The 72089-nt window shown below is 42.3% G+C and overlaps 5 protein-coding genes across 8 annotated transcripts in view; 3 read left to right on the top strand and 2 right to left on the bottom strand.

The window, feature by feature from the left end:
- dagla (diacylglycerol lipase, alpha) overlaps window positions 1-8526 on the bottom strand; it is a gene marked incomplete at its 3' end in the record, with an annotated part of 148716 nt that extends 140190 nt beyond the window's left edge. For all 3 annotated transcript variants that reach the window (XM_084307256.1, XM_084307257.1, XM_084307258.1), the window contains exons 1-2: window positions 8166-8526; window positions 7760-7984 (exon numbers count right to left, since the gene is read on the bottom strand). The remainder of the gene's footprint in view (window positions 1-7759; window positions 7985-8165) is intronic.
- A 19939-nt stretch (window positions 8527-28465) lies between these two features.
- On the top strand, window positions 28466-29942 carry LOC311224019 (uncharacterized protein). Its single transcript, XM_084308815.1, has 2 exons — window positions 28466-28593; window positions 29378-29942. The coding sequence occupies exon 2, from the start codon at window positions 29474-29476 to the stop codon at window positions 29822-29824; it is 351 nt and encodes a 116-aa protein (XP_084164941.1). The 5' UTR covers window positions 28466-28593; window positions 29378-29473; the 3' UTR covers window positions 29825-29942.
- Window positions 29943-37902: 7960 nt separating this feature from the next.
- On the top strand, window positions 37903-39542 carry polr2l (RNA polymerase II, I and III subunit L). The gene is made up of 3 exons (XM_084307865.1): window positions 37903-37992; window positions 39005-39109; window positions 39237-39542. Exons 2-3 carry the CDS (start codon window positions 39015-39017, stop codon window positions 39343-39345), a joined length of 204 nt encoding a protein of 67 aa, XP_084163991.1. The 5' UTR covers window positions 37903-37992; window positions 39005-39014; the 3' UTR covers window positions 39346-39542.
- A 52-nt stretch (window positions 39543-39594) lies between these two features.
- LOC311223116 (cleavage and polyadenylation specificity factor subunit 7-like) lies at window positions 39595-66481 on the bottom strand. 2 transcript variants are annotated; one of them, XM_084307864.1, is made up of 9 exons: window positions 66363-66481; window positions 65004-65186; window positions 64784-64887; window positions 50417-50562; window positions 49780-50290; window positions 48787-48908; window positions 46027-46171; window positions 44500-44954; window positions 39595-40726 (listed from the first exon to the last, which is right to left on the bottom strand). In XM_084307864.1, the coding sequence occupies exons 1-8, from the start codon at window positions 66363-66365 to the stop codon at window positions 44504-44506; spliced, it is 1665 nt and encodes a 554-aa protein (XP_084163990.1). In that variant the 5' UTR covers window positions 66366-66481; the 3' UTR covers window positions 39595-40726; window positions 44500-44503. The 2 variants fall into 2 exon arrangements, with proteins under 2 accessions (XP_084163990.1, XP_084163989.1); XM_084307863.1 differs by lacking the exon at window positions 66363-66481 and adding an exon at window positions 65641-66176.
- A 3287-nt stretch (window positions 66482-69768) lies between these two features.
- sdhaf2 (succinate dehydrogenase complex assembly factor 2) overlaps window positions 69769-72089 on the top strand; it is an 11089-nt gene continuing 8768 nt past the window's right edge. Inside the window, exon 1 of the mRNA XM_084307931.1 lies at window positions 69769-69898. Within this exon, the coding sequence (XP_084164057.1) occupies window positions 69872-69898 (27 nt within the window). The 5' untranslated portion in view covers window positions 69769-69871. The remainder of the gene's footprint in view (window positions 69899-72089) is intronic.

The following is a 72089-nucleotide window of genomic DNA, read 5'->3' as shown; positions in this document are numbered from 1 at the left end:
AGGTCCACTCAGAGAGCACCAGGAGAGGACAGAGACAGAGGTCCACTCAGAGAGCACCAGGGGAGGACAGAGACAGAGGTCCACACAGAGAGCACCAGGGGAGGACAGAGACAGAGGTCCACACAGAGAGCACCAGGAGAGGACAGAGACAGAGGTCCACTCAGAGAGCACCAGGAGAGGACAGAGGTCCACACAGAGAGCACCAGGAGAGGACAGAGACAGAGGTCCACTCAGAGAGCACCAGGGGAGGACAGAGACAGAGGTCCACTCAGAGAGCACCAGGAGAGGACAGAGACAGAGGTCCACTCAGAGAGCACCAGGAGAGGACAGAGACAGAGGTCCACTCAGAGAGCACCAGGAGAGGACAGAGACAGAGGTCCACACAGAGAGCAGCAGGGGAGGACAGAGACAGAGGTCCACTCAGAGAGCACCAGGAGAGGACAGAGACAGAGGTCCACTCAGAGAGCACCAGGAGAGGACAGAGACAGAGGTCCACTCAGAGAGCACCAGGGGAGGACAGAGACAGAGGTCCACTCAGAGAGCACCAGGAGAGGACAGAGACAGAGGTCCACTCAGAGCACCAGGAGAGGACAGAGACAGAGGTCCACTCAGAGAGCACCAGGAGAGGACAGAGACAGAGGTCCACTCAGAGAGCACCAGGAGAGGACAGAGACAGAGGTCCACTCAGAGAGCACCAGGGGAGGACAGAGACAGAGGTCCACTCAGAGAGCACCAGGAGAGGACAGAGACAGAGGTCCACTCAGAGAGCACCAGGGGAGGACAGAGACAGAGGTCCACACAGAGAGCACCAGGGGAGGACAGAGACAGAGGTCCACACAGAGAGCACCAGGAGAGGACAGAGACAGAGGTCCACTCAGAGAGCACCAGGAGAGGACAGAGACAGAGGTCCACACAGAGAGCACCAGGAGAGGACAGAGACAGAGGTCCACTCAGAGAGCACCAGGGGAGGACAGAGACAGAGGTCCACTCAGAGAGCACCAAGAGAGGACAGAGACAGAGGTCCACTCAGAGAGCAGCAGGAGAGGACAGAGACAGAGGTCCACTCAGAGAGCAGCAGGAGAGGACAGAGACAGAGGTCCACTCAGAGAGCACCAGGAGAGGACAGAGACAGAGGTCCACTCAGAGAGCAGCAGGAGAGGACAGAGATCCACACAGAGAGCACCAGGGGAGGACAGAGACAGAGGTCCACTCAGAGAGCACCAGGGGAGGACAGAGACAGAGGTCCACTCAGAGAGCACCAGGAGAGGACAGAGACAGAGGTCGACTCAGAGAGCACCAGGGGAGGACAGAGGTCCACTCAGAGAGCACCAGGAGAGGACAGAGACAGGTCCACACAGAGAGCAGCAGGGGAGGACAGAGACAGAGGTCCACACAGAGAGCAGCAGGAGAGGACAGAGACAGAGGTCCACTCAGAGAGCAGCAGGAGAGGACAGAGACAGAGGTCCACTCAGAGAGCAGCAGGAGAGGACAGAGACAGAGGTCCACACAGAGAGCACCAGGAGAGGACAGAGACAGAGGTCCACTCAGAGCACCAGGAGAGGACAGAGACAGAGGTCCACACAGAGAGCACCAGGAGAGGACAGAGACAGAGGTCCACACAGAGAGCACCAGGAGAGGACAGAGACAGAGGTCCACTCAGAGAGCACCAGGAGAGGACATGACTCAGGAGATGGGAGTTTGTCTCAATCAGAGCTGAAGCTACAGGAACGCAGTGGAAACGAGTGTAAAACACACTCATGTTTGATTGATGCTCACGTGCCAGAAACCCTCTTAGTCCGATGCTGGATTTGGCTAAATAGTCCTATTTGTCAACAGGCAGGCCAATGGGCTGTTTGACCTCGAAAAAGCCTCTCTTTAAATTTAGTCAGCCATAAAATATAGGCCAAACCAGAATTAGCAAATTTTCCACCTGCCCAAGCACAAATTACCGGTAGAGGTCTTTAGTAGGTTACATGTTTAGCATGCCTATTGGAAAAGCTTACTCTCGTCTCTTGTGGTGTGGAAATCCATGTAAAAACAGATAGGGTAGTCATATTATTATTTCATGTTCATTATATTTCCTTCAGAACATGAGGGAGTGCAGCACTCCCGTACACAACATACACCTCGTCTTCTGCTGTGATCGATTGGCCACCACAGTGTGGGCAGGGGTTGTGTTACAGGAAAGGTTTACTCAAGTTCTACTTTCTCACAGAACACTGTTTTTGTTACCCATGCGGTAACAACTTCCAGAGCCCAACGCAACTACTACCCAACACAACTACAGTGGTTCAGGAGGTAGAGAGGTCGTCTGGTAATCGGAAGGTTGCCGGTTCGATTCAAGTTCCTCCCGGGCAGCGTGTCGAAGTGTCCTTGAGCAAGACACTTAACCCCTAACTGCTCCCGATGAGCAGGTTGGCACCTTGCATGGTCGCCTCCGCCGTCTGACTGTGCGTCAATGTGCGAGTGAGCGGCTGAATGTGAGGCATAAGTTGTGAAGCGCTTTGGATAAAAGTGCTACATGAATGCAATACATTTACATTCAACTACCCCTCGTTCAAAAGAAAGGGAACATTAGTTTGAATGTGTCCTAAAGCAGACAATCACACATGACCCAGAGCGTCCCTTCACCGTCCCTTTACCGCCCTCCCCTCTGGTCGTAGAGACAGGTTACCCGTGCGTAGAAGGTCCCGCTTCAGCAAAAGCTTTGTCCCCTCTGCCATACCAACGCTAAATAAGCATGCTCCCCTGATCAATCAACTCAGCCTGTGGTCTGTCAATTTACCTGTTTTTCTTTGTGCCTAGTCTCTTATGTGTTACTATAATACTGTATATGTCTCATATACTGTGTTGTGTGTGCACCAGCTGTGGAAAATGATTTCCTCTCCGAGGACAATGAACTATCTTTATCCATCTATCTTGAATATAGATTCATATACAAGTCTAACTTACTGTGGTACCATCTCATATGAAATGACCCGTTTTAGTCTCTCCTAATCTATAGTATGTACTCTTTCAGTATTCACACCACCGCACACTGGATGATGCTGCAGGACAGCACACTGACTGTTGGGTGACCTGTATTTGAAATCGCCGATACAGCCTCTGACCTGGAATCCTCGCAGAAATCATCAGGATTTCTGCAGTGCCTTACACTGAAAGAAATTCTAATAAATGTTTATAATTTTGTCAAGTATTTTGTCAAGTCACACCTGGACTTAAGCCTAATGTTGGTAACATTAACTCATTGCTGTGGGAATATGCTATTCAAGAATTAAACGTGACAGTGTAACGTCCCGGGTTGTTTGGCGTCCGTCGACAGGTGTATTGTCAGGCGTATTGGCAAGCATAATGCTCCATCGTCTAAACTTCAGAGTACATTCGTGACAATGGAAAAGGAAAAGGAAGGGGACAACAGCAGCTTGGGGGATGAAGACGAGTAGGAAGGACAGGACATGCGCCTCACAAGCCACAGCGCTGCAATACACAACAGTCTGTGTGATTGATTGAACATTTTATTAACAGATTGCAGAATGGGTACAATACAGTACGGCTCAATACACACAATTGTTAAGGGGATGCAGACCAGAGAAAGACTTTCGTCTCGTTTACATCCGGGTCCCCCATTTTCAATTCATCATAACATACACGACATACAGATAGACAGTACTGCTACATCTATACATTTATGACATACCAGATTTACAAATACAGTACTGTTTGTGATACAAAAAGTGACTGTGTGACGTTAGAAAGGTGGGTCCTCATTCTGCAGCCAACATGCTTTGGAGAGGACTCATCCAGCCCAAACTGAGAGAGCCACGTTTGAAACGTCAGCTACAGTGCCACTTCCAGTCCAGTGGAAAAAAAACTAAAAGTAATCACTTCCCAGGCTAGTCATTTTCTAATTCTATTTCGGAGGGTTCAGACGGACCTCGGCTAATCATTCGCCTTCTGGCTTTGGCTGCACCGGCTGTTTAGCCAGGGCTGGTGCAACTGGCCCCTATAGAAGTTTATTAGTCTATTAATATATATATATATATTATTATTAATAACCTTTATTTAACCAGGTAAAATGCTCTTTTACTAGCAAGACCTGTGACCTATATATCTTGACCGCTCGACTGATGTCATACTAAGATATTTTCTCCCCAACTGACCGCTCCTAATCATCCATGATGACACATAGCTAAGTGAAAGTGAATTAAAGTTAGTGTGCTTAGAGCACCTTCAGATACCATGACACATTATTATTAAACCAGAAGCACAGGCTGAACCAAATATCTTCTTTTAAAAACATCTCTACAAGTCACATTTCCCCCACAATCTTTTTATCTTATTTAAGAAAATAATAATAATAATAATAAATAATAATAATAAATAATAATAATAATAATAATAATAATAATAATAATAATAATAATAATAATAATAATAATAATAATAATAATAATAATAATAATAATAATAATAATAATAATAATAATAATAATAATAATAATAATAATAATAATAATAAATTGCACCTATGCTATGGTCTTAGGACCAGCCAGGGGGTACACACTCTCAAACATGAAGAAAACCAAGACAAACACTCTAAATGCAAAAGATATCTTTTTTGACATGACAGAGGCTGAGACAATGTCCTCGCTGGTGGTTGTTAAAACGTCCCATAAAAAGTCCCATTACCCATTACTGGGCTATATGGGGGTCTAAAAATTGATGTGTTCAATGACACCAAAACTGAAATTCAAAACAAGCTCAGAAACAGATACTCTTAAGATAAATAATGATTAATAAGGGGACTGGCCAAAAGAGTCTCGTGTCCAACCCCACCTGCTGGCTGCTGCTCTCCTCATTTACTGGGTCAAAGCAAGAATAACCTCTACTCGTATTTGTTCAGGAACATAGGCCAACGAGAACCAATGTAATCTGATTTAATCACAACAGCTTCCCAAAGTGACATGTTGTAACGTGACCTGATGGAGACGTAGCCTGCATCTTTAAAAACAGGATCAATATGCCTCAACCGCACCACAGACACGTTTTTTCTCTGTTAAATTGTCCTTCTGGCACTGAATACCAAAACCACCAGCTAAACACAAAATGAGATTAGATTAGATTCTAATTTATTGTCATCATAAACCACAACTACAGTACAATGAAAATAAGTGTGGCATCCAACTGGAGGGCAAATGTAGCAGTAAAGTGCAACAGCAATATACAATGAAATGTACAGGTGGTTAAACTGGGTTAAAAAAATATATACAAGTTGGTACTAATGAGTGTAGTGCTGCTAACCTATGATGAATTGAAAATGGGGGACCCTGATATAAACAAGACGAAAGTCTTTCTCTGGTCTGCATCCCTTTAACAATTGTGTGTATTGAGCCGTACTGTATTGTACCCATTCTGCAATCTGTTAACACTTTCAGTGCCACACTTTCATAACTCGTTTCATCAGCCCCCCCATTGAGTGCCCACAACGACAAATATCGTTTTATTAGCGATCTGAATTCATATTTCATCAACCGAGTCTCCCGTTGGTACACCAGCCCCTACAGGAGCTCAGATTGGAAAAAAGCGCCCCCTATCGTCTATCCCTGTGTAACTGCAGGTCAGTCGCTTAGACTGACCTGGGATCTGTAGATCTCTGGGGGGGGAGCCAACTCGCTCCTTGTGCTGGCGAGCAGTCTGCTCAAGAGCGATCTGCTCGCGGGACGGAAATCAGCCTGGATTATGTATTTACAGGAATCAACACTGTAATCAATAAGCGTGATCGATATTTGGAATGGCGATCAGGAATTGGAATAATCTTTTTGGATAAACATCTGATCTCAGGTAAGGAATCTATTTTACCAGTCTTAGGATAATCAGACCTGTTTTCACGGAGATATAAGCTTTTGCCCTATGTGTGTGTGTGTGTGGGGCTGTGATCGCTGATGAGGAAATAAGAGAATCGATTTTTCAGCTCGCGTCTATAGCGTGCATACGTACACATATACTATCGATCATCTAGCGTTTATTTGAAAACTATTCATAGTAGGCCGAAAAATGACAACGTTTGTGTATTCTAGAATATTCCAGTAAATGTCTTTTATCACAGAATCTTTATATTTTCCTTGAAAACGAGGGCTTTTCAAAATGCTATAAAACGAAAATGAACCGATAAAAAAACAATCCGCTTCGACAATGTTGACTGGAAAACGAGTCATTGATAAGCAACGGGCAGATTAGACACATAGCCATAATTTAAAACATAGATTAGGCGTTTTTAGCGCTAACATTTAAGTGGATGGTGGCATTCAACGGGGTAAATCAATGTTAATCAAAGGCACTGAAAGTGTTAATAAACTTTTCAATCATTCAATCAATCAATCAATCAAACCAGATGTATGTACAGAGTTGTAATATATAAATAGAGACAGTATGACTATACTGGCCACTCCACAGCAGTGTAACTAGTAAGAGTAGGGTATACATATATTCTCTCCCCACCGTATGTATATTTCTCTCCCACCAGCCCGCGTCTATGCCAAATACAACGCAGTTCGGTTTCCGGGTTCCTCTGATTGGCCACGACGCCCACGTGACCCCGCGCTAGCACGCCCCCTTATCCACGCCTGCCGCTACGCCGCGCCAAGCTCCTCTGTGTGTTGCAGCGCGCGGCAGAGCGGCAGAGGTCCCTGTGTGTTCTCGCTTCCTCAATTTATACGCATTGAAGTATTGACTACACCGTAACGAATCATTAAAAAAATATACCGTTAACTGGAATATGTTGTTTCTTTACACATATGTTTACACTTTACACATCGCCGCGACGTTACTAGTGGCACCAGCTGGTTTCATGACAAACCAGCTGGTGCCACTAGTAACGTTGCGGCGATGTCCGTAGTTTGATGTGCAATTGTGTTGTGGTCATCATTTGTCTCCGACTCGTTGAGAGTCATAATAATAACCTCTTCGGGCGAAACTGGCAGAGACCTTTTTATCCCACTTTCTCCGCTATTAAAGCTGTAATTATTGACGATGATGTTCGCTTCTAAACCCACCACCGCTGCAGGACATTGTATTGACTCCGCCGCCGACATTAACAGCGTTCACCCTGATGTAAAGTAGCGATTTTATTGGTTTGTCATGACAAACCAATTACATAATCCAATTATGTGTAAAGAAACAACATATTCCAGTTAACGGTATATTTTTTTAATGATTCGTTACGCGCTGCAACACACAGAGGAGCTTGGCGAGGCGTAGCGGCAGGCGTGGATAAGGGGGCGTGCTAGCGGGGGGTCACGTGGGCGTCGTGGCCAATCAGAGGAACCCGGAAACCGAACTGTGTTGTATTTGGCATAGACGCAATGTACAGTCTCCTCCCCATCATATGTATATATTCTCTGTTAAGATCTATGGTATGGGTAACACTCAGTACTGTATATTTGCATAATCATATATGTCACAAATGTAACAGTACTATATACCTGTATGTCATGTATGTCCATATGCCATAAATGTCATGTCATGTATGTTGTGTATGTCACAAATGTCACTATGAATTGAAAATGGGGGACCCTGATGTAAACAAGACAAACGTCTTTCTCTGGTCTGTACTGTATTGTACCCATTCTGCAATCTGTTAAATAAAGTTTTCATTCATCATTCACAGTCTGCGTTATGTCAAAAGCACTCAGTAACCGGTGAAGAGGGGGGCTTCCAGGGCGTCACTCTCCTCCTCACCCTGCTGCTGCTCAGTGCTCACCTGTATTATGGTGGCGATGCCTCCCTTGCCGAGACCCACTGCATCGGTTCCGCTCGCTCTCCCATGTCCGCCTCTCAGCTCCTCTCCCCCCGCCGACACCGAGCCACGGCAGCCTCAGCTCCTCTCCCCCCGACACCGAGCCACGGCAGCCTCAGCTCCTCTCCACCCCGACACCGAGCCACGGCAGCCTCAGCTCCTCTCCCCCCGACACCGAGCCACGGCAGCCTGCCGGGGAAACGTTACCACACAGACGTCATTACTACAAACAGCAGAGAGAGAGAGACCACGCAGGACCCAGAATGGATGCCGAACATCAATGAATTCGTGGGTTTCCTCCACTCCACCACCGGAATCTCGGTTATAAAGCCGGTTATAAAAAGGAGGCGGCACAAGTTGCACAACATACCATCACACGGTGTGTTTTTCCCCGTTCGCCTGCTCCTCCGGGTTTGATTCAAGGCTTCGCGTTAATTGCAACACGTCGTCGGTTGTTGTAGCAGTTTGTCTTTTTCACGCCTCGGTCGCGACCATAGTTCGTCCATAAATCTCTCTCTCCACAAAAAGACAGTCCGTCGGGGTGAAAAACCTGTCGATTCACACACGCATAAATCTGGGTCTTCTACGACCACTTGGGCTTTTTTTTAACAACAGTACTCGCCTGCTGCTACTCGTGAACCCAATCCGGGTGGTGGTGGGATCGGCAAGCAGGTCCCGAGGAATTGGACCCACCCCTTCGACCAAACAAAAAATGATCCCTAAAGATACGTCCTTTCTCTGTTCCCTTCCCATTCCACTGCTGCTGCGGTTCAGGCGTGTAGAACCAAAGACCGCTACGCGCTTTGCGTAGAGAATGTACGTAATCATAAGGGAGGTGTAGTCTGACGTCACTGGTTGTTCCACCCGTATAGGGATTTATCATTGGGAAAATGGATTATCAGCTATTGTAACAAGTCTGCCGCATGAACATTGGCAAGCTTTCCATTTGTGCACAAAATGAGTTCCCTTCTACCACTAACATGATTGTTTAAGCATTTTTGGTTGAAACAAAGGTAGTTATAAGGTTTTTAATTTGTCGTAAAAAAAAAACTACAATTACCACGCCTGTTGTTCAGTACGCAGCGCTATTGGTTTGTTAGGCTGTCGCCATATCCCCGTCACGGGTCATAGTACCAAGCTAGCTAGCTAACGTTAAGATTACCCCGCTAAATGCTATTACGTAGCATTATGTCTACTGTCGTGAACCATTTTAAATCGGGGCATGTAGAAGAGTTTCGGGAACGAGTAAAATGTGCAGGTCCTCTTCTCAGACCTGTGGGGCAAAGCACTGCACGCATCATGCCGGCTAGCAAGCTAGCTAGCTACACGCCACGGCATGTTGATACGATAGTAGCCCCTTTCGTGACTGTGATGCACTCGGTCACAAAAGGGGCTACCACAATAGCTAACTAACGTTAACATTACAAGCTCAAACACCAATAACTACTACTACTGTCGTGTCCATAAGTTCCCTGGCAGAATACTTTGTTTGTGAGGACAAAGGTATACAAAGAGGAGAGAACCATTTTAAATCGGGGCATGTTAGGAGTTTCGGGAATGCAGACTAGCAAGCTAGCTAGCTACTAACGTTATAAACTATACACAATATGTACAACGACACAATGATTTACATTAGTATTTACAGTGATTTAATATGCAGCGAAATAACGTTATACGATTTAAATTATAAATACAAATATGGTAACGTGGTTGTGGCTTTTACAACTAGTGGTTAGCTTTAGAGATAAATGGCTATGATCACAGAGCACTAGTAGTGTTGGGTGAAACAGATACTAGCCACAGATTCAGGGTCAGTTATTTTCCCATTGTACTAATTGTTAAGCTTATGGAATGTAAGGGAAATCTGATCCTAGGTCTGTGACTGACTACAGGCAGGAGGCAGGCTACGCTGTGGTGACGTCAGTCAGCAGCGCCAAGCAGTGTAGTTTCCCAGCGAACGAAAACATAAACGTTGTTATTTTGCTACCTTTACGATTAATTGCGAATATTTTCATGTTGAGCTATAGATTGTGGATAAATACGCACAGAAAGGTACACCACGCCAACGTTAACCCTTTCAGTGCCACGGACGACATCTCGTTTGATCAGCCCCCCCATTGAGTGCCCACGACGACAAATATCGTTTTATTGTTTTATTAGCAATCTGAAATCATATTTCATCAACCGAGTCTCCCGTTGGTACACCAGCCCCTACAGGAGCTCAGAATGGAAAAAAGCGCCCCCTATCGTCTATCCCTGTGTAATTGCAGGTCAGTCGCTTAGACTGATCTGGGATCTGTAGATATGTAGAGGCGGAGCCAGCTGGCTCCTTGTGCTGGCAAGAAGTCTGATCAACATGGAAGTCATCGTGGGACGGGAATCAGCCTGGAATATATATTCACAGCAGCCAATAATCAATCAATAAGCATGATCGATATTTGGAATGGCGATCAGGAATTGGAATAATCTTTTTGGAGAACATCTGAACTGAGGTAAGGAATCTATTTTACCAGTCTTGGGATAATCAGAGTTGTATTCGCTGAGATCTCAGTGTTTGCCCTATGTGTGATGTGTCTGTGTGTGCGCGATCGCTGATGAGGAAATAAGATAATCGATTTTTCAGCTTGCGTCTATAGCATGCATACGTACACATACTATCGATAATCTAGCACACAGGAATGCGCTGCACTTGCCAACTCACTATAAGTACCCACCTGGGCTACTTTGCATATCAATAGCGGCGGTCGTCAGGTGTGTTAAATACGTTCTCAGATACATTCACACCTAACTTGTGAATGATATGTGTTACATTCCATTCGTAGAGGCAATTAGGCACTGTCTGTAGTCTGTGCTCAAGCGAGGGGACATGATTTATGCACATGCGCGGGAGCGTGCGCATGCTCCCGGAGCGCGCGTGCACGTGGCGCCATTAGCGTGCGTGCAACCACAGTTGATATCAGGAACGCACCGCTGGTGTTAATTTTATCTAAAACGAGCCGATTTAGAAATGGTCAATGGGGAAATACATTGCATTCCACAGAGGGTGGAACGGGAAAAAACGAAAATGACGTAACCACTACACCTCCCTATAGAGTCGGTTGGAATATGCGTCGTTGACGTAACACCTTCGCGAGCGGTCTTCTGTACGGGAGAAACCGCTGGGATCCTGCTGCGAGGAGTAGGGTCCAGCTGCAGCGCCGGAGATTCCTCTCAAGGGGCAAGCCTGTGGCAGCCACGAACCTGCGCTGTTTTAAGTGAGCGTGTGTTATTGGATTGATTGATTGATTGATTGATTGATTGATTGATTGATTGATTGATTGAAAATTGTATTAATATCCGCCTTGTTTCGAACTGGTTATGCTTAGGCCCTCTTTCGAAGGGGCTTAGAGTTTATCTTAGAGCAGGGCGATACTCGCATAGCTGTCAACATTGGCAGGAGAAAAAACGTGCACATTTTAGCCCCGCCCCCTCGGTCCGCCCCCTCCCACCCGGCCCGCCCCCTCCCAATGGAGCTGCCTGCTGGTCAAAACCTGTATTAAGGAAATTCACTGTATTATTTTACAGATTACTTTTGTTTTCCTACTTTAAGTGTAAATGCTATAAAAATACAGTAAATTACTTTATTTTATTTTTTTAAACTTCATTTTTTAGCGTTTATCGCTTTTTCTGGTCAAGCATGACCGACAGAAACAGGTTGAATGGGATATAGATCAGGGAAAGACACTGAGAAAATACGGCGAGTCCGGGAGTCGAACTTGTGTACCCCGAAATGGCGCCGAGATACGCGGTGAGCTACTGCAGCTCCCCAGTAAATTACCTTTTATCAAAATATTAACCAGTATAGGTCAGTAGGAACTTTCTGTATAAAAATGCATCTGATTTAAACAGTATAGGGTCAGTAGGAACTTTCTGTATAAAGATACATCTGATTTAACAGTATAGGGTCAGTAGGAACTTTCTGTATAGATACATCTGATTTAAACAGTATAGGGTCAGTAGGAACTTTCTATATAATATACATCTGATTTAAACAGTACGTTTTTATTTTTTTAATCTATTGACAGCACTAATTCTAAGTTTCTAACCTGTCTCGAAGCATGAGGCACGACAACGCAACTAATGAACGTTATTTATGAGCAATACTTCCCGCTTTGTTTTGAACGCTGGCCAGCCTGCCAATGAACATTAGTTATCAGCCGGCTGACGGCGGGGTGCGTAGCAACATAGCAGGGAGGGGGGGGCCCCGCCCTCTGCGCCTTGTTCCTGCGTGAGGATAGCCTACAGTGGGGGCGGGGCCCCCTAAACTCCGGGGCTCCCCCGCACCGCGGAGGGGGCGGGGGCCAGGGCAACTTCGAAAGAGGGCCTAAGCATAACCAGTTCGAAACAAGGCGGACATTAATACAATTTTCAATCAATCAATCAATCAATCAATCAATCAATCAATCAATCAATCAATCAATCAATCAATCATCAATCACACGCTCACTTAAAACAGCGCAGGTTCGTGGCTGCCACAGGCTTGCCCAGTGAGAGGATTCTCCGGCGCTGCAGCTGGACCCTATTGGCTGCGAGAGCGAGATGCTTCCAGCTGCAGCTCCGGAGAACAGCGCTTACAAGCCCCCGCACATACAAGGCCGCACATAGCAACCCCTCGCTTCCATTGGCTGATTTTGGTCACGTGATTTTGGCACGTTGCACTGCGGGATTGATTGATTGATTGATTGAAAACTTTATGGTGACGTGATTTTGTGTCACGTTGCACGTTGCACTGCGGGATTGATTGATTGATTGATTGAAAACTTTATTAACAGATTAACAGATTGATTGATTGATTGAAAACTTTATTAACAGATTGTAGAATGGGTACACGTGACCTGACCGATTGATTGATTGATTGATTGATTGATTGATTGATTGATTGATTGAAAACTTTATTAACAGATTGCAGAATGGGTACAGTGACCGATTGATTGATTGATTGATTGATTTATTGATTGATTGATTTATTGATTGATTGATTGATTGAAAACTTTATTAACAGATTGCAGAATGGGTACAGTGACCGATTGATTGATTGATTTATTGATTGATTGATTTATTGATTGATTGATTGATTGAAAACTTTATTAACAGATTGCAGAATGCAGTACAGCTCAATACACACAATTGTTAAGGGGATGCAGACCATGCAGTACTGTTACATTTGTGACATACAGTAAATATATACAAGGGGGAGGGAACTGTACATTTATGATGAATTGAAAATGGGGGACCCTGATGTAAACAAGACGGAAGTCTTTCTCTGGTCTGCATCCCCTTAACAATTGTGTGTATTGAGCTGTACTGCAGATATATTTCAATTGCCTTACTTATTTACATAAGTATTATAGGCCTACAGCAGTATTGTACAGACAGTCTGTGTGAAGTCTGTGTGGTTATCCAGCTGCACAAAGGCAGAGCAAGAGGCTCTACAGAGGGTGGTGAAGGCGGCAGGCAGGATTGTCGGGACTCCTCTATCAAACATCACCTCCGTCTTCACCTCCCGCTGCCTCCACCGCTCCAAGTGTATCATCAAGGACCAGTCTCACCCAGCACATCACCTCTTTCAGCTCCTTCCCTCAGGGAGGAGATACCGGTCCATACATGCCAAGAGTTAAAGATTTAAGAACAGCTTTTTCCCCCAAGCAGTCAGACTGTTAAACGCTCATTGACTGACCCCTCACGTGCACCATGCACTTACCTGGACTTGATAATCACTGTTACCACTCATCATGCACTTTATTTAAAATATTCTGTTATGTACAGTGTTATATGTGTTTCATGTATGTATATATTGTACTACGGTCTGTGGGAGCTCCCCTGAAATTTCACTCACGGTCATATAAGAGTTTTAATGTAGACGGTTTTATTAATGAAATGTTGGGTATAAACTGGGAGGAGGTATGTTGTGAGGATGACCCAGAGGTTGCACTGGACTTATTTATGTCAGAAACAAATCAGCCCCATGGATAGATAGTAGCTTTTAATGAATTTTAATGAATGAGAGAGACATACTGTAGCCAAAAAAGCATCAGTGTGTTCCAGTTCTGCAGATGACAGACAAAAGTACCGTTCCTTACATAATCAAGTCACAAAGTTAAATAAGGTGAGAAAAAGGGAATATTTTAAACCATGGTTATATGATGTGAGAAATGATGGTAAAAATCTATGGAATGTTTTAAATCAAATTATGGGTAGAAAATCCAATGTCTGTACACCTTTTGTTGAGTCATATGGAATTGTCCTAACCAAACCATGTGATATTGCCAACCATTTTAATGATTTTTATGCAAGTAAGATATCTCAGCTCAGGCAGGGAATGCACATCTCAAACAATACAAAATCAAATGACATAATTAAGAATATCATAATGAAAGATAAAGGGTGTACATTTGATTTTCAACAGGTTGAGGTTAGTGATATTGAAAGGTTACTCCAGGCTCTACCTGACAGCAAGTTAGCTGGCACAGACAACTTGGATAGTAAATTATTGAGAATTACTGCTACGATCATAGCAAGTCCAGTGTCATATTATTAATAGATGTATACAAGTGGGACTATGTCCAAAGATATGGAAGGAGGCTAAGGTTACTCCTTTACCCAAAGACTCCAAATCAGTTTTTAATGAGGGCAACTCCAGACCTAATATAGAAAATGTAATGTACATATACGTTGTATACATCTATTAATAATATGACACTGGACTTGCTATGATCGTAGCAGTAATTCTCAATAATTTACTATCCAAGTTGTCTGTGCCAGCTAACTTGCTGTCAGGTAGAGCCTGGAGTAACCTTTCAATATCACTAACCTCAACCTGTTGAAAATCAAATGTACACCATTTATCTTTCATTATGATATTCTTAATTATGTCATTTGATTTTGTATTGTTTGAGATGTGCATTCCCTGCCTGAGCTGAGATATCTTACTTGCATAAAAATCATTAAAATGGTTGGCAATATCACATGGTTTGGTTAGGACAATTCCATATGACTCAACAAAAGGTGTACAGACATTGGATTTTCTACCCATAATTTGATTTAAAACATTCCATAGATTTTTACCATCATTTCTCACATCATATAACCATGGTTTAAAATATTCCCTTTTTCTCACCTTATTTAACTTTGTGACTTGATTACGTAAGGAACGGTACTTTTGTCTGTCATCTGCAGAACTGGAACACACTGATGCTTTTTTGGCTACAGTATGTCTCTCTCATTCATTAAAATTCATTAAAAGCTACTATCTATCCATGGGGCTGATTTGTTTCTGACATAAATAAGTCCAGTGCAACCTCTGGGTCATCCTCACAACATACCTCCTCCCAGTTTATACCCAACATTTCATTAATAAAACCGTCTACATTAAAACTCTTATATGACCGTGAGTGAAATTTCAGGGGAGCTCCCACAGACCGTAGTACAATATATACATACATGAAACACATATAACACTGTACATAACAGAATATTTTAAATAAAGTGCATGATGAGTGGTAACAGTGATTATCAAGTCCAGGTAAGTGCATGGTGCACGTGAGGGGTCAGTCAATGAGCGTTTAACAGTCTGACTGCTTGGGGGAAAAAGCTGTTCTTAAATCTTTAACTCTTGGCATGTATGGACCGGTATCTCCTCCCTGAGGGAAGGAGCTGAAAGAGGTGATGTGCTGGGTGAGACTGGTCCTTGATGATACACTTGGAGCGGTGGAGGCAGCGGGAGGTGAAGACGGAGGTGATGTTTGATAGAGGAGTCCCGACAATCCTGCCTGCCGCCTTCACCACCCTCTGTAGAGCCTCTTGCTCTGCCTTTGTGCAGCTGGATAACCACACAGACTTCACACAGACTGTCTGTACAATACTGCTGTAGGCCTATAATACTTATGTAAATAAGTAAGGCAATTGAAATATATCTGCAGTACAGCTCAATACACACAATTGTTAAGGGGATGCAGACCAGAGAAAGACTTCCGTCTTGTTTACATCAGGGTCCCCCATTTTCAATTCATCATAAATGTACAGTTCCCTCCCCCTTGTATATATTTACTGTATGTCACAAATGTAACAGTACTGCATGGTCTGCATCCCCTTAACAATTGTGTGTATTGAGCTGTACTGCATTCTGCAATCTGTTAATAAAGTTTTCAATCAATCAATCAATCAATAAATCAATCAATCAATAAATCAATCAATCAATCGGTCACTGTACCCATTCTGCAATCTGTTAATAAAGTTTTCAATCAATCAATCAATCAATAAATCAATCAATCAATAAATCAATCAATCAATCAATCAATCGGTCACTGTACCCATTCTGCAATCTGTTAATAAAGTTTTCAATCAATCAATCAATCAATCAATCAATCAATCAATCGGTCAGGTCACGTGTACCCATTCTACAATCTGTTAATAAAGTTTTCAATCAATCAATCAATCTGTTAATCTGTTAATAAAGTTTTCAATCAATCAATCAATCAATCCCGCAGTGCAACGTGCAACGTGACACAAAATCACGTCACCATAAAGTTTTCAATCAATCAATCCCGCAGTGCAACGTGCCAAAATCACGTGACCAAAATCAGCCAATGGAAGCGAGGGGTTGCTATGTGCGGCCTTGTATGTGCGGGGGCTTGTAAGCGCTGTTCTCCGGAGCTGCAGCTGGGTACTATTGGCGAGAGCGGCAAGCGCGCGCCTGGTGGTTTGTGAATAATATCGAGGAATCTCCGAGAGACTGGGCGTGGATCCGCGTCATTTCCTGAACCAACACTTTGAATAAAACTGCCCGGTCACAAAGATTGGGTTTATAAAAAAAAAAAAAAAAAAAAAAAAAAAAAAAAGCCATATATATTTAGTGTATATACTTGACTACATCGTGCACAGTTGAACAGCCCTGGCCTATTTTTATTTTATAATTCTATTATATTCTATTGATGCTTCTATTCTGATTTAGTTTATATTCCATTTTATTTAATTCCACCTTTTTATTTGTATTCTACTGTAATTGTCTGTCCGTTATAATGTCCCACCAAAAACGACCAAATCAAATTCCTTGTAGTAGGCTATGTGAAAATTGAAAACGACTTGGCAACAAAGACCTTTCTGATTCCGATTCTGATCACTTCTCTCGCGGAGCAAATCAATCAGAAAACGAGGAGGAGGGCTCTCGGGTAGACTATGCAATCTGTATGAGACAGACAGGCGAATAATAGATATAATGCCCATTGCCCAATCAATCACCACCCGCCCTCCAAAAAATAATCAATTAGACTAGTTTGCAGAGATTTGATAAATTAAATACTGATTCAGTGTTTTTCTTTAACCTCTCAAGAAGAAATGCAGCCACTTAGACGCCGCCGTGCCGCTATAATAAATCGTTACATGCGCTTCCCCACAATAGCCCACACACACCACTTCGGCGTTAACTCGTTAATGTATTACTCTAATGGTGATTAGATTCGATTACACATGTATTGTCATCGCACAGGGTGCAAGCAGACTGGTACAACGAAATAATGTTAGTGAATAGTGTCTAACAACCAGAGTGCAAAGGAGCAGTGGAGAGAGTGCATTCATTGTACTGTAGAGAGACTAAGACTTGTGTCGACACGAAATAACCATTCTTTACTCACAGATTACTTGAAGATAATTAGATCCCTAAACAGTGCACCCACATATACATGTATAATAATTTTAATTAGAAAATGCAGCCTAAAAGTTAACACCTTATATTCAAAATGTCATTGTTCACACATTTCTTTGAGAAAAAGAAAACATTTGTAAAATGATTATATTTTCATAAATGACAGATTATGGAATGTGTTATGTGTATCTGCCAAGTCTTCATTTTAGTGGCACCTATCAGCTCAATGTAGTTAGGCTACATAGTCTCTACGTAGGCTACTGAGTTTGTTTAGCACACAACAAATTGAGTAAAAAAAGAAAGCTTAATAGTTGAACTCTGCACATGCATTCAAAATATGCCCTGCAGGGTTTGAAATCCTAATTGAAAGCTATACCTGCTAATCATGGGTGCTATTGTCCAGCTGGCCACACCTCATGTGTCTGTCATCCAGGAAATGCTAACGTGAAACCTAAATCTAGTGATCTATGCACACTAACAATATCCCCCCCTCAAGGACACTTCGACACGCTGCCCGGGAGGAGCGGGAATCGAACCGGGAACCTCCAGATTACCAGACGACTGCTCTACCTCCCCAGTCACTGTCGCCCCCCTATAGTTCATAGTTCCTTACATTCTCAATGAGGGCAAAGGTGTAGGGCTGCCGCTAAGACATTTTCAGTATAGTTTATTGAAAACAATTGTGGAAAAACCAAACCAAACAAATTGTTATTAAATTTGACAACATGCGTGTTCAAAAACACATGTGGAGGGGATCTTTAAATGAAGAAGTCAGAGCACTACACAAAAAGAGGACAAGACATGGTAAACACCAGCTGCCACACCCAGTCATCCATGGACAGAGTACTGATATAGGATCAGACTGCTCAGGTCACATGACTGTATACACCTCTCTATGACTGACTGGTCTCCGATCAGCACTCCTAATCTGAGATGCTTGACAGGCCCTGGTGAAGAAACCAAGGGAAATATCATCCGTTGTCAAACTTGAAGCCAAACGCACAGACTGAAACTTTTGTCCCTATTCCTTCTGGGAGCCTTTTTTTATTATTTTTGGATTTTCAAAAAGATTTTCTAGAGATATCTGAAGAAAATATAAAGAATACCCTCAAAGCCTTTTCCTTTGTGGAAAAAGCTCATTCACCTTTTGTCGCCTCATGGTGCTGGAGTTGGAGAATCATATTAAAAACTAAAGAAATTTACAGGCAGCAACCCGTTTCAACCCCTCCTTTTTACCCCTGTGGGCAGACAAAACCGACCATGCCTGGGGGGAGAAGGCTCTAATTTCTAATGAAGACCTGTATATAGATGGACGGTGTCACAGTGTGGGGGTGTAATAGGCCCCAATAGCAGACAAGTGGAGACGGCAGCAAGTCCAAGGGTTTTTAATGGAAAAAAAACAAGACTAATAACAGGACAAAACCAACTAAACAAAACCTCTCAGTGACAACTGGAAGAGGGGAAAAAGTAAACACAAACTCTAAGTACTAACATGGGGAACACTTACTTGAAAAATTTGGAACGAGCAACATAGACAGAGTAGTAGAGACAATGAACCGACACAGAGAACAAGGAACAAATGACAAACGAGAAACACCTGGGATGATTAGAACTGGAGACACCTGGGAGGGGAAACAGACTGAGAAGAACTACAAGAAAACAACACAAGGAACTACAACCATGGAAGTCAAGATAACCAGACACTGGGACAAAACAAGCACACTACAACACTAAACTGTGAACCTAATACATTACAAGACAGAAACACTAGACCAACAGGGGAACATGAAGGAGAGCGAGAGAGAGCAAAAGAGAGAAAAGAAAAAGAACACAAAGAGACAAGGAACACACATACATGGACAGAGAGAGGTAGAGCAGGGGAGAACAGTCCATGGATGGGTGGAACGTCACAGACGGTTTGCGTCATTTAGTCTGCTGAGAGAGACATTTGAGCTGCCTCACTCACATTTCTTCCTATACCTACAAATTAGGCACTATGTCCAAGATTCATTCATAACCTTCTAACCCCTCCTGGGAAGCGTACATGTTTTGATATCTTAAAGACTGACTCCAGGCATCTTGTTTCTAAGTTTGCATACTTGCTTGATGGTTGTACAGTACAGTACTGTACTCTAGCCACTACTGTGGAGATTAGGGAGGCCTGGAAAGGGGAACTGAACATTGAATTATCTGAATTTGAATGGGATGAAAGTCTGTCTATAATACAGTCCTGCTCTGTTAACAGTAAACACCAGCTGATCCAGTGTTCCACTGCCTTCACTATTCTAGATCCTGGTTGCACAGGATTGACCCTCCAGTCTCACCGCTGTGTGACCAGCGACAGAGGGCACATTGTCTCACATGCTCTGGTTCTGCCCCTCACTTACTGGATTCTGGGCCGATTCGATTGGTACTCAAAAGGCCTATAATAGAACCATCCAATTGGAAGCTGGACTTGCCATCTTCGGGCTGCTCACAATCCACTCTGTGTTTCCCTGCAGCCTTGCGACAGTCCTTGATGCTGGGGGATGATTGTCGCCAAGAGACTCATTTCCTGGGGCGACTGGAAATCACCTTCTCCCCCTTCCTTCCAGAGATCGATGGCTGACATGACATCAGTCATACAGAAGGAATGACTCAGATTCTTGAGAACCAATTCAATAAAAGACTAATTGGGTAGCGGGGGCACATAAGGACACACATAGCATGAAATAAATACATGTACTGTACATAATAAAGGAATGATCAATTATCAATATTTATGAACGAGGTACCTGAGGTATTTGTAACAGAGCTGTGTAAATGGACTCTAAATGGATTTTTATAGTGCTTTTATGCAAAGCGCTTTATAATTTGTTCCTCACAATTTTTACCCATTCACATTCGACACGCTGCCCGGGAATCGAACTGGGAACCTCTGGATTACCAGACGACTGCTCTACCTAGTAGACGTTGTTGAATTACAGTTGTGCCGCCATATGCAATGTCCTGAATAAGATACTGCACAGCAGATAAAAAACTGACAAATCTTGTGCTGGTGCCACCTACTGAGAAAGTTGGACACCAGTGCCACAGTGGCTCAGGAGAAGTCGCCTGGTAATCCGGAGGTTCCCAGTTCAATTCCCACTCCTCCCAGGCAGCGTGTCGAAGTGTCCTTGAGCAAGACACTTAACCCCTAACTGCTACCGATGAGCAGGTTGTGCTCCTTGCATGGTTGCCTCCGCCGTCGGTGTGTGAATGTGTGAGTGAATGGGTAAAAAGTGAGGAACAAAAATTGTAAAGCGCTTTGGATAAAAGCTGCTATATAAATGCACCATTTACTAGTGGAAAAGTTAGTCTAGAGCCCCGCTCAAAGTGCAGTCAATTCACCTTCTGACTTCTCACAGTGCGTGTTCATCATGATCTGATCTGTAAGATAACATTGACAGATTTATTGGAATGGAATGTCTGACAATTTAGCCTAGAGTAGGCCTAGAGAAGGATGTAGTGGAGGGTAAACCAGGCTATATGATGAGTAGGCCTAGAGAAGGATGTAGTGGAGGGTAAACCAGGCTATATGATGAGTAGGCCTAGAGAAGGATGTAGTGGAGGGTAAACCAGGCTATGTGATGAGTAGGCCTAGAGAAGGATGTAGTGGAGGGTAAACCAGGCTACTGTGAGGAGTGAAAGTGTGAAAGTGACATGAAATTTTCTGGAAATAATAAAACAATTGGCCTACAAATGACCTACAGAATCGATACTTGTGGTTATTGGCACCACAGCGATAATGACTGGACTTCATAATTTGCCCACCTTTCATTCACGGGGCAGGTTGTATAAAGTCACAGTAGGTCCACTACCTCAGACTAGACTACACCACTGTTTTCCACTTTTAGCAGTGTAAGGCCATGTCTCGCTCCTTACGCAAGATCTTTAGCTAACCCTAACAGGTTAACGTTTCGTTAACCTATACTTGGTTAACTTAGTTAACCTCAACTTAGTTAACCTACTTGGCGTGTATGGATGCTACATCCTTCAGTCATGAGTCAGACAGCAGAACACAGTTACATACCACAGATAAAACACTTGTCTTACCTGGTAATGCCTTCTTCTCGTTCTCTCTTATTCTTTTTGTGATCGAATTTTTATTTTCCATTTTTCAAATAAACAAAACACAACATAATACAGTAAGAACAATAATACACAATACATCACAGGACAGTACTTCAACAATAATAATCATAATAATAACAAGACAATTAGAAATAATAAATACAGAATATCAAAACATTTTTTTTTTGAAATTATCTTTTTATTGATTTTCACCATGGTCCATACAAACAATATCTTGACTTCGCCTTCATTTGTCTCCGCCTTCTGCAGTACAAATTGCATCAATTGTTAATAATTCTTACTTAACTTAAGAGTTGCGGTGCAGAAGTACCAGTACATACATGAGGACCCATACAGTCAATAACATCCTATACTTATTTTTTTTCTTTCTAGACAAACAAAAACAATAACAAAAAATATTAGATAACAAAATAATATGTTATGGTACATCTCCAATACATCTGCATCTACCCTAAAGCAAACAAATAACAAAATAATATGTTGGGGTGCATCTTCCTGATACTCTACTCCCTTTACACAAGGTTCACTTAACAATTATCCTGAATGGTCATTTCTATATACCTTAAACAAATGAAGATCGTAACGGTGTAATGTACATTATCCATCTTTCCCATTTCTTCCGAAACTTATCCTGTTGCAACCTAAAAGAAAAAGTAATTCTTTCCATTTTAGAAATATCATAAATAATATCAATCCAATCATCCACTGTAGGAATTTCTGTTCTTAACCACTTTCTAGTAATGGCTTTCCTGCTAGCCGCGCTTAATATCTGAAATATATATCTATCCCCATTTTCTGATGGCCTGGCGCCCAAATATAGACTCTCCAACTTAAATGGGATGTCCACCTGGAATACTTTTTCAAAAATTGTATGGACCTCCCTCCAGAAAGGCATCAGCAAGGGACAAGACCAGACTATGTGGTAATGATTTGCCCCTGAGAGGCCACACTGTCTCCAGCAGTTGGAAGATTTGGTATGATGACTCCCTTGAGCTGGAGTACTAAAGAACCTTATCAGGGATTTCCAACAAAATTCTCTCCATACTGGTGAACTTGATGTTTTCCATTGTATTTCACATAAATCCTCCCATTCCTCTTCTGTTATATTTAGGTTTCCCTCCCTTTCCCATTTCTATTTTACATACAATGAATTACCTTTCGTCTGTTGTAATCCCTTATAGAGTCTTGAGATGGTTTTTTGGTTTGAGTTCAAGACATAAGCCTCTCTGAAGACTTTTAATAAAATATTTTCAAAAAGTGTTTGTTTACTTTGCTTCAGAATATCAAAACTTCAATAATATTAACTAATAAATACAAAATACAGAGTAAAAATTTAAAACAACACAAACACCACAAAAGAAATTAGACATTTCCTCCCCCACTCCCACCCCAGGACCCCCCAGGACCAACACCCCACCCCCGCTCCGCCTCTATATGGTGGCCTTGACCTCCTCGGCCGCTGTCATTCTCTCTTCTTCTAATCGTTTTCCCACTGGGCTGCCTGCCGGTGATGCATAACGTGTCACGTTCATCCATCCTTCCTTGCCAAGAAAAGGTGCTCAAGAGTACAAAGAGTACAGAGAGTACAGAGAGCACAACAAAATGAAGTTGGCATCTTAACCAGAGTGCAAAGTAGCAGTACAGTGCATCACAGTATAATATGTGAATATGTGGAATATAATAATCCAATGTGTGTGTACAGTATTATTATATACAGTGGTACAAGTATGAATGCACCATGGCAATGAACCATACTAGCCAGTGGTTTTACTAATACTAGTAGGTATGGATATATATTTAAGCATTACATCACGCGCAGGAGTGGTTTGTGACCAATAAACCATGCCTAGGGGTGGTCGTTAGACCCCCCTAGGCATGGTTTATTGGTCACAAATCACGACTGCAAGTGGTGTAAAGCTTTTATACAACTGCCAGATTCATCCAACCTTATTTCTATACAATAAACACACATTAATCGAAGATTTATTGAAAAAACCATCCGCCAGAAAAAGTAGTTCCCACAACTACAAAAAAGACAAGTTGCCTCCATGTGGAAGCAGCTTGAAGTGCATCCAACCAAACTAACACATCCAACTGTGTATTATTGGAATGATTGAGAGAAGTTGCCTCATGTGGAAGCAGCTTGAAGTGCATCCAACCAACTAACACATCCAACTGTGTATTATTGGAATGATTGATTGAAAATTTTATTACCAGATGCAGAATGGGTACAATACAGTACGGCTCAATACACACAATTGTTAAGGGAATGCAGACCTACTTTCCATAGAACTTCATTCTTAGATGCTTCTATATAAAGTAGGTAAAACAAATTAAAATGTTTTCTTTGCCCTATAGGAAAAAAAACGTTTTCTTCGCCCTATTTTTTTATTTATTTCTTTTAGCCTAAACTTAACCAGTTGGAAACCAGGGGTACAGTAATAAAATTAGCAATCAACCAATCAATCAATTCAATAGACCATGCTCACTTAAAACAGCGCTGCTTCTCTCTCAGTCTGACTCCCCCGCTGTTGCAGACAGGAGTGTGTGTGTGTGTGTGCGTGTGTGTGCGTGTGTGTGCGTGTGTGTGCGTGCGTGCGTGCGTGCGTGCGTGTGTGTGTGTGTGTGTGTTTGTGGGTACGCCAGCGTCGGACAGTGTGAGAGTGAACGCTGCAGTCAGTGGGAAGGAAGTAGAAATTTAAATCAATCAATTAATCTATCAATCAATCCGCGATTTTTCTTTTGTTCTAGATTGACTCAAGACCCATCAATTACATCATCCAACATTGTTTAAAGGACTAACACATTCCCCTTGACAGAATCGCTTCATATTTAGTCGTTATGGGCTTATGGCGCTATCAACATTCTGGCGCTATCAACATTCTCCCGGAGTGAGCCGGCGGAGTGATTATGTGATTCGGTTGTGGGCGGGTCCTGAGCCCAGGACCGTGGATTGTTGCCAATAAAGACGTGTTAATGGCCAATCAGAATCGAGAAATTTGCATGCCGTTGTATAAACAGATATAGATACATGTATATATATAAGATAAGATATTCCTTTATTGATCCCCTTGGGGAAATTCAGGCATCATAGCAGCATGGGGGAGGGGGGAGGTACATATATGTGTGTGTGTGTGTAGTGTTATTGTACATTGCTATCATACAGTGTTATATGGATAGACTATAGATTGGATATTGTGGTATAATGAAGGTACAGTGTAAGCAGTAGATACGTATGGAGAGGGAGAGTGAGAGATTGAGTCCAGGGGGTCATCGTGGTACAGAGTTCAGCCAGATGACAGCAGAAGGGTTTCTAACCCGTTTCTAACACAAAATCATCGCCCTCCAGCCATGTTGCCTGTTACGCCAGTGTCTTCAACAGGCGTCTGATCTGGATCTGGCAACACTAGATCCACGTGACCTGTGACGTAGCCCGAAACAGGAAGTTGTCTTTAACGAGCGGCAGTGTTCTGATCTAGCACACCGGCTTGGTTCAAAGCACACCTGTGGAGTTACGTGATGCTTCGCTGACGCAACTAAAAAGAGAGTCATTCGAGTGCAGAAACAAGAGGGGAGGGATCAGGGTGAGAATGTTGGTAGGTGAGCGGTGTGTGTGTGTGTGTAGGGTTTAGGGGGGCTCAGCTTGAAGGGGGCTGGGGTGTGATGATGAAGATGGGCAACGTTTTGGGGGAAGAAGCTGCCTTGACGACCCACTGCAGTGCTTTCTGGTCAGCTGATGTGCAGTTATCGTACTACACTGAGATGCAGCAGTAGATAGATGTAGTACTGTCTATCTGTATGTCATATATGTTATGATGAATTGAAAATGGGGGACCCTGATGTAAACAAGACGAAAGTCTTTCTCTGGTCTGCATCCCCTTAACAATTGTGTGTATTGAGCTGTACTGTACTGTACCCATTCTGCAATCTGTTAAAAGTGTTCAATCAATCAATCAATCAATCAAGCAGGTCAGTATGCTCTCCAGGGCACGGTGGTAGAAGTTGGAGAGTATTTTGGGAGATAAGGAGAAACTCCTAAGCCTCCTCTGGAAATGCAGGTGTTGTTGGGCCTTTGTCTCAAGGAAGCGGGTGTTTGATGTCCAGGAGAGGTCCTTGCTGATGTGGACTCGGTACCCGCTCCACTTCGCCCCCGTTGATATGGGGAGTGGCGGGCAGCTTTTGGACCTCCTGAAGTCCACGATCAGCTCCTTCGTCTTCTGCGTCGTCGTTAGTGATTCAGTTTTGTTCGTCCACAAACTTCACTATTGAGTTTGAGTGGCGGATTGGCAGGCAGTCGTGAGTAAAGTGGGAGTAGAGGAGGGGGCTCAGAACGCAGCCTTGAGGGGCACCAGTGCTGAGGAGATGTGGTTACCTAACCCAACTGAAGTCCAGGGTCCAGTTACAGAAGGAAGGGTTAAGACCAAGGGAGAGGAGTTTGGTGGTTAGCTTGGGAGGGGATGACGGTTTTTAAAAGCAGAGCTATAATCTACGAACAGCATCCGGCTGTATGTGGTTTCTGCGTCCCAGGTGGGTCTGGGCAAAGTGTAGGGCAGTGGCGATGGCCTCCTCTGTAGACCTTTTGGGACGGTAGGTGACCTGATGTGGGTCAAGTGCGAGGGGATAGTGTCTTTGTGGGCCAGGGCTGTCCAGAGCATTCCTGGAGGACCCGTCCCGGTATACCGTCTGGGCCGGCAGCCTTTCCGTGTGCTCACTCTGTGTAGTGATCCTCTGAGCTCTGCGATGGTCAGTGAGAACCTGGTCTCGTGCTTTAACTCATACCCCGCTAGAACATTTCAAACTAAATATAGATTCACTTGAGGAGGGTGTTGTGAATTCAGAAATGTCTCCTAAGGTTGCAAACATTTTTAGTGAACGAGAACACTCTCTTAGACCACATTTGTATTATTTTACCTAAGATCCAGACAGACCTGCAGTCTCAGGAGTAGGAGGCCTTACGGAGAGGATTTCAAGTTTGAAATAATGAAGGCTATGTTGGCCGGTTGTTGGTTTGAGCATTAAATGTTTATTGTTCTCCAAATGTTAGTGCATTTCCTCCTTAACTTACAGTAATAAGTGACAACTAATAAAGAAACTTGAAACTTGAACTTGGTGGCTGTTCTTTGCCAAAGGCTGCGATCATAGAAGGCATTCTTCCGGAGTCCTCAAACTCTGCATGCGCAGATTGATAAACCCAGATCTCTGGACAATCCAGAGAGACTCTGTGGGCAATCTGTGCATGCAGAGTTCGGGAGTAGGTGCGGAACACAGGTCTCTCCGTGTTCAAGGCTCTCGTCCACATTCATTCATTTTCTCCCCCCCCCTCTCTCTCCCATGAGCTTAATGTAACGCGGAAGTGCAGTGGGATCAAAGGCTGATAGTGATAGTGGTGGTTCTCATCATAGATATATATCACTACTAGATGACTCACCCGCGCTGCTGGCCAATGGAGACTGACGTTGCCACATGGTGGCCATCTTGCGTGGGTGGAGCACGCCCACTCATAACATGCATGTCTATGGTGCATGTACTATTGAAATAACCATAGCTTGCTAAATTTTCAACCTTTTGGTTTGTTAAAAACGTAGATGTAGTTATCATACTGCATACTTATAATGGACTTTCATATGAAAAAAACATTTAAAAAATAAAAAAGATTCTTCCAAGCAATAAGCATAGCCACGTTAATAACGTTTGTAATAAACCAAACCGTTTGTAAATCTGTCAAGATTTCAGCGAGTTAAGAGTATTTTTGTTTGTGCAGATCATCACCTTAAAACAGTAGTCCACTCAAGCAAGATGGCCACCGGTAAACTACACGGGAGACTCCGCCTTGAGCCATCTAGTGTTTATATATATATATATATATATATATATATATATATATATATATATATATGGTTCTCATCTCAGGCTCTCTCAGTGTACTGTATAGTGTATACTATACTAGTGTACTATACTGTGTCAACAGTAGTGTTCACTAGAACAACATTGCCTCCCTTGTACTTGAAATGGATACCCATTTGGATATATAAAAAGGGAGAAGGGGGGTACATCAATGTAATACAAGATAAAGTAATTTACTTAAAAAAAAATTAAAAAATTAAATAAAGGAAATTCAGCAAACACATGCATGTCCAACAACAACAATGGCAGACCTGGACATATACTGTACAGTATAATAACACCAATGCAAAATTGACTGACATGGTTGCAACAAACATGATTTCTAAACTCTTATTCACACCTAGCGTTTGTGTGAAAATAGGATAATAGGCTGTGTAGTCATAAGGTAGGGCATAAACATGAGACAATTGCCTGATATTCCATAATCATATAATTACTTGAATATTCCCATGTTTTCCCATGTCCTTTAATCATATTGTCTGTTGTATTTTGTTGTATGTTGGGAGGACCACAAAGGAATGTTTAGATAACAAATTATATATATAAAAAAAAATTACATATTATATATACATATGTTTGAATGTATGTAACGACTGCAGTGCATTGATATGTGTTTTAATTGTCAAATAAATCCATTCATATGCTGGGTTTGACTAACAAATAAACCTTAACCTCTGTGGTATTGGACACATTCTATCACCCTTGAGAACCCCAGGGGCCTGTATGTATGCACAAAGATTCTAAGAGTGGAAGTGCTGATCTAGGATCCGTAATCAGGTCACATGGCCATCAGAACCTCAGACCAGACCACTGGTCTCAAATCAGCACTCCTATTATAAACATACGCTATGCGGTACCAGGAAGTAGAGAACAACTGGACACCCCCCTCTGTTTAGGACTAGATGGTACGGCCCGTTCTCTCCTCCCTCTCTCCTCCTCCTGTTTTGCCTGCTGTGTCCTCCATCTCTCTGCCTGCTCTCATTTGCTGATCTTGAGGGCATTTCTGAGACCCAGCTGCTGGCCTTGCTGTACCACGATCCTGTTTATCTGTCCTCCCTGTGATCTCTACAGGGCTGTCAGGAGAGGTCAAAGCAGCCTGAAGGTATGTACACAGTAATGCCCATATTTCTGCCTTTCAAACCATTGCAATATTTATCCTCTAGGTATATCTGTCACGGGCCTGGATCGGCCTATACGCTGCTACGTCATTCAACCTGCATCCATTCCTCCCTCTCTCTGTATATCTTCCTTCGTATCTCGCATTGTTTTCTCCTTCAGTTCCTCTGTGATGATCTCACCTTCGCGTACAGTCTCACCTTCGCGTACAGTCAAATCTAGTCTGTGTCTTTCTCCACCATTTTGTCTTCCGTTTATAGCACACATGACTCATGCGTTTTTTACAGTGAAGGAGAGACGCAGACATGAAAGGGAGGGAGAGTAAATATGCATGGTGTTTGTATGTAGTGATACCATCAGGACACGGATGAACCGTCCTGACTGCTCCCCTGCGGTGTGTACTGTGTGCTCCCTCCCTAAATACTGTAGCACATCTGGGACATTACACCCCCCCCCCCCCCCCCCCCCCCAAGGATAAAGCTCCATATACAGGAAGCGATCCTAACAGTATTGTTTTCCATGGAAAATTATTCCACCGCTGATCCGTCCCTCAGAGCGTCCGGCTGTTGTTTCCGTTATGTCATCATCCATCTCTCAAGGTCACATTCGAAGGAAGGCCTCGGTGGCCGGAGACTTGCTCCGTCACACTCCACACTCGTTGTGCATGTCGTGTGTAACGTCACCGGCGAGAACAGATAATAACATACAGTCCCCGAGTCGAAGGCGATTATCTCACCTGCTCCCGTTTGTTGTCGTGTCTCTCTCTATAGCGAAGCGGCGCAAGACCACCACCACCACCTCCGAGAGAGAGACTCCTCCTGATCCGACCACACACACACCTCTCTCTCTGCTCCTGGGTCCTCCTCATGGAAGGCAAGGCCAAGAGTGGGGCGCCGGCGTCCAAGGTGGCGTCCAAAGTGGAGCCCAAGGTGGAGAAGAAGGAGCCGGCGGTGGCAGCGGCCTCCCCCCGCAAGGCTGCTCCGGAGGCCCCCCCCCCCGCCGCCGCCGCTGCGCCAGAGAACCCTCCTCCCCAGGACGGAGCAGCGGCGGAGGTGGAGGCGGAGGCAGAGGCGCCGGCTCCGTCGCAGGCTGACGACGCCGTGGTCCCCCACACAGACTGTTGTCTGGAACACCTGAAGCCCTTCCTCATCGGCGGGGCGGTCGTGGCCGTGGGGGCCGTGTTACTCGGAGTGCTGCTCCTGGCCAGGAGAAATTAACCAAAGGAAACCCACTCGTTATCAAGAGCTATGTGTACTGGTTGATTGGGTTAGCGGCGGGGTCACTTTCTGTGGGTCATAGACTATCAATGGGTAGAGATGGGGGGGGGGGGGGGGGGGGGGGGGGCTGTGTATCTTGTGTTGCTTCCAGTCGGACTTTGCTTGTAGTGAATTTAATCATATCAGATTTAAATAAGGCTTATATCTATGGTACTTATATATAAGTAGCATTGTGCATGAATTTGCCTCACCTCTTCAACTGCATCTGATCCATGGTAATCAAGTTGTCTCTCCCCCAATGCGCCACTGAGCTCTGGAGATAGCCACTTCAATAGCTTTATCTTGTTTAATTCACTTTGCGCAAATACCGACAGATACTCAATATCTGTCCATCCTTTCACCTGAAAATTCACAAGATTCACGTGACTTGCTCGGCACAGATTAAGAGTTGTTTAAACTGTAGGCTACGTGTGATAGAATTTGAAAAAGAAAAAAAAGTAGAAAGGTAGGTCTATTCGAAATTGCGACGTATTGCACATTTTCGCTAAGTCAGTACCAAAGTTGCGGTGTTCAGTTCAGACAAAGCAATTAAATTAAATTAGTCTCTCGGAGAACGACAGGAGGAAGGAAGAGCACGCATTGGTTTCAAAAAGCTGTGTAGTCGTGTGGTTGAGCTCCAACATACAGTACGCCATATACACTGTTCTGTGCAAGGGATAGATAAATAACCGAGTTCCTTCAACGGTTAAGAGTGAGTGCAAGATTTCCATTTAACAGTAATTCAATTACAGGCCTATTGCAAATGATTAGGCACTTGCAGAGTCAAAGTTATGGCCGGCTGAAACTGAACATATCTTTATATCTACTTGGCCATGCCAGTAGTGATTTAATGTCGAGTCTAAACGTATTGCCAAACAAAATGTGGTTTGTGACAGAATGGACCGTTCTCGCCGTGTTTGCACTCTGTTTCCCTGGCGTGCCAATAGGAAGACTATTTGTTTTCGCAAACTCGTACTAGTCAAAACGAACGTGGTCATCCTACGTTGTTGATAACGTCATGATGACAGTGAGGTTTAGATGGAATAGAACTATATGATCATCACAGTACAGGGACACTATCTTTGCTTAAAGCTGCCATAGTTAAGTTTGAACATTTGAAAACGCACAGCTTACAACTTCCTCCCACCCCATTTCTCTCTACCTCGTCCTTATTTTGTTCTTTTCAAGTCCATGCCTTCCAGGCTTCCATTCTCACAAGGTTAAAATGTGACTTTTCAGAACCACACTACAGAAGGTTAACCTTTCACTACCACACTACAGACGGTTAACCGTCTGTAGTGTGGTGGTGAAAGGGTTAACCTTCTGTACTGTGGTAGTAAAAGGGTTAACCTTCTGTATTGTCGCAGTGAAAGGGTTAACCATTTGGTAGTGAAAGGGTTAATGAGCTGTCGTGGGTAAAATCTAGTTCATTTGCAAGAGGGTGGGTGGTCCGTGATCAAGGTCAAACGTACACAAGGTGCTTATTAACACGGAAACACCCAGTCTTGTGGTACAGGTCCAAGAATATCAAAATAATTTGGCTAAATAAGCTGTTCTCATACCTTATTGTTGCCATGCTGCATTGTTTTCACCTCATTCCTCTGCTCTAGCTTCTGCACAAGTACAGTATGATTGGCCAATCGCGGTGGCCAATGAGGTATGCCCCCCCCCCCCCCCCCCCGACAGCTTCCCTGATTGGCCGTAAGCCTGAGCCAGGGCGTTGCTCAGTATTGGTGAAAATCAGGAGGTGGACCTAGAGTAGTTTCAGTTGGATGGGATTTTGCAAGACATAATTTCTAATTTATCTATTTATTTGGGTTTTTTTTTTATCTTGAAATGCAAATCATTTGACTCCCAAGGTGATCTAACTGTCATTTGAAATTATGAGGGTTGTATTTTGCACAATGGTTTTGAATGTTCAAAATGAACTATATCTTAACATTTGGAATCATGGCACAGAGTCCAATTCAACTGAAACTGCTCTGGGTCCACTCCCTGGTTTCCCCCGACGTGTTCTTTGGTGGTTACTGAAACTCCTACTCAACTGTGACAACATTTTAGGATTAATTTTGTGTCCGAATTCAAACTAAAATGTTAGAAGAACTTACTGCAGGTTTAAGTGTTAATTATGTGTTTTCCACATAATTGAATTTACAAAACATTCTTACCTATGGCACCTTTAAACCCATTTTAAATGTGCACACTACTAAAGAAGAGACTACTGTATAGTCAGTATATACTACTGCTGTATGTAACTTCCTGCTATATGTAACCTATGACTTACACTACGTAGACACGTTTGAAAGCATGAGGTAGTCTACTTTTGAAGTCAAATTCAACCAACAGTCTAGAATACAACAAAAAGACATTCATTTAGTAAAATAGTAATATTTCATGGGTCTAGAGTATAATTGCAATAGGTTTGTGTTGTATTTGTTTAATATAGCAAAGAGCAGCCCTTCTGAATAATTATTTATCCAATATCTGTGAGACTCACACCTTGTAACTTTGCACAGAATATTGCTCACATATAACATTAGGAGGTTCCTTAAGACATGTTTAGAGAGCAAGCAAACAGTGTCTTGGGAGGTCCTTTGCTTGTAAAACCCCTTAAGAGTTTGTAAAATACTCTAGATTTCAGGGCAAATAGAAAATATTCAACACATCAGTTATCAAATAACTTGCTGTAATACTAGCATAATTCACCAATCAACATCCCCAGCACTTTATGACATATTTTGCAAACAGATGCCAAAATAACCCTCACCTTGCATTTTACAACACTGTGTGTACTGGACGCAACATTGAACAAAGAAAATCTATTTTCTTTTCAATTTCTTTATTTCAAGAGCGTATAAATGCAATAATTCTGATATGACTCCTCACTTTAGCAGATGTGCGGTAGCAGATTAATTAACAATGATGTTGATGATGATAATGATGATGATAATGATGACGATTCATGATTTCTTGATATATCCCTGCAACATATTGTCCCTTTTGCAAACTCCCTCCCCTGCCCCCAAAGCTCCTAAATGTAAAACAGAGATAGTTCTCTTGTGACCTGACCTCCATTAAAAGCAATGAACCAGTCAATGTGTATTTTCTAGCCACTCCGCTCTGCACTAACAGGGCTTGTGCACGCAGTGGTGTCAGTCCCATGGGTCTGAGTAGTGAGTACTGGGATCATAGGACAATTAAACAGAGTCAAATGGGTGGGAGTTAGATTGGTACGAGGGTTTTTATTAGCTGTGACCAGCAGCTCTATAGGTGACTCTGTTGGTCTGTCGGTCCATAAAGATGTCCCCACCCTCTAGCGGCCACAGGTTTCGCCCTAGGAGGCTGAAATTGGGCGTGGAGGTCAAGTGTTTGTGTGAAGGTGTTCATGCCAATAGACCACTGCACTTCCGCGTTACATTGAGCTCATGGGAGAGAGAGCGGGGGGAGAAAGTGAATGAATGTGGATGAGAGCCTTGACATTAAGTGGTTGTAGCTACGGCTGTGGGGGTGCTGGAGATATTATCCAAAATACTTTTATACACCCGAGTCTCCTGAACACGGAGAGACCAGTCCCAAGTCGATCTGCACTTTCTTGGCCGAGCTATAGTCACTTTTCCACACCTACTCCCGAACTCTGCATGCGCAGATTGCCCACGGAGTCTCTCTGTCCAGAGATCTAGGTTTATCAATCAGCGCATGCAGAGTTCGGGAGTAGATGCGGAAAAGTGACTATAGCTCGGCCAAGAAAGTGCCGATCTACTTGGGACTGGTCTCTCAGTGTTCAGGAGACTCAGGCGTATAAAAGTCTATTGGATAATATCTCCAGCACCCCCACAGCCCTAGCTACAACCATTTAATGTCAAGACTCTCATCCACTTTCATTCATTTTCTCCCCCCGCTCTCTATCCCATGATCTCAGAATACCGGAAGTGTTGCGGTGGTCTATTTGCTAAAAGGGGGTGTGGCAATGGGAGTGGCCTATCGCGAAAAAAGGTTGCAGCTATTGCAAATTCACGCTTGTTTATATATATTTTTTTTTTGTGTTCACAAAATCGAGTAATTGACAAAGGGATTACGGGAGTCAGCAATATGCCACAATGTGATGTCTAGTCTGCCAGAAATCTATTAGAAGAAGTTGTTGCCTCTAATGGCAGAGTGACTGTGCTGTAGATTGATTGAATTTATTGAAAATTGTATTAACAGATTGCAGAATGGGTACAATACAGTACAGCTCAATACACACAATTGTTAAGGGGATGGAGACCAGAGAAAGACTTTCGTCTTGTTTACATCAGGGTCCCCCATTTTCAATTCATCATAACATATATGACATACATGACATACAGGGCGCCCCAGTGGCGAACCACATAATGCGCTGAGTCGCGGCATGGCCGACCCGGGTTCGATTCCCGGACCAGTCGTTATTTGCCGAATGTCTTCCCCCTCCCGTTCCTCCTCTCTCTCTCTCTACTGGACTGCCCAGTAGCAAAAAGCGATAAATGCTAAAAAATAAATCTTTAAAAATACATGACATACAGGTAGACAGTACTGTTACATCTAGACATTTATGACATACCAGATCTACAAATAGTAGTAGGCCTACTGTGTAGATAGGTACTGCTTGAATCTTTGGGAAACTCTGGTATCAAAATATTCTCAGACTATCTGACATTGTTTATCTGACTTAGTACCACCAAAGACACTCAAATAAAGGAAGATAACACATTAAAAGTTGCACCAATAACCCTCTCATGTGTTCATGTCATTATGACAAGCCCTGTGCCTTCCTGTAGGACATTGGAGGTGGTCCTTTCCTGTTTACCAATCATTTTGTCCGTGATACTGCATGTGGCATTAATGGGAAAATTGTGTTTCGCCAAAGGATTTTACATTTTGTTGATGTTCCAATTTTTTAAAAGGCCAAATTGCTAACCCTAAATGCCCGGATGTAGCAGAGAATCCACTGATGCTGGTGACCTGATCTGCAAGAGAGAAATGTATATTAGAAGGCTTTGCTCACGGGATCACAGCTGCATGAACCACAAACAAAGCTAGGAGCGATCTATTAATAGTCCATTGATTTTCCTATAGCTAGATAAGAGTCTAGAGCAGGGGTGGGCAATTATTTTTCCCGGGGGGCCGAATGAGCAACTGAAAATATGTTGGGGGGCCGGGCCAAAATTCCAAACTCAATTATGCATAATATACATTTTATTTCTATATAAAAAGCAGTAAATGGCATTGTTTTGACCCCTGGTAAGAGTGTATGTTATTATTTGGCAATTAAAAGGTGAGGTTATAGCTTTAAAAAATATCATTTATTCAAATAGAATTGATTTCCAAAATGATAAACAAAATGTGAAACATTAATAACAAAGGGAATTTTGAGTTTCATATACTATTGAAACAAGGATTTTCTTAGCTTTCTAAAGACATCACATCATCTTATAGCAAAAATAAACAAGACATGTCACTGAACTGTGTAAAGAAAAGTGTCCCAGTTTTGTAGCCTTTTTTACTTTACATGCCTATATTAAACATTTTATGTTTTCAGAACTGTGCAAAAAAAAGAAAAAAAAATATCAAGTGTCCCATTTCACTTGTTATATTTCCACATTTTAGTGTTCTTCAGTTCTTTTTTTTCATTCAGTGTGAGAAATCCAGTCTCTGTTGAGCTTTAACAAGTCCATCAAAGTCAGGTTGCATGTCTGAGGTGGAGATGTGAAGCACAGCTGCCAGATGTTCATCAGTGAGAGAGGATCTGTACCTGGACTTGGTAAACGTCATGACTGAGAATGTCTGTTCACATATGTAGGTGGATCCAAAGAGAACCAACATCTTCTGAGCATGTCTCCTAAGCGTATACTGTGCGTGTGAACGTTGACCGTACAATGCCCAGGTCTGGTCTAGAGGCTCGAGAGCAGCTGTAAAATAGAGAGTTCTATGGGATGAAAATGGAACAGTCCTTGTCTCCTAAGTGGGTGGGACTTTTACACAGGCACTATTGTTAATACTGTGAGATCGCTGGACAAGTCTCAAACAAACGTGCTTTTCGCTGGATCTACAGTTCAGAAAAACATCAATTTGGTGTCAAAATGTTGAGAACACCTTCAACTTGTAACATAATACTGAACAAAAATATAAATGCAGCACCCCTTTTTGTTCCAATTTTTCACAAGTAGAAATCAAGGATCTAAGACTTTTTCTATGTAAACAAAAGGCCAATTTCTCTCAAAATGTGTTCACAAACTTGTTTAAATCTGATTAGTTTTTGAGAATTTGGCAGTACATCCAAACGGCCTCACAACGAATTTTGGAGACGGCTTATTGTAGAGAAATGAACATTCAATTCACAGGGCAACAGCTCCGGTGGACATTCGTGCCAAACGCACGCTCCCTCAAAACTTGCGACATCTGTGGCATTGTGCTGTGTGATAAAACTGCACATTAGAGTGCCTTTTTATTGTGACCAGCCTAAGGCACACCTGTGCAATCATCATGTTGTCTAATCAGCATCTTGGGTATGCCACACCTGTCAAGTGGATGGATTATCTCGGCCGAGGAGAAGTGCTCACTAACACAGATTTAAACAAGTTTGTGTAAAGGTTTTGAGAGAAATAGGCCTTTTGTGTACATAGAAAAAGTCTTAGATGTTTGATTTCAACTTGTAATTTTTTTTTTTTTTTTTTTTTTTTTTTTTTTTTTTTTTTAAATGTCTCCGGTACCATAGGGAGGTGTAGTGGTTACGTCATTGCCGTTTCCGGCCGGTCCACCTCCTTTGAAATTGCAACGTATTTCCCCATTTTCGATTTCTAAATCGTGTCGTTTAAAACAAATAAAGCATGAACATTTGCATGGTGTACCTTTCTGTGCGTAATCATCCACAATCTATAGCTCAACATGAAAATATTCGCAATTAATTGTAAAATAATTACATTATTATTATTACACTTTGGACCTCGCGGGCGGTCCAAAGTGACGTCAGACTACACCTCCCTATTACATGCCATTTCCGGGTTGGAAACTATACCAGACACCACATGAACATAGCAGCATATATATATATATACAGCATAGGTCTAAAACAGTCTATAACAGCGTTGGTCTGTCCATCCGTCTGTCCCCACACAAGTAGACTAATCAAAGCTGATGATTCCACTGACATGCTGAAACAGATGGGTATCATAATCACGCCATGATGACAATCATTCAATCCATGGAAATAAATTGGATACAAATGTGTCAAGTATAAAGTCTGAAGCTGCTCCATAGACAATGAATTGGGAAAGATTGTATAGATGACTCAGAGCACCCAGGGAAATGTTCAGAGTTTATAGGTAGATTGTCTGTTTCTGAACAAAGAACACTCAATTAGAATAAAGCTCATTTGGATAAAAAAAAAAAAAAAAAAAAGTTCTGTGGGACCACAGAACTCCTATGCATTTGTCAACGGAGCAGCTCCAGACTTTATGTTTGACATCACAAGTTTGATTCTTAGATCTCTGGTTTCTGGCTTTGGGAGAGAGTAGCTCATGTTCACTGATTTAACTGTCTTAGGCCATATAAATAATATATTCGATTTTCTTTATTAGAGTTGTGTTCCCCTTTAAGGATAAGGATATAAAACAAGTTGTTACTTGTTTTAGTTGTTACCCAACCACCTCCAATGTACAGCCCCCCCCCCCCCAACCTCCTCCAATGTACAGTTTCTTCCCCCTCAAATGTATATACTCTCTTTTGTAGAATCTTTTTGTATCACAAACAGTACTGTATTTGTAGATCTGGTATGTCATAAATGTATAGATGTAGCAGTACTGTCTATCTGTATGTCATTATAGGCTATAAATTGAAAATGGGGGACCCTGATGTAAACAAGACGAAAGTCTTTCTCTGATCTGCGTTTTGTGCAATTGTGTGTATTGAGCCGTACTGTATTGTATCTGCTATCTGTTAATAAAAGTTCAATCAAACAAACCAGTAGATGGCGATAATGAGACATTTATAGACGCCAACCGCCCTATATACAAAATAGAAGAAAACCGGAAACGCGACTGTTAGCAAAACACTACTCATGTGCCCCTTGTTCTCGTTACATACTTAACATTAACTTAACTCGTTCGGAGACCACGGTAAGTACAAAACGCATTTAGTGTACTATTAATGTATACTATACTATTATAATCATTCATGTGAATTTGCGCTTTGCTAGTTCATCAATGAACGGGAGTTAATTAATTAATGACTCGACGTCAAACGTGCTCTACGTTAGCTAGCTAACACAGCTAACGTTGTTTACATTAACTTACTAACACTTGAATAACGTTCACCTAGCCATTGGAATGCAACTTCACGAACGTTTTCGAACCAAATGGGCTATTATTAACTGCGTTATGTCTGGTGGTTAGCGTTAACCTGCACCGCTAGCTCCCTCCCGGTTCTAGCTAACACTGTTTAGCTGATTGATTGAAAACTGTATTAACAGATTGCAGAATGGGTACAATACAGTACAGCTCAATACACACAATTGTTAAGGGGATGCAGACCAGAGAAAGACTTTAGTCTTGTTTACATCAGGGTCCCCCATTTTCAATTCATCATAATATATGACATACATACAGTACTGCTTGTTTTTAGTATCACAAACAGTACTGTATTTGAAAATCTGGTATGTCAAATGTATAGATGTAGCAGTACTGTCTATCTGTATGTCGTGTGTCATATGATTAATTGAAAATGGGGGACCCTGATGGAAACAAGACGAAAGTCTCTCAGGTCTGCATCCTCTTAACAATTGTATGTATTGAGCTGTACTGTACCCATTCTGCAATCTGTTAATAAACTTTTCAATCAATCAACTGCTACATGTCATGTATGTCATAAATGTCACTGAATTGAAAATAGGGGACCCTGATGTAAACAAGACGAAAGTCTTTCTCTGGTCTGCATCCCCTTAACAATTGTGTGTATTGAGCCATACTGTATTGTACCCATTCTGCAATCTGTTAAATAAAGTTTTCATTCATTCATCTATACATTTATGACTAAATATGTTGTTGAGGCGTATCGTGAACCTCCCGCTAGTTTGGGATGCTACACTCGTTACGTAATCGGCAATCATTTCAGATATTTCTTTATCCCCAGTTATCCAACAATGATTATCCCGATTCGATGCTTCACGTGTGGAAAGATTGTGGGGAACAAGTGGGAGGCATACCTCGGCCTTCTCCAAGCGGAGTACACTGAGGGGTAAGAAAATATATTATTATTATAAGTCAGTTACTATTAAATAACGCTATCACACTTTAGTCTCTGCAGTAATGTCTTAATGCACTGAATGTTCAGCATGTTTTTTTTGTGTTTTGTTACCTTGTAGAGATGCTCTTGACGCACTGGGTCTGAAGAGATACTGCTGCAGGAGAATGCTCCTTGCTCACGTGGACCTCATTGAGAAGTTGTTGAATTATGCGCCACTGGAGAAGTGATGGTGCTGGTAAAGAATTCTTATGGACTGGTGCAGGTTATGGACATGGGCAAGCGGACAGCCTCAACCATATACAATCCGTATTGGTGTATGTGACAGCAGGGAGGAGATGACCACAGTGGAGACTTTGTAAAGAGACAAAATTTCAGTGTTTTGTTTATGTATTTTTTCTTTTCATAAATAAAGTTATAAACTTGAGATGGTGACAAGCTCTCATGATAAGTTGCACTCTAGTCACAGAATTGCACATCAAATCCAAACGCAGTTGTGGCAGACAAAGACGTAGTTTGTTTACTTGTAAAAAGAAAAAAAAAAGATAAAATAGTATTCTGATAAAGTCAAAGCCCTCATAAGAAAATGTACATAAGTATATTCTACATATTTTGTATTCCAGTGCGAGTGTTTGAACCATTGACCTCAAAGGATATAATGTGGTTATGCTGGCTGGCTCTGATTATGTCTTCAAGTCGGCAGGCTTCAAATTTGAACGTACATAATCAGTTTGCCATGTTTTCTATGCAAAATATTTTTCTTCAAAGTAACTAGTAACTGATGGATTCAGATAAATGTAGTGAGTAGTACAACGTTTACTTGGGTAAAAGTTGTTGCTCAACAAATCCTATAATGGTTGAAACAAAAGGTTGGATATGGAGCGGTGACATCAGTCTGTACATATAGAAATTGAAGCGGGATCGGGATGTATGGTCAAGGGACATTAACCTCTACCATTTTACACATCAAGTCTTTACATAGACAAAATTACTCAACTTGTGTATATACATTTAAAAAAGAAAGGTACTGATGTCCTACTTATCCTTAAAGATTTGTGGTAGAAACACAATTTACTGAAATGTTCAGCTACAGCCTTTGGTAAGGAAATACAATTAGAGCTTCAAAATATCACACAAAGTTACTTTCACATTTGCATATTTTTTTCTTTTTTTCCTTTTAATCCTACCCTAATTTTATACAAAAACAAAAAAGGTACAGGGGAAAACTACAGTCTTAACATGTATACATATAAAAAGAATTAACTTCTCCTGTGCATGCAGGTATTGAAAATTATAGTTGCCAGCCACAATCCTAACACCACAATTTGTTATGTAACAAAATCACAAAAACTATCACTATCGAGGTTTTCTGATAAGAAAACTGACTGTGGGGTGAGCCGTGGTAAGCTGGGAGTCTGCTGGGAAACAGGTGCTTGGGAGGGCTGCTGGGAAACGGGTGCTTGGGAGGCTCTGGTGCATGGGAGGGCTGCAAACATTCATATTTTTGTCACATCGGTCCATTGTCCATAATCCCATACGTTTATACAGAGCTTGGTGCAGAAATGCAAGTCCTGCCTTCGCTCTGCTTCAATAGAGATGAGTGGAGAAAGTCTGGGGGGGGGGAAGGAAAGGAGATACAAACAAAGCATTTACACCAGGGATCAGCAACCTTTTTGATACCAAGTGCCATTTTAAAATGTTAATCAGTGTGTCATATCAACATAAGTTTAATTATGACACCAAACCTAAATGTAAATCTCCAACGGATGTAATTATATTCCATCCATATAGGCAACGTGCATAGAAAGTTTTAATAACAATTTCCTCTCATAATTATATAAGAGCGCTATACAAGAATGCTGCCATCTTTATGAGATGCTTGCTTGCCATACCTGGACACATTCAGCCTCGTCTGCCTCATCCTTTAAAGTTCTCATGTTTGGTCTCAAAATGGTTTAACACTCAATGTTCGGCAAACAAACAGACTAACCCTTCTGATTGGCTCTGACTGAAATATCCAAAAAGGTTCCTCTCTTACACACTTGCTAGCGTGCCATTGGTGGCACTCATGCCTAAGGTTGCTGACCCCTGATTTACACAAATCCAAGATGACTAAGGAATAATAGTTGGTTGTAGTCTATTTCTATTCAGCCTGTAGCTGGTATACAGCGTTATACAGTAATCTCTAGGAAAATAATAATAGAGGCTGATTTCTGGAACCGTATGAGATGGAAAATGATTGTAGATGTCCAACTGACCAGAGAGGCTCAACCACCGAATCCTGATTGGATGTTGGTATGAGTTTTACTATAAGTAAAATAGTAATGTGTCCTACTAGTGAAAATCCAATGACATTGCAACATGACTGGGAATAAAATCCACAACCAGATACTTTTCAACATGCATACGCAGCATACACCTAGACCAGGGGTCGGCAACCTGCGGCTCTCTTTAGCCAATCAGCTGCGCCCCCCCCCCCCAAAAAAATTAAATTTAAATTCTTTTTTTAGATCGTTGTCATACTGTGACACTGAAATGAAAAAATATTTCATCAACTAAAATATACAGTAAGTCACACCCCGCGCCTCTCCCTGTCGTCTGTAAGTGGCTAATCTTGAGTTTCCGACCCCCCAGTAAGCTAACCATGGATAAATCCAAAAAAAGGAAAGTCTGAGGAAAATAGAGGGTTTAATTCAGCGTAGACAGATTCATTTGCTTTCACGACTAACGATGCAGGCTTACCTGTATGCCTGATATGTGGTGCGAAATTTGCGAACAACGAAAAATTTACTTTTTTATTTGATAGATTTTCCACAAATAAGGGAAGGACTCAAATAGAGCTGCATAGTTCAGGGTTTTATTTCAAAGTAGGTCTACAGACACCAGTGTTTTGTCTCCTCTTCTGTGTTTTATTTTAAAATAGGTCTACACAGCCAGTATTTTTTTTCTCCTCTTCATAAGAGTTTGAGGGTTTTCCTCTGTTAGAACAGGTAAAAACAGCAATAAAAAGTCAAACATTTTCTTTTTGTTGCTTTATAATCCCATTAATGCAACAAACTGTGTGCTATAAGTATAAAGTATAATAAATCGCAAATTACTTTGGGTATGCAATTGTCAGGTGTTTTATGCTAAATGTGGGGTATGGTTGGGGATATATAAAACGTTATACACTGTTATCTTCATCTTAACACATTCGGGGCCATTGGGATGAGTCTAATAAATCTCTAGAAGACCGGCAAATGTAAACAGACGTGGGGCTGTTTGTAGAGCTAAATCTATACTTTATAGTATTGCTATCAGTCCATTCTCATCGTCAATTGAGACCATAAACCGTCCCTTCAAAATGGATTAAAGAAATAATTTTTTCATCAATACGTTCTCATTTTATAGCGCCGTGAATATAAGCGTTATACGGCAACAAAACGTATCCTGTGCAACAGACAATAGCTATCGCTTCAGATGAGTAGAAAACTACATTAGAGATCCAAAAAGAAAAAAAGACAACTTCTGCCACAGGGAACACTATTATCGCGATAGCGCCCCTAAGAGGATCTGGGCGGTATTGCACGTTGGCGAATTCAAAGAGTAGGGTAAATCTGCAGTGCCGCTCGGCGACCTTGAATAGGTTATTAAAATGGAATAAAAGCAATAACTTGCCACGGATATATCCGTGCTTCGGTCCACAACGGGTGGAATCGAAACACAGAGATCTCTGTGGTCGGGCGCCATTAAGGGTAAATAGGTTGTGCGGCTCCCTGAGCATTTTATTTTGTGGGACAGGGGAAAAGTGGCTCTTTTGATAGTAAAGGTTGCTGATCCCTGACCTAGACAAATCACTAAAAGCTTCTGCAAAAATATAGATCATGACCTGCTCATGTTTCATAGCCTTTTTCTATAATCTTTGCCAAGGGTGCCAAGTAATAGCGGAGGACCTCAGACGAAGAACTATATATAACTGTTATAAGTTTTGAAAGGAGCAATGTTTTCAAACTTTATTAGCTAAAGATGGTAAGTTAGTGTTGTGTTCATTCATAGTTAAAAGACCGTAGAGGTTGAGTACCTTCTTGTGATATATCACATTCACACACTCCCAAGTACAACTGCACATACAGTACACTACAAAGGCTGTGCAAAATATTTCAAAACAGTTACCGTATATGGTTCTTCAGTGCTAAGGTTAAATTCTGGAGGGTACAATAGAAGACTAGGGGACAAAAACAACATTTCCCCCCTCACACAGAGTGCCATCTATTCATCCGGATAGTTTCGGTGTAATTCACTTAGTTTTGGAGATGTGTCTGTCATTCCAATACAATGGAGCTGAAAGCACAATGTCTCTTTCCAGAAATCATAACCTGGTTACTCAGGATAATACACAGACCTTGTGAGCAGTTTCATGTAGGAACTATTTTCTACAGAATTACAGCCCCATTGTTATGGAACTACATGTATGCCGATTTATTGGACAAATGTCACGACTACCACCTACATGGCACTGATTAAACATAATGTCACAGAGTACCACCTACATGGCACCGATTAAACAATGTCACAGGGTACCACCTACATGGCACCGATTAAACATAATGTCACAGAGTACCACCTACATGGCACCGATTAAACAATGTCACAGAGTACCACCTACATGGCACCGATTAAACATAATGTCACAGAGTACCACCTACATGGCACCGATTAAACATAATGTCACAGAGTACCACCTACATGGCACCGATTAAACATAATGTCACAGAGTACCACCTACATGGCACCGATTAAACAATGTCACAGAGTACCACCTACATGGCACCGATTAAACATAATGTCACAGAGTACCACCTACATGGCACCGATTAAACAATGTCACAGAGTACCACCTACATGGCACCGATTAAACATAATGTCACAGAGTACCACCTACATGGCACCGATTAAACATAATGTCACAGAGTACCACCTACATGGCACCGATTAAACATAATGTCACAGGGTACCACCTACATGGCACCGATTAAACATAATGTCACAGAGTACCACCTACATGGCACCGATTAAACATAATGTCACAGAGTACCACCTACATGGCACCGATTAAACATAATGTCACAGAGTACCACCTACATGGCACCGATTAAACATAATGTCACAGAGTACCACCTACATGGCACCGATTAAACATAATGTCACAGAGTACCACCTACATGGCACCGATTAAACATAATGTCACAGAGTACCACCTACATGGCACCGATTAAACAAACATTTATTAGGATCCCCAGTAGCTCCAGCAGAAGCAGCATCTTATCTTCCTGAGGTGCACAAAACAGCTTTAAATGGTGAGGAATGCAATAGTGAGCAATTTATCATTGCGGAGAGGAGCTTACCCGTCTAGCGGTATCTGTAATCCCTGTGGGACCGGTCGTCCCGGTCCCGCGCGCGCTGCTCCCTGTCTCTCTCCCCGCTGGGGGACCGCTCTCGGTGTCGCCGGGACGACGCTGCTCCTGCTGCTGCTGCTGCTGCTCCTCCTCCTCCCTCCCATCCTGTGGCGTGGGAATCCTCCCTGCCCCGTTCCCCGTCTCGTCCCCTGTCCCGCTCCCTGTCGGGCTCCCTGCCCCGCTCTCTGCCCCGCTCCCTGTCGGGCTCCCTGCCCCGCTCCCTGTCGGGTTCCCTGCCCCGCTCCCTGTCGTGCTGCTCCCGGTCCCGCTCCCTGTCGGGCTCCCGGTCCCGCTCCCTGTCGTGCTCTCGGTCCCGCTCCCTGTCGGGCTCCCGGTCCCGCTCCCTGTCGTGCTCTCGGTCCCAGTCTCTCTCTTCATCCCGAGAATGAGAATGATTCTTAGTCCTGCGGAGAAATGACCACGTGATGTCTTTTCAGTTGGAACAGTACAGGAAAACACTATGTATTGTGAAATATAAGGACATAAAAACAATATGATGATGAAATATGAAAGACGAGACCTCATACGTATGACTCATATCATGCCAGTTAGGGAACCTTGTGTATACCGTTTACTTTACTCATAGTTAGGGCTGTCCCCGACTAAGGATTTGGATAGTCGACTATGATTGGCCAAAATTTGCCCAAAAGCATGCAATTGGTCCACTGATGGATACATCTTGATATTTGTCTAGTCTAGTGAGTTCATTAGATGGGTGAAATCCTCTTTCAGTGCCTCTGTGCCCGTTTTCATAGGCAGTTAGCCTCTGGTATGCGTGCCATTAGCGTTAGCCACGCTTCTAGGCCTCTTTTCTTTTGGAAAGAATGATTAGCGGTATTATTATAATTTTCTTTTTTATAATATAATTTTTTTTGTATTCGACTAAGAGGTCGGCAGTCGACTACGGCTCCTTTCGACCGATTAATCGACTAATAGGGGTCAGCCCTACTCATAGTATATGTAACAGTTGTGATATTGTCACCTTAAACTTCGATTCCCCCGAGGGAGTTTCGAACCTGTGGTCTGCCGCACCGCGGGTCGACAGCACAATTCACTGCTTTGTAACGTGTCTATGTGTCTTTTGAGGGTGAGAGTGAGTTTAACCCAGAGCACCGCTACTCGCCCGTCACTTCACAACATCTGAAGTCCATCTTGACTGCGCTTCGCGGTACCATCCGTTACATATATATTCAGATTCTAATTCTTTATTGCAGATATTTATTATAACAGGCACACAGACCCTCATCTGCACCTTTGATTACACCGTTTACTTTCTCATATTCAGAGTAATTTATATTGTTTACATTTATAATTTTTAAATAATAATTTTAAATAATTCAGATACAATTTTATTGCCTATATTTATATCTTTCTACATTACCCTGCCCATACCTGTACCCCCCCCCCCTCCCCCATGCTGCTACGACGAATGAATTTCCCCAAGGGGATGAGTGAAGGAATATCTTCTCCATCTACCTGGAGCTGTAGTTCCCCTGGATGGACACCAGGCAGTCCTTCAGCGAGGTGACCAGGCTCTGGCAGCGGTCGTCTGCATACACTCTGGACTGCTTGATGACCGCGATGGCAGTCAGGAGAGTCTCCATAGCCATCCGCAGGTCTCCTGCACGAGGAACAGAGTTGATTACAATGTGTTTTTACGTTCTCCCAAGAGCCATCTTGGAAGAGGTTTGTTAAGAATTGCAATTTTTGGTTTGGCAGCAAATAAAACATAATTTAAAATTCACACAGTTCTGAATTTAATGACAAGCAATTATGTTTTCATTTCAAAGTTAAAGGATAACTCCACTTTTTTTTTTAATTAGCTTATTTAACATCTTCCCTGGAGTTAGACAAGAAGATGCATACCTTTTTTGTCTCTGTGCGTGCATTTTAGCTTTGGGAATAGACGCTCCGTTAGCATAGCTTAGCTTCATCACTGGAAGTGGGGGAGGACAGTAGCCTTACAGTGCCTTACAGTGTATTGCAAGGTCTGACATTGACCAAACTTGATATGCATGACCTTGGTGGGCTCTAGGTCAACTCCTGAAAAGGGGGTCAATGTCAGACCTTGCAATCAAAAGTTAGGGGCGCACTGAAATTATGGCAAGGGTTATTAGCCCCCTAACTTTTGATTGCAAAGTCTGACATTGACCCCCTTTTCAGGAGTTGACCTAGAGCCCACCAAGGTCATGCATATCAAGTTTGGTCAATGTCAGACCTTGCAATACACTGTAAGGCACTGTAAGGCTACTGTCCTCCCCCACTTCCAGTGATGAAGCTAAGCTATGCTAACGGAGCGTCTATTCCCAAAGCTAAAATGCACGCACAGAGAAAAAAAAGGTATGCATCTTCTTGTCTAACTCCAGGGAAGATGTTAAATAAGCTAATTTAAAAAAAAAGTGGAGTTATCCTTTAAGATTCATCCAAAGCTGCTAAAAAAGGAAATTCAATTGACCACCACAAACGCTTAACTAAAGCTGGTTCTCTGTTGAGGTATTCCGGCTCAAAACTGCATGCTATAAATTTTTTAGAAAACGGCTTATTGATCATGTCTGACCTGGACATCTGTCCCTTATTGATCGTGTCTGCACTGGACATCTGTCCATTATTGATCGTGTCTGCACTGGACACCTGTCCCTTATTGATCGTGTCTGCACTGGACACCTGTCCCTTATTGATCGTGTCTGCACTGGACATCTGTCCCACGGCACACAGGACTGCCACCGTGGTCACTCTTTGATGGCCATTTTGTGAGGGACGTTTTGTAGGACGCAGGTCAAGTAGGTGCTTCTAGCGAAACCGTTCTCCATAAATCATCACCATGAACAATATATGAACAACACATATATTGAACAATGTACTTGCAATGTGGGTCTGGGATGGTCTTGTGCTTGTTATTCCTGAGCCGACAATATTTTGGTCATTGAACAAATAAGTGGTCAATAAAAAATAAAAAATAAATAAATTCAACCCAACTTTTAAGTCCACCCCAATGTACGGGACATTGCGTTCCCCGTGTTTCATTAACAAGGACTATGAACGGCAACCGTGGTTTGGAGCATCTTCAACCCTCGCCCTGTGCTCGGGACCACAATGTTTCATCATCACATGGCTCCCCACTGTGCTGCTAGCAAAACAATAACTTGAAACGACATTTCTGATGATATAAAGCAAGAGGTCCTTAGGTGTGTCTTGGGTTACTTAGGTGTGATTTTATAGGGCTCCCATAGCCCAGCCCAGCCCCCCCCCCCCTCACAGAGACATGGCTGTGTGGAACGATACCGGACTCTGCTGCTGCAGCTGGACATGGAGCTTTCTGGCAAGTCAAGAGTTAATCTTGTTTTTATATTACTGGTGTCACGATGCGTCAGTGATCCTACAACACTGTCCTCCTGTTCTGAACCCTTCTACCCCCCCCCCCCCCCCCCCCCCCGCCCGCCCATGAGTTAGTCTCATTCATACTGGTCCAGTGTTCACATCATCCTGGTCTGAACCCCACCCCCCCCTACCCCCCAGACCATGAGTTAGTCTCATTCTTACTGGTCCGGTGTTTACGTCGCACCGCAGGCCGACGTGCAGGAAGCGTGGCCCGCACGCTTGCCGAACACCAGATACCGTGTGTGCGAGGGCGGACAGACCCTGAGGACTCTTTAGGGTCGGAGACTTTTTAACCAACGGTGATCTCGCCCCCGACGAACTCCCCAAAATGGTACATGGTCTGATGGACGGTGTCTCACTAGGGCTGGGCGATTAATCGATATTATCGATTAATTCGAATGAATGATTTAGGACGATTTTCAAAAATAAAAGAGTCACCTTTTATTTTACAAAAAGTGATGTTTGGTGAAAGTCCGATTTGCACTTTATTAATCCCAATAGGGAAATTCATTCTTGTTTGATGATCAAGAGGCAACTTTTATTTGTTTTAAGTGAAGTTTGGTGAAAAGGCTAGTTATTGCACTATTAATCCCAATAGGGATATTCATCTTTTTTTGATCAAGAGTAACCTTTTATATTATATATATATATTTAAGTGAAGATTGGTGAAAGTTAGGTTTGTACTTAAATCCCAATAGGGACATTCATCTTGGTTTGATACTTTTTTTGTGTCAAATAAAAACAATGTTTTTTTTTAGCTCTCAAGAGAAAAAAACAATTAAAATCGAAAATCGGATTTAAAAAATAATAAATCAGGGATTTTATTTTTAGGCCATATCGCCCAGCCCCATCTCTCACCAGTGGTTGCTCCAGACACGGCCTTGGTGATGGCACTGCTGGCGACCGCTCTGTTTCGGTTCATCAGCTCCTCAAACTGAAAGTCTCTGTTTGGCGCCGGAGGTGCAGGTTTGCCGCCGTCTCTGCAAAGAAATGAGGATCAACTCGTCACTGTAGCCGTTTCCTACGCCGTTCACACAGGTGTTATGGAAGTGCTGCCAACATCCCAAATATGGTTCTCACTTTACTACAATTTATACCTACCTACTGCTTTCACCGTCTACAACTGCCCTACACTGGAATCATAATAATCATAACTACCTACCTCATACTATAGTCTACCCATATAACTCTGTATGATAGCATGTACAATAATGCCAAAATAATAGTATTATTTTATATATTTTTTAAAGTAGATTTTCTAGCATTTCTACAGCGTTTTCAGGTCAGACATGACCGACAGAGAGCAGAGAGAGGAAGGTCGGGAGAAGATATGGGGGAAAGACATGCGGCAAATGTACGCCGGGTTCGGGAGACGAACCCGGGTCGACCGTGTAGGTCTGCAGGGCAGTTACATGGTGCGCCACTCTGGCGCCCCATATATATTTACCGTATATATATCTATCCACATCCGTCTGTACATACCTGGATGTAATCCCTTTTACATATCTGTAGATACTATATCTTTATCTGTACATATCCCTTACCTACTCTTACTAGCTACACTGCTGGCCAGTATGACTACGACCATAGTGTCTTTATACCTGCATCACTGTACATATTAATACTACAACTCTGTACATACATCCGATTAGCACTACACTCAGTAGTACCATCCATTATTGTATACCCAGTATATTGCACTTTACCGTTACATTTGCACTCTGGTTGGATGCCAAACCTCCTTTCGTTGTACTGTACTTGTGCTGTATAATGACAATACATTTGAAATGTAATCTACACACTTCTTCGTGATTTGTATCCAGTGTATAACAGTGCTGTAGATGAGCTCACCTTTGCTGGCTGTAAGCTTTGCTGCCGTCATAGCCTGGGGGGAAGAATGCAGGGTTGATGTGAAGATTGGGGGGCAGCTGATTTGGGTGTGGCTGATTGGGGTGCGGCTGATTTGGGTGTGGCTGATTGGGGTGCTGATGATTGGGGTGCGGATGATTGGGGCGTGGCTGATTGGGGTGCGGATGATTGGGGTGCGGATGATTGGGGCGTGGCTGATTGGGGTGCGGATGATTGGAAACAAAGAGAGGGGGGGGCGGGAACATGTGGGGGCTCGGGGGGGGAATGTGGTTCATATTTGGCAGAACGTTTGGGAGAGGGGGTGGCCGTAAGGGGTGGTTGTAAGGGTTAAAGTAAGGGTTGGTCGCAGGGGGGGGGTTGCTGGCGGGGAGGTGTGGGCGCGGGACATAAGGCGCAGACGGAGAGTTCGGCTCCTGAGATACTATGGTGGTAATCTTTGACCCAGAGGCAAATTCCTCCACGGAATCATTGGAAATGACGCGCTGCGGTATACCTGTGGAGGAACAAATGCAATTAAATGTTTTATTAAAAAAGCAGTCAACAGTATGACAATATAGCACGTATGCTAGTCGAACTTGAGAATGTTACTTTTGGTGTGTGTGTGACGTGGTCTTCTTACGTTTATTCGCGATGGCCTCGAACATGTCGAAGTTTGTCCGCGTGGCGATCAGACAGTCGACCTGCTCCCCGTTTAGTTTACAGTGGGGTATCTTGTCCAACATTCTCTTCATGGACTCTTGGGAGGTCACCACCACGTGTGCAAAGCTGCAGAACAAAAGAGAGACATATGAATGGCTGGCTCCACCTTTCCACAGAGTTTTCAAATATACACATACTCGTGTGCAAACGGAGATTTAGCCGCCGTCCTATTTTACCACTAGCGCTCGTTTCCCTATGCTTTTTCTTTTGTCGTTGTTGTTCTTAGCTCTATTCTATTTAAATCTTTAAAAAGAAATGTCTTATGTACCCCAGTTGCTATTGCATTTGTGCTTTATTACACGCATGTTCATACATACCAACTATTTCGCCTGTTTTATTCTCCACCCATCGATCATCCATAGCAACACTACTATCACCAACATCCAGGAAGGGGGATCCCCCCCCCTTGAACGGCCCTTCTAAGGTTTCTCTCCTCCACATCGCCTGTGGTGCTTTTTTCCTATCACTGGGGTTTTTCGTGAGTTTTTCCTTACCTTCGTTCACGTGGGGTATGTCTGGGAGTGTTACTTGCATTCATTTAGGATTTCATGGTGTTTTTTTTTGTTCATGATTTATTGTGATGTTTCTTCTTGACTTGTTTAAAAGAAGACTTGTCCGGCCCATGTATATTTCAGTTAGTTAGATAGTAAATTACAACACTACCTTATGCATACTGCACCTTATTTTAGTAGGGCCCCAAGACAGCAGAGGCTATGAATATACACCGCTCTCTCCTGAAGCTAGAAATCAAGAGAGAGAGAGAGAACCCTTCATGTTGTAACGTCACCCGGTTGTAAAACCGGGGGCTGCTCACCTGACTTGGTGGAGCCATCACACCCAATTTATCTTTATACTCTAGTATTGCCTGCAGGTCTCAGCCAGCATCTAAAACTCCTGTGGGTGTGAGAACTGTTATGGGCCCACAAACCCAGTAGCCCCACTGCGCCTCACTGAGCAGTATAAATTGTAATCTTCCTGGACGTTTTAAATTAAAATTGTTACTGTATATATTTGGCTGTATATTTTAGAATGTATATACATATTTTAGAATGTATATCCTTGACTGTATTTTTTATATATATATATATATATATATATATATATATATATATATATATATATATATATATATATATATTCTTTTTGACTACCTAGGTGTTCATTGTGAGCGATCTGTAGTGCTGAATTTCCCTCTGGATCAATAAAGTACTTCTATTAAACAGAGACTCTGCAACATTGCTGTAAAAGACCCCTCATTATGCTTTGTCTTTTTTTTTTACACTGAACCAAACAAAGCCTGCATAATGCCACCCGTGTATGATTTTAGACAACAAAGCCTGCATAATGCCACTCCTGTGTATGATTTTAGACAACAAAGCCTGCATAATGCCACTCCTGTGTATGATTTTAGACAACAACGCCTGCATAATGCCACCCGTGTATGATTTTAGACAACAAAGCCTGCATAATGCCACCCCTGTGTATGATTTTAGACAACAAAGCCTGCATAATGCCACCCCTGTGTATGATTTTAGACAACAAAGCCTGCATAATGCCACCCCTGTGTATGATTTTAGACAACAAAGCCTGCATAATGCCACCCCTGTGTATGATTTTAGACAACAAAGCCTGCATAATGCCACCCCTGTGTATGATTTTAGACAACAAAGCCTGCATAATGCCACCCCTGTGTATGATTTTAGACAACAAAGCCTGCATAATGCCACCCCTGTGTATGATTTTAGACAACAAAGCCTGCATAATGCCACCCATGTATGATTTTAAACAAAGCCTGCATAATGCCACCCGTGTATGATTTTAGACAACAAAGCCTGCATAATGCCACCTGTGTATGATTTTAGACAACAAAGCCTGCATAATGCCACCTGTGTATGATTTTAGACAACAAAGCCTGCATAATGCCACCCCTGTGTATGATTTTAGACAAATGCCACCCCTGTATATGATTTTAGACAACAAAGCCTGCATAATGCCACCCCTGTGTATTAGTTTAGTCTCAAGGCCGGGGTATGAGTTTAGTCTCGAGGCCGGGGTATGAGTGTAGTCTCAAGGCCGGGGTATGAGTTTAGTCTCAAGGCCGGGGTATGAGTTTAGTCTCAAGGCCGAGGTACGAGTTTAGTCTCAAGGCCGGGGTGCGAGTTTAGTCTTGAGGCCGGGGTATGAGTTTAGTCTCAAGGCCGGGGTATGAGTTTAGTCTCAAGGCCGGGGTATGAGTTTAGTCTCAAGGCCGGGGTGCGAGTTTAGTCTTGAGGCCGGGGTATGAGTTTAGTCTCAAGGCCGGGGTATGAGTTTAGTCTCAAGGCCGGGGTATGAGTTTAGTCTCAAGGCCGGGGTATGAGTTTAATCTCAAGGCCGGGGTGCGAGTTTAGTCTTGAGGCCGGGGTATGAGCTGCCGGTCAGTCACTGCTCTGTGCTTTTTAACAAAACTTGTTAAGGTAAAAAGTTGCTTTTGGCTTCTTATGTTGCATTATTTTAAACCACACAAAACAGCTATTATAATAATAATAATAATAATAATAATAATAATAATAATAATAATAATAATAATAATATAATATAAATATAATAATAATAGCATGTGGTCAGCCTATGTTCCATCCCAACTTTCATGCAATGAATGGCTGGATGGAGCAATATTCCCCTGGGTTGGAGGGGCGTTGGATAGTGGCATGGGCAGCCCTCCACTTATGAAAATAGTTTATGATATGGTTAATATTCTCTACAAGCTACATTAAAACCTGTAACCCCCATCCCGGCAGTCCCGTTTACACAGACACACGGGGCGATCCCATCCCAGCAATGTGACTACCTCTGCCCTTCAATTCTGTGTTGGTACCTTTTATACAGAACGGCGGGTGGAATAATGGAGCAACATTAAGGGGGCTCGTGCTCCACTCATGGTCTACGGAGCAGCCCCCAGATATTATAAGGGTTCTGTAGGAGCCATATATGTACGTTTCAGTATTCTCTATAGTTTATGGTGTTGTACCGTTAGTTGTACTGTCACTTTAGGTGGTGGGCGTGTTCACTGGGGTTTGGCGGCAATAGTAGTGTTCATATGGGATTTCATTCACCTTTTCACTTGTGTTGACATTTTACGGAAAGAGGGGGTGAGCTCAGGGAGCGTATATTTTCTATTGATCGCAAATGTTTTCGTTTTTGAGGACTGCATACCTTTTTTGCAAACCAGAATACTATATTTTATACTTATAGCACATGCATAAGCCTGGTCTCTTTTGAAAGATAACATTCTGAAGTTTATGATACAATAAAGAAAGATCACTTTTAGTGCTAATGAAATAGAGTAACATAGGTCTGAACTTGAGTTGTAGAAAAACTTGTTACTCAAGTTTTTCTGTAGTAGTTAGTAGTCCAGAAGTAGTATTTCCCCAGAAATTCGTATGGCTTAAAAAACTCCCGAGATCCATAGCCTGAAGCCCTACAAAAGCTCAGTTTTCTCATAGACTTCTGCGGTTTTTCTCTTCCTGTTTTCGCTCGTGAGTTTTTCACCTAAATCCCTGATTTGTACATCCCCATTGGGGTATCTTTGGAAAGCCACAATCATTGGCTACAACCCTGTCCAATAATTTTCGAGATCGCCAAATGATTGACGGAACTAGAGCCCCAAGAGTCGGGAGTAGTATTTGCACAATACCGTGTACTTTGCGCAAGCCTCAAATATCGGCATGTAACTCGAGAACCGCTGAACGGATTTTGTCACCTGGGCTATCGACAGGCAACAAATGGGGCTTTAATTCGATATATATATATCGTATTAAAAAATATGCACACCCGAGCCACTAGAGGTCGCCAAAGTGCCGGTGAAAGTGAAATAATTCAACGTTTTAAAGCATATTCTGGACGTGGAATGGAATTATTACATGATGCGCATCACAGTGTTTATACTCCTCTGTTTAGCCCCTTGCGGCTTTTTTTGACAGCCTATGTAGCCGCAACAGGTTCTCTCTCCGATTTCTAACTTGCGTGCGTGCTCACAAATACTGACCAAACTGACCTGGGGCACGGGAATAACATGTCAATTCTTACAATGGGTGCCCTTCTCCTTTAAAAGCCCAATTAATCTAGCCGCACCAGCGTCCCAGCCTGCGAGAGCGCAGATCTGTGGCTCAGATAATGCCGTACAGTTTCCCTGTACACTTAAAATCCACTTTAATAGCACCGTCTGTAGAAAGGTTCACCTCTCTGCTCTTCTTCTCATGTTCTACTTTCATCTGATGAAGCTGCTGCGGAGAAGTAGATGGCCGTTTCCATGGTAACTAGGGATGCTCGATATTGGCTTTTTTACCGATACCGATATAGTCCAACTCTTAATTTCCGATACCGATATCAACCGATACCGATATATGCAGGGTTTCCCCCCCCCAAAAAATGGAATAATTTCAGGTAATTAACATTACATATCTCTTGTTGTGGAATTAACACAACATTATGCATACTTTTGACAATAAATAAAATCAGAATTTGTTCTTACTTGCTTGCCTGGGTAAATAAAGGCTATAGAAAAGTTAAAAAAAAAATAAAAAAAAATGTATTTATTTTTTGAAAACAGATACCGATATTTTCCGATATCACATTTTAATGCCGATATCAGCCGATAATATCGGACATCCCTAATGGTAACGCATGATGAAAATTCAGAGGAAGATGATGATAGCAGAAATTAGCGTTTTAAATTACAGATGGAGTTATGAAAGTGGATTTTTACAAAGTGAATTCTCTTATTAATATTTCTTACCAGACTATATGTGACTCGCCGTGACCAAACCCGATTTGATCCGCAAAGGGGGAGGTGCTCTGAAATGAAGAAAATGTCTTGCTGTTTAGAAAATCCTAAAAATCGATATCTTGATTTTTTTTACATATTTGAATTGTCATTGATGTGTTCCCTTATTTGCCCTTAGTTGCAAACTTAAATACAACTTGTAAATGAGGTAATTATTGTTATAATAGTTCCACAAATTTTCTTCCAAGTGAGGAGAAAAAACTACACGCGCGGGCTGTGGGGCCTGTCCACAGGGGTTAAGTACTGTACTTAATAGGTGTTAACACACAGACGTCATTAGCTTTAGAATAACACACTATTAATACACTATCTTAATGTTATAAGTTCAGATGATTTATAAGCAACGTAACGCAGTGTCTAAAAAAAAGATTAAAAAAAAGAGGCCTTTACGGCCTTTATAAAACGTGTGTTTTAACTTAATTAAAAACCATTAAAACACAGTTCGAATTTTATGAGCGAACGAATTTCGGTAGGGTGCATTTTTTCCAACCTAATGGCTAAAAGTAAATTAATTTAATACGGAAACGGAGTGATAAAAAATGGCTTTTTCATCGGCTTTTTCATTATTGTGGGGGCCCTGATGTAAACTGCACTGCGGCGCGATGAGGGCGCGTTAACCCTTTCACTGCCACACTACAGAAGCTTAGTAATGCTTCGCCTCAACTCCGTTTCTGGTAGAACTAGTGAGCGAATCTTTAATATTTTTTTTTGATTCATATTCAGAGGTAATTCGTCGAGATATTTATAATTGGTATTTAGCCAAAATAAATATTAGAAATATGGTGAAAAAAACTATTTATCCGTTTTTTTATCCGTCACTACCACACTACAGAAGGTTAACCTTTCACTACCACACTACAGAAGGTTAACCTAGTTGTTGTGTCTTTCACTACCACACTACATGTATTTACATCTAAATGCTTATTGGTCAGGCGGTGACGTCATTAAGTTGATGCCATTGATCGGTGAGTATTAAACAGAGAGCAGGGCAGTGCATGTTTGCCAGTCACCATGGAACCCAGTCAGCAACCCACAGCGAGGGCACTTGCCGAGGCATTAAACCGGTTTGCTCACTTCGGAGCACACTGTGTTGAAGACGAACGCGCTTTAGGAACATTCATCACGGATTTCTTTCCGCAGAAGAAAAATCCAAAAAGAAACTCAGATTCTGGTTCAGAAGAAGAAGACAGTTGTGACGAGTTAGAGGCAGATGATGATGATGGTGACAACACTATTGAAGACGAGGCAGAGCCAGAAAATGATGGTGATGGTGGTGATGGTGACAAAACTAACGGATTTGAAGACGAGGCAGAGCCAGAATCTGATGATGGTGACAACACACCTAACGGATTTGGAGACAAGGTAGAACACGTAATGTGCGTTGTGGAAGTTGAATCTGACGAGAACCACGAACGCCAAATGGAAAGACTTTTGCGATTTACTTGTAAATGCGTCCAGGTTGATAAAGAAAATGACATTCTTAATCGGCGGTCATGTATCACAAAATTGGACCGTGATGAAGTTTACACAAGGCGTTTTGAGATAGCGGCTCTCGAAGAGGATCATAAAGACTTGATTATTATGGCGCAGCTCCAGGCTTTTGGTCGAAAGTCAGAATGGACTATCGGAAATAAATCGTTTTCCAAAAAAAGACAACGTGCTTACACAAACTATTTCTTCGGGGCGATACAAATCTGCCGTGAAGCTTTCCTCTTCATCCACGGGTAAGTTATTATTATTGTCTATTTAAAACTAATATAGTACATCACGCCTATTTTTTTTTAAATGATAATAAAATCTTGAAACTTGATTAGTCTTGTTTATTATCAGGGTCCCCCATTTTATTAAAACTAATTATAGTACATTATAGTAGAGTATAGTAGCATAGTATAGTATAAAGTACCGGTACTTGACAGGTACCGGTACTTGTGATGATGATGATGATTGATGATGATGATCTAACTATCTCTCTCTGTCTCCACAATCATGTAGACTGGGTGTGGTACAGACAGGTACCGGTACTTGTGATGATGATGATGATTGATGATGATGATCTAACTATCTCTCTCTGTCTCCACAATCATGTAGACTGGGTGTGGTACAGACAGGTACCGGTACTTGTGATGATGATGATTGATGATGATGATGATCTAACTTCTCTGTCTCTGTCTCCACAATCATGTAGACTGGGTGTGGTACAGACAGGTACCGGTACTTGTGATGATGATGATCTAACTATCTCTCTCTCTGTCTCCCCCCCCCCCCCCTCTTCTCTCCCAAGAATAGGTAAGGATCGCTTGATTGCAATAAGCAAACACATGTCAGAAAATGGCATGTGTCTTCGCACAAAAAAGCGATCACCACACAACAACAAGCATTGCAAGCAGCAGGAACAACATCTGGCGCATGTAACCTCAGAGCGGGCTGCCTACAAGGGCATGCTTAAAGCCGCCAAGGAGATCGGTGATGGTCTTTCTCTGGGTGGTCATGTGCCACCGGCAAGCAAGCCCTTGACAATGCATTACAGTTTCGACTACGCTCAAAAGGTGACTACATACCAAGCCCTCTTTCACAACATCATGTTATAATTGTTATAACTACTGCATTGCTCCCTTTTTTTTCTTTCTAAAATCCTTATTCATTTATTGCAGGTGCACTACCCATCAGACCCCCTTCAACCAGGGCCCATGTACTTCTTGGCTCCACGCAAGTGCAGCATATTCGGTGTTTGCTGTGAGGCGATTCCACGGCAAGTCAACTATTTGGTGGATGAGGGGATGGAGTCCAGCAAAGGTAGCAACGCCGTCATAAGCTACCTGCACCACTTCTTCAAAGACCATGGTCTTGGGGAGACAGATGTTGACCTTCACTGTGACAACTGCAGTGGCCAAAACAAGAACAAGTACATGTTGTGGTACTTAGCGTGGCGAGCGCTACATGGTCTTCACCATCGTGTCAATCTCCACCTGCTGATTGTAGGCCACACAAAGTTTTCCCCGGACAGTTTCTTTGGGCTTCTCAAGCAGCGTTTCAGAAAGACCAAGGTGAACACTCTTGATGAGATTGCAGCAGTCGTAAGGGACAGCTCAGTGGCTGGAATCAACATACCACAGCTAGTGGGAAAGGAAGATGGCACTGTAATCGTGCAGTCCTACAACTGGCAGGAACATCTGGGGCCTTACTTCAAGCCACTGCCACAGATCAAGCAGTACCAGCACTTTAGGTGGGTGTGGTCACTGTGTGTTGTGTATTTACTGTAATTAATTATTCACACTTTAGTGCAAAGAATGTCATTGGTAAATGATACAAATGCATTGATATTGTTATGTGCCCTGTACTAACGTTTCACTTTATTATTGCAGCTTTGATTCCAAGGAACCTGGTGTGGTTGTGGCAAAGATGTCTATTGATGGCGCTGAAACCAGATTCCAGCTGCTCCGTGACGTCCGTGTCCTGCCGCCTATAGATGGACTTCCTGTGCTGCCACCACCGGGACTGGACTCTGCAAGACAACACTATCTGTTCCACAAGATCAGAGAGTTCTGTGATGAGGAAGCCCAGGACGTAACATGCCCGGCACCACCAGCCAAAATATCCAGCGGCGGTTCAAAAAGACCACGGTGATCATCTGGAGAGGCCATCAGAACATTGAACATTGACTTTAGCATGTCTATTTTTATCTCGTGTTATTTTAAATGCTAATAAAATCTTGAAACTTGATTTTGTCTCTTGTTTATTATCAGGGTCCCTTTCACTACCACACTACAGAAGGTTAACCCTTTCACTACCACACTACAGAAGGTTAACCTTTCACTACCACACTACAGAAGGTTAACCTTTCACTACCACACTACAGAAGGTTAACCCTTTCACTACCACACTACAGAAGGTTAACCTTTCACTACCAGACTACAGAAGGTTAACCTAGTTGTTGTGTCTTTCACTACCACACTACATGTATTTACATCTAAATGCTTCTGGAGAGGCCATCAGAACATTGAACATTGACTTTAGCATGTCTATTTTTATCTCGTGTTATTTTAAATGCTAATAAAATCTTGAAACTTGATTTTGTCTCTTGTTTATTATCAGGGTCCCTTTCACTACCACACTACAGAAGGTTAACCCTTTCACTACCACACTACAGAAGGTGTACCACTACCAGTCACCAGACTCATTTTAATAACAAAGAGCCTCAGACTGGAAAGCTGCCAGGTGTTAATTGCCCTAGAGAGAGGGGGGCCATGGATTACAATGACTTCTGGGTAGTGTTGTAGTTGTTTCACTATTGTCACTGAATAGCCTGCTCGTCTCTTGAAGGCTATTATCTCTGAATACGTTTTGTGATAATCACCATGAATCATAGGAAGTAGCTTGCAAAGTATCCCACCAAAATGTTCAAGTGATGGCTTATTTTGAAGGTATGAATCTGTACTTTCATAATATGTAAAAAAAAAAAAAATGAAGATACCTCAACATGACCCTGAAGTCCATACCTGGGCACATATATGAATGATTTTTTTTATTTTTTTTTATTTCAGTCTTCTTTTACAAAGCATAGTAGTAGAATATTAAAATAAAAATAAAAAATGACCGAAAAGGTGTAGGCTGAAGCCGAGGCTTCAGCCGAGGCCCCACCTACATCACTGACCTCCTCCAAGATTACACACCCTCCCGCACCCTCCACTCATCCTCTACTGGGCCCTCATTTATCAACAATTCTTAGAAAGTGTTCTATTTTCGTTCTTAACACTTTGTATGCCACTCACGGCTTTTCTCGAGTTTACCCCCCGACCGTTGAATGCCACGTCACGAGTATTCTCTTTTTTTTTATTAGCGTTCTGAAATCATATTGCATCAAGCGAGCCTACCGTTGGAGATCCAGGCACCGCCGGCGCTCAGATGTAAAAAAAAAAGCGCCCCCCTATCGTCTCCCAGATGGTAAATCAAGACCCTCACCACCCCAATAACAGCCTGTTCCAGCTGCTGAGGTCAGGCAGACGCCTGCGAACCCCAGCTACTAGGACAGAGCGGCTTAGGCTCAGCTTCTTCCCCCAGGCCATCAGAGCCCTGAACAATGAACATTGAGTGCCACAGAACACTGAACTATCCACACACAAGAACACACACACGACACGCACGCTGTGCACGCTCACACACTAGCAGCCACTTAACACTTTAACATGAGCGGGCACACACTCATGCCGCACACTTATGGCCAAAAGGAAAGGCCACTTTAAATTAGAATAACAGGAACAGTGTATTGCACTACCAACGCTACCTAGCATGTCCTATATGCTCTGTAAATAACTATGTACAGATACCGAGATGTCACACCATGTTACCCGTTACCTGTTTATTGCACAATGTTGTTTTTTATTGGATCCTATTATATGTTGTAACACTGTATTGCACATCGTTGCGGGCAAGACCACCCGCATTTCATTGTATACTTGTATGCCGTGACAATTAAAACTCTTGACTTGACTTGATCACCCTTTTGGATTGGACTCAATGAAAGTGAATGGGAGAACGGATTTCTGACTCCACATTTTACTTCTCACTGATGTAACCGGGGTCTACCAGAGTTCATTCTGGAGCTTTGCTGCCACGGCGAATATGTGTTCTACTGTACACACGGTGGATCAATACAATTATCGATTTTTTCGAATGGTGATCGGAAATTGGAATAAACCATTTGGATACCATCTGACCTCAGGTAAGGAATCTATGTTATCAGTCTTAGGATAATCAGACTCGTTTTCACGGATATATAAGTGTTTACCCTATATGTGATATAGCTGTTTTGACTGTAAAAGCCATCAGGAAATAAGAGCAGCGATCATCAGCGCGCGGCACGAGCGTGCGTGCGCACAAATATACTATCGATCATCTAGCGTTTATTTGAAAACGATTCATAAATAGGCCGACAAATGACAACGTTCTGGAATATTCCAGTAAAAGACGATTATCATCATATGGTTGTTTTTTCCGCGAAAACGAGTGATTTTCAAAATGCTATCAAACGGAAATGAAGCGATAAAAAAACAATCTGCCTTGACAATGTTGACTGGAAAATGAGTCTTTGATAAGCGACGGGCAGATTAGACACATAGCCATAATTTAAAACATAGATTAGGCGATATTAAATTAACATTGGGAGTGGATGGTGGCATTCAAGGGGGTAAAAAGGAAAACACGGCTGGCTCCCAAGCACAGAATTTAGAATGTGTGTACGTACAGAAAAATCTGGATTTATCACACGTGCGTAAACAGGTCCTACGCACACTCCGTGTTGATAAATACCATGTTCTACTGTCAATGCTCGTGCACGATTATCCATATATGGTCATGAAACACCCCCATGGGATGTGAAATAATAGACTAACCCGAGCAAACTCTGAGAAACTTCACAGAGCGAGATTGTTCACGGAGGTCTAAGCAACTAATTCAACGAGCTGTCGAACCAAGAAGACACAACGTGTGTTATGGGATAAATACGCGACAGGCTGGCGGACTTGTACGCGGTGATGTCAGATATCAATGACTCCCTAAGACCATTGCTGCAATTCTGCCTGGACAGCTCAAAATACTAATAAAGAACGTTAACCACTGTTTGGCGTTGGTGTGTCATTATAACCATGCTGGAATATGAATGCCTTTATTAGTTTCGTTCGATTGGCTACCGAGTATAACATGATTTGTAGAGGCATACAATCTATTTTGTTGTCAGTATTAGGTAGCCTATATGAATTACATATAATAGCAGCCATAGCCTACATTATGCAACAGTAGAACTCAACTCGTTATTATTTTGTGTATAGATTGCAGAAATACGGGAACGTTTTGATTTATATATAAAAGGCTTTGACATTGTAAAATGAAATAAGTGGAATTTCGAAGTTATGTAAGCAGAATACAAGTCATATCACCCACACGATATATGCTACCTGTATATCCAGAGCATGTATGCTTTTCATTCATTTAAGACACATTTATTGCAAGGGTTTTGAAATACACAAACTCAACAAATAACCTCTGTTCTCGTTGCAATGCGTTTTTAATTCTTTCTTATACAGTAGGAAGGGGGAAGGACACTATATTGTGGGTGTTCATATGACTTGTATTCTGCTTACAGCTTCGAAATTCCACTTATTTCGTTCAACAATGGCAAAGCCTTTTAAATATAATCAAAACGTTCCCGTATTTCTGCAATCTATGCGCAAAATAATAACGAGTTGAGTTACACGGAGGCGGAGCGCAGTCAGTACACCCCGTATATTCCGATAACGCTATATATAAACCATGCTGCATTCATTCAGAAAGAAATACCTATTATTCCAAATCGCTGCTGTCGGGACAAAACCTCATAACTCCAAAAACCCAACTTTTCAGCAGATGAAAAAAACTAACACAGATTTGAGGGTGAATAGAGTTAGGAGGTTTAGACAGATGATCGGTTTAATGCTTTCCCATTGTTTAAACTTTGTAAAACCCACACACATATGGAGGATGATCTACGGAATTGATTTATATTTAAAAAAATATATTTAAAAAATGGAGTTATGAGGTTGTCCCGACAGCAGCGAAATGCTATTTATAGGGTTTTGACCATAATTACACTACTGTCGCTATTTTACAATTAACTATAATGAATTACGGGAGTCAGTCATACAGAACACGTCAGTCAAACTAATGAACGAAAGCTTATTTCCGCGTTGAAACTAATGCATGAAACTGATGAAAGCATATGCCGTCCGTCTGCAGTCTCCATATTCTACCACTGGGCGCCAGGTACGCACGGTCTGAGCTGAGCGTAGATAATACGCACAAAGTCAAGCACACGTTCAAATTGATAAGTCCCACACGTTGCTTAGAAATTATCGTACGCACGGGTTACGCACATATCTGTGCGTAACTGCGTACGCACCATTGATAAATGAGGGCCCTGGACTCTTATCCATCCCCAGCTCACGCCTCAGTACCATGGGTACCCGAGCGTTCAGCTGCTCGGCTCCCAGACTCTGGAACTCCCTGCCCCCACACATCCGACAGTCAGACTCACTCTCATCATTCAGATCACAATTGAAAACCCATCTGTTCAAACTCGCATATTCACTATAACCTCCATCACTGCCCAATACCCCCTGCTGTTGGTTTGTCTGTTATTTTAACTTCACTGTTTTTTATACTTCTTGTTGTTTCTTATTCTTTTCTTAACCTTGTCTTTTAACTGGCTTGCTTACTGGGCATACTCACTATAACTGCACCCTGTGTGCCACTGTTTTATATTTCATACGTTTACATTGTTTCTTGTTTTTAACTCCACTGACACTTTTGCCAAGATCATTGTTTTAATCTTGACTGTTCTGTTTTTATGCCCTGTAAGGTGACCTTGGGTGTTTTGAAAGGCGCCTCCAAATAAAATGTATTATTATTATTATGTTGCCAGTTTGAGCAAATATGAGCCAACAAAAGCTGGGACGCTTTTGTAAACTAAATGATAGCTTTGCTACAGCAATGGATTACAAGAGCTATTGATTGATACCAACACGGGAAGTGCATTTTTGTGTTCACCTGAAATGTACTTTGTAGGTTTGTTTAAATTTGCATTGTTGCATAAACACTGGAGGTCAGTGTGAGGTGTACTTCCTCTTCCTGTACGTCCCTGCACGTCAGCACGGCGTTTTTAAAGTTGTTTGGGTAGCCAATCTTTTCAGGTCTAGGGTTTGTAACGTCGGAGCAAAAAGTTTAATTAAAAGAACAAAAAGACAATAATACAATGCACACCTATAGGCAAAAATTTTACGTGGTATTGTTGGATTCAGTCATAATACTATTATGTGTTAATAAGTACATTATCGTGTCCTATATATTCTATTCTTTAACTTTATGTAACCATAAATAAAATAAACACATCTAGAATTAGGGCTTTTAAAAAGCACCATACCCATCTAATTTTTTCAAATGACCTTACTAAATGCCTTCACATTGCCAGTGATGTTGCCAGTGATGTTAAAGAGGGAATTGCTAAGCTAGTAACTCGGCCTTCTGAAAACCACGGAGTTGTTCAACCTTCGCCAACACTACTACAAGCCCTGCACGTCAAGTTTCCGCATTGACTTGGGTGTGCTGTTATTATCTCCCGAGTGCTCGCTGTTACATTGCGAAGTTAACTGTTTTGCAGTAGCATAATACACTACAGTAACATTAGCCAAGGTAAACATGAAGTTGTTTACATGAGGGTAAGTTACCTATGCTTAGTGATTTTCAAGTTCCATGGAGTATATTTCCCCCTCTTTTCAACATCAATGGCAGTGTGAAAGGTAGGCTGAGGTCCACCACAACATACACTTTATACACCTATGAACACAACATGTGTTAAAGACAGGGACCATCTCTGGTAATGGTGCAAAGTCTAAATGAGACTGTATGGTCCTTTAAGGTGTAGACAACTCTCACCCTCTTGACTGGCCATTGGCTTTGTTCTCAATAAATTTGATCTCTTTAATGTCCCTCACTCCCAGAGTTAGGGCCATGGTAATGATGTCTGCATCAGAAGTCCACTAGGGGAAGGGACAAGAGACAAAAAAACAAAGATGAGAAAATTATGGAGAGAATAAACAACAGATACACATAAAGAGGAGTGCACAATGAAGGTACGTGTGTGTGTGTATCTCACCCAGGGAAAATTTCCAATATACAAAGGAAGTTCTAGATCCGGGTTGTAGACTTCCTTAACTGGCATCTTCTTAATGACAGGGGCGACTACCTTCTTGGGAGGAAATTTGTCCCGATTGACCAAGCCAGTGAGTACAGCATCATAAAGATCACTTGCCTCAGCTGTCTTGTCAAAATCCACATCCTACAAGAAAGAAAATAGTTGACAACATGGTCTTCAATATCACACTATGATAAATAATCATTCCTTCGTGAACAGGTGCTTGAACTTTAGTGAAACAAGTGTGTGTGCGGCTGATTTAAGCATGGATGACAGAGTTAACTAGGCTAGCATACAATTTTCATTATGAAGTTCTCTCATTTGTTATACAGGCTATCTAGCCCCTTTCGTGACTGCGATCATGCAAGCCAGGGGCTCGAATATGCCCCTGGCTTGCATCGCAGTCACGAAAGGGGCTACAGGCTATCCATCACAGAATAAGGATAATCACAACTTTCCCATATGAATTTAAAGCCAGTCTTCACAACTTTTTAAAGTATTGTTTTTATGCCCGCCCCCCCTGCTACTGTTCCTGGTGTGCCTGTTTCAACACCCTCCAATCTAACCAAAAACACGTTTGAACCCCAGTCTAACGAACCTTGCCGTTGTTTTGATTGAGGTCACTGTAGAGATCTATGAGATGATGCCGAGATGGAGCATCACTACCGTCGGCTGCACGTCCTGCAGCAGCAGCAGCCATCCTACTACTGTGAGTTAACCTGGACGACTACTACAGCCACACTCCTCTATTTGTTCCCGATAACGCTGTTCAGTCACATTCACGGCAACGTTGATGTACCATTAAAAGATAATAATGAAAACAGGGTGCACTGTCTGTCAATATCCACAGCTAACGCTACTAGTTGTGATGATGAGTTTATTATTATTGGCAGGCTTTGTTGCTAGCTAACGGGAACTAGCTAGTTTAGCTAACGTAGCGCCGTTACCCTTCCGTGCGAAATGATGTCGTGGACGGAATAGTAGGACGAGAAAAGCCACGACGGGAGTACATTTAGAAATATTAGCTTCTTAACGTTCTATTGTATAACGGACAGGGATAAAACATACGTCTATATAACATAAAGTTCTTATTAAAAGCAAAGCAAAATATACATTTTTTTCCACCAAAGAATATCTGTTGGTGGTCGCGGTGTTATAGTTACCGATTAGAAACATGACTCCCGAGGCCATAGGTTCCCTAGCCCCTTACAGTCACGGACTAACGTTTCCTCTATGTTTAGATAATAATAAATATAAATTATACAAGGCGATCGTTAGTTAATGAATTCAGGCGTAAATTGCTATTATAACGTTACTTACCATTAGTCTTGTTTGAGCTGAGTGATGCCGCTCGCCTCGAAAATAGACGAGAGTAGTCGATTGCAGTTGCAGTCAAGCAGCATTAGCTTCCCGCGGACCGACAGCAGCTCAGAGGCGACTATTAACGTGACACCGGCGACGACTGACGTCACGACACGACAGGATGTATTGTCTACACAACATGAATCATAATTTGATTGAGCAATTATTATAGATCAATCAGCAATTCAACCTGCTACACCGTTGATAATATTCTGCAGATTATTATTATTATTTTTTAGAATGATCTAAAATACCGAAGTACAAATTGATGATCAATATCAATATCCATATTCTTCATAGTCACAACACTGGTAAATAAACTACCCTCCCACTCAGGGCATTTTGGGGTAGAACACATCATAGCCTAAAGCCTACTACAATAACCTAGGGGTCCGCAAAGACGATTTTAAACTAGAAATGGTAACAACAGCTGAGGTACTCAAAAAACTGAGCGCCCTCCAACCTAACAAGGCCACTGGACAATATCCCCTCCAAATTCCTCAGAGACTCAGCAGCCGCCATCACCCCAGTCATCACACACATAATAAACCTCCATAAAACAGGGACACATACCCAAAGACTTCAAAATTGCGAGAGTAACCCCCCTGCACAAAAAGGGCAGCAAATGCAACTACCGCCCTGTTTCTATTCTTACCTCCATCTCGAAAGTCAATCTAATCTTCGAATTCCAATCTGGCTTCAAAACATCCCACTCCACTGACACATGCCTTCTCTATTTGAACGACCACATCAAACAAGAGGTGGACACGGGCAAATACTGCGGCATGGTCATGCTGGACCTACAAAAGGCCTTCGACACTGTCAATCACTCCATTCTGATTGACAAGCTAAAAGCAATTGGTTTTGATAGTCTATCAGTGAGCTGGATGCAATCCTACCTGGAGGGGAGAGAACAGATGGTGGAGGTAAACGGTACCCTATCCCCCCCTCCCAGTGAGCTGTGGTGTTCCACAAGGAAGCATACTAGGACCGCTACTGTTCCTAATTTATGCAAATGACATGTCGTCAGCTTGTGACTGCAACTTGTTCCTGTTCGCGGATTACTGAGCCCTGCTGGTCTCTGACAAGAACAAGTTACAGGTTGAAAAAACCCTCAGCTCAGAACAAAATCTGCACCTGGCTCGCTGACAACAAACTATCATTACACCTGGGTAAAACAGAGTCCATTCTCTTCGGTTCAAATAACAAACTCAGCAAGGCCAACGGCTTCTCAGTTACAGTGGGTGACAATATTATCACAAGGAAAGATGAAATTACATACCTATAGGTAGTAGGTTCCATCCTAGAGGCAAATCTTTCCTGTGACAAAATGGCATCCAATGTAATAAAAAAAAATCAACCAACAAACTAGATTCTTGTACCGGATCTCCTCTCTGGTAAACAAGAATACCCTGAAGACTCTGGCAGGAGCACTCATTCAAGGGTACTACGACTATGCTTGCACCTCATGGTACCAAAGCACCTCAAAGGCGCTAAAAACAAAATTACAAACATCACAAAACAAACTGGTCAGACTACTGCTTGACCTTACTCCTAGAACCCACCTCACCCCTGCCCACTTTGACAACCTAGGATGGCTTAGAGTAGACGACAGAGTACAGCAACTTGCAATGGACCTGGTCTACAAGATACACTACACGACTAAGGTACCCATGTACATGTCAAAGTACTTTCCAAAGGTCAGTGAATACCACGACACAACACCAGAGGGAGCTCCACAAATCATGTTAAACCCAGATTCGGCTCAAAAAAGGAACTAAACACGTTTTGCAATTATGCCACATCAATGTCTCAGCATATTAATTATATTGTTTTAAAAATGGGAAGAGCAATTGGTATTTCCAGGAAATGTGCTTCTTTTGTTGCCCGTCCCCTTTTATGTCAGATAGTGCAAAGTTTAGTTTTATGTCATCTTGACTATTGCTCTGCGATGTGGTCATCTGCTGCCAGTGGTGACCTCAGGAAGCTCCAGGTGGTCCAGAACAGGGCAGCACGGTTGGTACTGGGCTGCTCACTGAGGTCTAATGTGAGCCGTATGCATGCCCGCCTCTCTTGGCTTAACGTTGAAAATAGATTGTCTTTTAATATACTTGTGCTGTTCAAGTTGGTCATGAGCAGTAAAACTCCTGTTTTTATACATAATCAGATTGTTTTTAGTAATACTGTGCACGAGCATTACACTAGAGGTTCCAGTAGTGGGCAGCTTGAATTGCCAGGTCCTAAAACCAACGCTTTAAGGAGACCTTTTATTTTTAGAGCATTAACTCTTTGGAATGGCCTGCCTCGGAACCTCTGCTGCATTTACAGTAGATTCACTTTTAAAAATAATCTTAAATTGTTTTTAAATTGTTTTTAACACTGTAAAGTAATTTTTTGTTTTTGTTTTACACAAATGTAATTTTAGCTATTTTAATTGTTACAGTAGGTTCATTATGCATTGTGTGTACTGACTTTTAATAATTTTGTTTTTTGCAATAGTGATTGTTTTTGTATGTTTTTTGTGTGTGGACCCCAGGAAGACTAGCTGGTTGCTATCGCACCAGCTAATGGGGATCCCTAATAAAATCCAAAAAAAAATGTGGAACGCCCTACCCACAGCTCTAAAGGAATGTGAATCACTACCCACTTTTAAAACCACTCTCAATGAGCACCTACGGGAGACTGCAATTCGAAACTGGCCCCTGTAAATGTCCTAACCCAACCCCCTCCCTCCAATGTACAGCAAATGACCAAGTATGGTTTTGTCAATATTCCAATGTACAGTTTAGCTTGTACGGTTGTACAGTTGTATGTATTGAGCTGTACTGAGTCTGTACTGTACCCATTCTGCAATCTGTTAATAAAGTTTTCAATCAATCAATCAATCAATAGACGGTTTCACTGGAATTATGTTTCTAGGGAACAGTTCGGACCCAAGCAGTTGGGTCCTTTTACAATGTTATCACTTTATCACTTTGAAACCGTCTCTTCTAGGGCACTGAATAGCCTACTAAGACATTCAGGGTTGTATGTATTATACATTGCACAGAGGTTCAATTGTGAATTACAGTCAATTATACTCATATATATTGGAGTAATTATGAAGAATAAATGGGTTGAAAGTAAGAAGAAGAAAAAAACATCTATTTATTTTATGTAATTCCGTGGTTTCAATTGGTGTTAATGTGACCTCATCAATATGGCGTCGACGTGTGTTAATGTGACCTCATCAATATGGCGTCGACGTGTGTTAATGCGACCTCATCAATATGGCGTCGACGTGTGTTAATGTGACCTCATCAATATGGCGTCGACGTGCGTCCGTTCTCTTCAGTTTCTTCTCTTCTCTTCCGCCTCTTCCCCAGTGACGGCACGCTGTACTGTTTGACATTCAGCTTCTAGAATGGTGGAGTCAGATACACTGAACTAACAGCGTTACCTGACTTACCAGGAGGAGGGTGTGCATCATGTTATCTTCTGTCATTGTGAAACGAGTGAGTAACTCAATCAACCACAATATATAACATCCTTGTTAGCCAAGCCAACATCTATTTAACGTTAGATGAGCTAACTAGTTAGCTTTTTAGCTCGTTGTAACCAATTGATTGATTGATTGAAAACTTTATTAACAGATTGCAGAATGGGTACAGTACAGTACAGAAAACTCTTGACTTGACTCTGACAGTACAGCTCAATACACACAATTGTTAAGGGGATGCAGACCAGAGAAAGACTGTCTTTCGTCTTGTTTACATCAGGGTCCTGATGTATTATGTATGTTTAAACATAAATAAGACACTAGTCTAAACGATATGAATTCTGATATTCTAGCAATACAAATCCACCAAGTCGGTTTCTGCTTCTACAGAGACTTTTTTGAAGGACTCCGTTGAATCACTATATATACACCACAGGTTAGTTAGCTTGATAACGTACTCTTATCAGCTAAGCAATTTAGCCTTAAAAACATTAGATCACTTGTGTTTATGTCCGCACGCAGTTCTGTGTGTTTGATTGATTGATTGAAAACTTTATTAACAGATTGCAGAATGGGTACAGTACAGTACAGCTCAATACATACAATTGTTAAGGGGATGCAGACCAGAGAAAGACTTTCGTCTTGTTTACATCAGGGTCCCCCATTTTCAATTCATCGTAACATATATGACATACATGACATACAGATAGACAGTACTGCTACATCTATACATTTATGACATACCAGATTTGCAAATACAGTACTGTTTGTGATACGAAAAGAGTCCAGAAAAAAGAGTATATACATTTGACGTAGAAACTGTACATTGGAGGAGGTTGGGTAGGTGGGGGTGGGGGGTACTGTACATTGGAGGTGGTTGGGTGGGTGGGGGGGGGGGGGGGGAGGTTGGGTAGGAGTGGGGGGGGGGGGGGGGGTAGGGGGTGGGTAGGAGGGGTGGGTGGATGACACTGTACAACTGTACAAGCAAAACTGTACATTGGAATATTGACAAGACCATACTTGGTAATTTTTACTGTACATTGGAGGGGGTTGTGTTAGGACATTTACAGGGGCCAGTTTCGAATTGCAGTCTCCCGTAGGTGTTTTTTTGAGAGTGTTTTTGAAAGTCGGTAGTGATTCACATTCCTTTACAGCTTTGGGTAGGGCGTTCCACATCGATGTGGCATAATTGCGAAACGTGTTTAGTCCCTTGTTTGAGCCGAATCTGGGTTTAACATGATTTGTGGAGCTCCCTCTGGTGTTGTGATCGTGGTATTCACTGACCTTTGGGAAGTATTTTGACATGTACATGAGTACCTTGGTCGTGTAGTGTATCTTGTAGACCAGGCCCATTGCAAGTTGCTGTACTCTGTCGTCTACTCTAAGCCATCCTAGGTTGTCAAAGTGGGCAGGGGTGAGGTGGGTTCTAGGAGTAAGGTCAAGCAGTAGTCTGACCAGTTTGTTTTGAGATGTTTGTAATTTTGTTTTTAGCGCCTTTGAGGTGCTTTGGTACCATGAGGTGCAAGCATAGTCGTAGTACCCTTGAATGAGTGCTCCTGCCAGAGTCTTCAGGGTATTCTTGTTTACCAGTGAGGAGATCCGGTACAAGAATCGAGTTCGTTGGTTGACTTTTTTTATTACATTGGATGCCATTTTGTCACAGGAAAGATTTGCCTCTAGGATCAATGGAACCCAGGTAGGTAATATCTTCTTTCCTTGTGACAATATTGTCACCCACTGTAACTGAGAAGCCGTCGGTCTTGCTGAGTTTGTTATTTGAACCGAAGAGAATGGACTCTGTTTTGCCCATGTGTAATGATAGTTTGTTATCAGCGAGCCATATGTGTGTGTGTGATGTCCTAACCCAACCCCCTCCAATGTACAGTAAATTACCAAGTACCGAAGTACAAATTGATGATCAATATCAATATCAATATCCATATTCTTCATAGTCACAACACTGGTAAATAAACTACCCTCCCACTCAGGGCATTTTGGGGTAGAACACATCATAGCCTAAAGCCTACTACAATAACCTAGGGGTCCGCAAAGACGATTTTAAACTAGAAATGGTAACAACAGCTGAGGTACTCAAAAAACTGAGCGCCCTCCAACCTAACAAGGCCACTGGACAATATCCCCTCCAAATTCCTCAGAGACTCAGCAGCCGCCATCACCCCAGTCATCACACACATAATAAACCTCCA

This window comes from Notolepis coatsorum (assembly GCF_963971535.1).
Source record: "Notolepis coatsorum genome assembly, chromosome: 2".
Taxonomy (NCBI): Eukaryota; Metazoa; Chordata; class Actinopteri; order Aulopiformes; family Paralepididae; genus Notolepis; species Notolepis coatsorum.
This window is presented reverse-complemented; position numbering and strand designations above follow the sequence as displayed.

Coding starts and splice junctions, on each gene's coding strand:
- polr2l (XM_084307865.1), top strand. CDS start 39,015: ATGATTATCCCGATTCGATGCTTCACGTGTGGAAAGATTGTGGGGAAC. Junction 39,110..39,236: donor CAAGCGGAGTACACTGAGGG/GTAAGAAAATAT, acceptor GTTACCTTGTAG/AGATGCTCTTGACGCACTGG.
- LOC311224019 (XM_084308815.1), top strand. CDS start 29,474: ATGGAAGGCAAGGCCAAGAGTGGGGCGCCGGCGTCCAAGGTGGCGTCC.
- LOC311223116 (XM_084307863.1), bottom strand. CDS start 65,742: ATGGCTGCTGCTGCTGCAGGACGTGCAGCCGACGGTAGTGATGCTCCA. Junction 64,888..65,003: donor ATATTGGAAATTTTCCCTGG/GTGAGATACACA, acceptor CCCTTCCCCTAG/TGGACTTCTGATGCAGACAT. Junction 44,955..46,026: donor CAGGGGAACTACAGCTCCAG/GTAGATGGAGAA, acceptor ATTTCTCCGCAG/GACTAAGAATCATTCTCATT.